This window comes from Cavia porcellus, unplaced genomic scaffold (genome assembly GCF_034190915.1).
Source record: "Cavia porcellus strain 051 isolate PalLab524CR breed Dunkin Hartley unplaced genomic scaffold, mCavPor4.1 scaffold_21, whole genome shotgun sequence".
Classification (NCBI taxonomy): domain Eukaryota; kingdom Metazoa; phylum Chordata; class Mammalia; order Rodentia; family Caviidae; genus Cavia; species Cavia porcellus.
In genome coordinates, this window is record NW_026947504.1 from 19,902,815 (window position 1) to 19,974,903 (window position 72,089).

The 72,089-nt window shown below is 36.0% G+C and overlaps 1 protein-coding gene across 1 annotated transcript; it reads right to left on the reverse strand.

Annotated features, from left to right (window-relative positions):
* Nucleotides 1-1,576: 1,576 nt before the first annotated feature.
* On the reverse strand, nt 1,577-55,133 carry Slc27a6 (solute carrier family 27 member 6). Its single transcript, XM_005007003.4, has 10 exons — nt 54,303-55,133; nt 46,203-46,406; nt 37,022-37,180; nt 31,279-31,403; nt 17,032-17,226; nt 10,624-10,714; nt 8,510-8,708; nt 7,180-7,277; nt 5,969-6,099; nt 1,577-2,411 (listed from the first exon to the last, which is right to left on the reverse strand). Exons 1-10 carry the CDS (start codon nt 54,781-54,783, stop codon nt 2,235-2,237), a joined length of 1,860 nt encoding a protein of 619 aa, XP_005007060.2. The 5' UTR covers nt 54,784-55,133; the 3' UTR covers nt 1,577-2,234.
* Between the last annotated feature and the right edge of the window lie 16,956 nt (nt 55,134-72,089).

A 72,089-nucleotide genomic window follows, 5' to 3' on the forward strand; every position in this document is an offset into this window, starting at 1 on the left:
TTTAACGATAAAAGTAACTAAAAGCCAAGTCACATGGATAAAAAATTAAATATCATTTTATGCATTCATTTTTTAATAAAATAAAATAATTTTCATTTAGATATTGGTACATGAGAATAAATTGTCTTATTTTATATTTTAAATTTTTATGTTTATCATAGTGGTTTGTAGTGCATTTTTTAGAACTGCTGATTTTTGAGAAATTGATTATATTTTTTTATTTTTCACTGTAAAATTTGACATATTTGTATGCTATTATATTTAAAATTTAAATTTAAAACTCAACATTTTAGAATGAGTTTTCTTGATAATGACAAAAATTGAATTTTCTACAACTTTGGTGCAAACAGAGCAAGCTCTTTAGTATGTAGTAGACTGCATGAATGAAGCAAACTTTTTCTTTGGTTGAGCAGGGGTCTAGATTTGTTGGTACAAGGGCTTTTGCTGTATACAAGAGCAGTAGAGCTCTTAGTGCATTTTCTGTTGCTGTAACAAAATACATAGATTTGGTTAATTAAAAAGAAAACAAGGTTTACTTAAAAAAACTCCACAGTTTTGGAGGTTGAAAGTCCAAAATCAAGCCACTTCTTTGGTCTTTGGTGAGGGCCCCCTTGGCTATTTCACAACATTATAGCACAGACTTTATGTAGGCTTTAAGTAGAAGTTAAGCACAAGGAGGTGTCCTCACTTTGTAACAACCCACTATTACCCATATGACAGAAAAGTTTAAAATCAGCAGTCTGATGCATGTTAAGACAAGATGTACTCACCCTGCCCACCATACAGTTAGACCAATAGACTCAGCCATAACAGACCACATCAGCAATTTAGAGATGGTCCAATGTGGCTTAGTCTAACTGCATCCATCTGGACTGCCTATAAACATATTCTATTTTCAATGACTGTCCAACTGAAATAGACTAGTCAAGTACACACTTAGTTCCAATCAACCCCTCAGCCCCAGCTCCCTCCCCAGTTTCTCCTGCCTTATGATAAATAACCCCTCCAGCTAACCTGCCCAAAACAAACCTGCCTGACAACATAAAACTTGATTCATGTAACCAATTATATAATAACCTGTTATCAGCTTGTGTACTTATGCATAAAAATCCCATACAAACTAAACCCAAAGCTGACTTGGGGCTAGTGGTTTGAAACTGATTTCTACCAACCTACTAGCATAATAAAAGTTACCTTCCAATTCTTGGGGTGGACCATCTTGGTTTTGGTTCAGTACTGGATTTCTGCAACCCCTGAACTAACTGGAGTCCCATAAAAACTATATTAATCCTGATTTCTATACTATTGGTGATTCACATACCTCTTTTGGTTTTATTATATATTTGATCCTATTTACAGATCTTTAAGAAATTCCTAAGTGCTTTCGGTTTATCCATTTTCTTCTTTTATTGTATCTTATGTTTACATGTTTTAATGTGAGTTTAAATGGTGATGTGATTGTATGCATTTGTCTATCAGTTTCCTTAGACTGGAAATTAAAATTAACACCAAAAGAAAGGCTTACAACACATATTAATGATTTCATTGGATTACAGTGTAAAACACACACAAAATATGTGAGCAAAATGTAAACATTTATTAAAATGTAGAAACTTTACATATTAGAAAGTACCTTATGAATATCTAAACAAAATTAACTACATATTTATTGTTGAATCTTTAACATTAGTCAAATAATTAATAATGCATAGAACCTTAAAACAGGAGAAAAGTACAATTGCCTAAAGTTTATATCAATTAAAGCAAATTAAAATCTTACTAAAGAAATTATTTTTCATATTAACGATGTATAACATAGGTGTTAGTTCCATATCATCATTCCATAATAAGGGATTGTACATACCAGTACCAATTTATAGTGATTATATGTATGATTTCTTGCTTTTACTTTCTTATATACGCTTGGTAAAAACTGTGCCTTGAATTGCAATCTCTTCCCAGACTAGAGATATGTAGTATCCTCCTCTCTTGTGATGCTGAGCAGCAGCTCTGATTCACCCACACAATCACAAAGGTGAACAACTGATTTCAGTGTGCTGTATTGCAAGTTGTGATGTCTAATGTATTAAGAGCAGAAATGAACTTTTGTCTCTTGATATTTTCAACTCATGATAGCTTTATTGGGAAATGACCCAACTGTGAGTCAAGTAGCATCTGTCTTTCCTCTCATTCTTCTTAGGAATACAAATGAAAACAGCGTATCTACAAAAAACTTAAAGTTTTATCTCCCCTGAAATTATCTGCTCATAAAGTTCTTGGGTCAATGGCACATAAGATTTTTTCAAGTTGTCCATAAGGTAAAGTGGATCAGAAATTTTCAGTGGATTAAATCCTTCTTCCACCAACTGAAACTTCTGCAGTTTGAAAGTCTCCGTGGTTTCCATTTTTTCCTGTAAACAATTACCAAGATGAGTGGAACAACTTAGTGCTATCTAACATAGCCATTATATGTAAATAAAATATTTAGCACTGTAGAATATAATATTTAACTGTAACATTTTATGTTTAATAATATTCATATAAAGTTATGAATATAATCAACAAACTGATTAGAAGTATGTTTAAAACACATAGTTTATATTCTTAATTCAATGCCAAAACAAAATTATATACAGAAAATACTATCAGAAGTTAGGAGTTAAAAGCTATAAAAGACAGCAATTTCTTCAAAAATCTACCACATAGAAAAGAATATCTTGGAAACAGAGGTCATAAAAAAATGTTTTAAAATATGGATCCCTGAACTGGGGACTCCTCAGTGAGTTTTCAGAAGATACTTTAAATTGTCAAGGGAAATCCAATCAGGGTCAGCACTCATAAACTACTAGCTCAAGGTATTTCAAAGTTTCAATAATAATTTGTGATATATTCTTTTCAATCATAGCATAAGTGGTTTTAAATGGTTTCTGTGATACAAATGAAGTTTGTTAAAAATCAAAGTGGAACATGAAATTAGTCTTTGTCAATCTAACTCAAAAGTTTGAATAGCTTTGTGGTGCCCAACTAACCTCTTTTCAATTAGTAATTATGGTCATTTGAAAGTTTTAAAAATTTATATACAATGTCTTTTTTAGGATGACATCTAATTTCTTAGATCTAAATACTTACGATTTTGATCTAAATAGTAAATAAATAAATAAATAAATGTTTGCCTATTTATTTTGACCTAAGAGTGCCATAACAAAAATTACTGAACCACTAAAAGTACAATGAATCCAGAAAGTTTAAGAATGTCTGCTTTAGGGATTTAAAAGAGAAGACAGTGTATCCTTTGGGAGAGTTTCAGATATGAAACAACAACTTACTTTAGATTAGGTGGCCTTTCAGAGATTCATTTAACATTCCATAAGAATTCTGGGCATTTTATTCACACTTCTGAACAACTTAAGAGTCAACTAAACTTTGAGCCTCTTCCTTGCCTCTCCCCCCTCTGCTAGTAAGATTTTCATCCCAGAATTAGATGAATCTATGTGGGCGTACATGTTTCCCTTTTTCAGAAAACTAGTATTTCACTATATCTATACAATTTGGTGTTCTTTTTAAAGCTATTGGTCACACCATTGTCTTCAAATGAACACTTTAAAAAATAGGTTTCAGAACATTGGAATAGACAAGGACAAAACCACACAAGCATGATGCAAAAGCCAAAGTAGACAAATGGGACTATATCAAACTACAAAGCTTCTGTACAGCAAAGGAAGAAACAAACTACAGAATGAGAGAAAATATTTGTAGCGTATATCTGAACAGGGATTAATTTCCACAATAAACAAGGAACTCTAAAAACTCACTAGCACAGTGGAAATAATAATAGCCTGCTCTTAAAAATAAGCAGCATACATAAATGCTCATTTCTTAAGAGAACACTTAGAAATGGCCAACAATTCTATGAAAAAATGTTCAAGGAAATGCGAATTAAAACCATAATAAGCTATTATTTCACCGCAGTAAGAATGGCCATTATGAAAAGACTACAGATAACAAGCTCTGATGAAGAAAGAAAGAAACTCTTGAATATTACTAGTGAAAATATAAACTGGTACATGGAAAAGAGTATGAAGGTTTTGCAAAAAATTAGAAGTAGAATTACCACATTTTTCAGCAGCCTCATTGCTAGGTATATATCTAAAGAAAATGAAATCAGTATGTCTAAGAGACAGCTACACTCCCATGTTTAGTGCAGTTCTACTGATAACAGCAAAGATGCAAAAATAACCTAAGGGTTTATCAGAGGATAAATGGATAGAAAAATACGGTACATTTGTACCATGGAAAACCATTTGGTCACAAAAGGAGTTAAATCCTGTCCTTTGCAGCATTATGGATATAACCGAAGTCAATTATGTTAAGTGAAAACATACATGCATAATATATAAATACAAGTACCACATGATCTCATTTATATGTGGGATCTAAAGGAGTTGATTGCATAAAAGTTAAGAGAAGAATGTTGGTTATCGGGGCTGGGAAGAGAGGGGGAGGAAGGAAAAAATGGGAAAAGATTGATCACTGGGGACTATATTAATGTTAGATAAGAACAAGAAGTCTATACATAGAAAAGTGTAATTTTCAAAAGTACAATTCAAAAAGTTAGAAAAAAGGCTTTCGAAAGTTTGTACCATAAAGAAATAATAAATGTCTGAGATATAGATATATAAATATGGCCTGATTTAAGCACCTTAGAATATATACGTTTCAAATCATCACAAGATACTCTGCTAGTGCAATTTTATGTTACACATAATACATCCAATATTGCCTTAGCATTTGTTTGCAATTAGCATTTCACAAGGCTGTTATGAAATCAACATGAAGCAATGTAAAATTCTTAAGGATATGCCAATGAAGCATGTGCTTATGATGTATGAGTGATGCACGCCATTGGACAAGCAGTAATTTGGTTATCAGGATTCCTAGGCAAATTCTTTAAAAATGACCAAGACAACACCTACTGACTCACTGCCGATAGTAATATAACAAATGTACTCAGAACGAGTTTGTGGGATTTGAGGTTAAGAGATAAATATTACATATGTTTTGGAAATTACATTTGAGGCACTGTGTTAATAAGTAAAGTACAGGGTAAATGAGTAAGCACAGTTACCAAGCTGAGTAATTCTTTCTCTTTTCACTAAATACTATACCCAACAAGACGGATCCTTTTTCCCCCAAAAACTGAACTCAGAATTCTCCAAAATACAAAGCGGAGAGGGCTGGACAGAAAAGTAAAACTTTAGAAGCAGGACTACTTAAAGCCAATAGGCTATGGGGCCTGCCCACGTTCTACGGACACCTTGAGGTCTGCGGGATGGAACACAATTATTCACAAACTAGTCATACAAATATCTCAGCATTTGTACAAAATATGAGTTTGACTTTCCAGCTTTACTGGGACCACAATTTTACTTTGCAGTTCTAACTGAAGGAGGAGGGGAGGAGAGGGGAGGGGGAGGGGGAGGAGAAAAAGATGAAAGGGAAAAACAGAAAGAGGAGAAAGAGGAAGAGTGGAAAAGGAAGAAGAAGAGGAGGAGGAAGAACAAAGTGATTCTAAAATCAAGGCAAAGACAAAGACAAATATATTCTAGTGTTTCTTACTTAGGCTTTAAATAGCATGAACTCTAAACTCCATGCCCCTATGTTTTTCATTATTCTTGACATTTTCTAATATACTAAAATATACAGTGGTACCTCAGTTCACAAAATTATCCACAATTCTGGTCACGAACCAAATTGGACATGAACTGAATCAGTTTTTCCTATAAGATCAGCATTGAACCTAACCATGGAATTTGATTTAGTTCTCACCCAATGCAGTTTAAGACCAGAATCCTGGAAAGAATTAAGTTGTGACAGGAAGCACCACTTAATCTAGAGGATGTAATATTATATTGTTGTTAAGCCACTTCCAGGTTTCCGATATTAGATTTGAGTTGGACCACAGAATTACCTGAATTCTTAAAAATCGTGGGCAGGCATAAGACGGTAGAGATGTCACAACTTGTTCATAAAACTTTTCTAAATTTAAAGACTTATTTGGTTTTAAAATAATGGAAGCCATTCCTGCTTTTCCTTCATAACCTGAAAGAAAAGTTGATATAGAATCAAGTTTAAATACCAGATCAATTAAAATTCTGTTAATATATTTACTGCTCCTGAGGTATTTAAATTATCTGAGTCATATTAATGCAACCATGGCATAGATCAGTATGTGGCCTTCTTTAGAAATAATTTAACAACAGGGGAATCCATAATCTATCTCTAATTGTCTATGGCACAAGAATAAAATTCATTGAATGGGAAATCAAAGTTATCCATAGTTGCATACTACCACCACTAACAAATACACTACAAAAGAAAGCATTTATTTAAGGCAAATATACTCCAACAGGAATGCACACATTTTAGACATCGATGTATTTTTAAGTTAAAACTAAGAACTGTATTTCCTTAATTCCATACACTGCTCATGGCTTATCATGCGGGACCTTAGAAGGGGGCAGATCACGCTGCAGCTATTCTGTAACATCCACTGTCTAATAAACATCCCTTTCCTGTGTTCTCCTGCTCAAACACTCCTCACCTGGAATCTCCCACTCTTATGAGCATAAGCTCAAAACTATTTTCAGTTGTTAAAAACAAAAAAGGACAGTGAAAAAGAACAGCTGCCCTATAATTTCAAATTGGTGCCTTTTGCACAGCACATCATTCTCACCATCATAAAATACATACATGTTACATGTAATATGTTATAATTCTATGAAGCCATATAAATTTTAAATGATTTTTAAAAAGACAAGTTTTAAAAAGAACAGGCTAATGTTATTAAACACTTAAAGTAGAACACACTCTTTTTCAGCCCTTGTCATCACAAGAAAAGTAACAGGCCTTTGAAAGCCTTTGACAATTGTCAAACAGTAATCACTCTACCAAACATTCAAGCTCTAGTCTAAAAATACCTATAGGCATTAAAGTACATTTAGTGCATGTCTCCTAATGTGTTATCGAGTTAGCTTAGTCAACGATATCACTCGCCAAGACTAAGGTTTCTTCTAATGTCCTAAAATTTTAAAAAACTGAGTTGGCAAAATAGCTTTAAAACTAAAGTACATTTGTACATTCTACTCTCAAAATTCTTCAGAATCAGAAATCTACTCATACCTGACACAGCCACTCCGTAGACGTTGGTTTCCTGTATAAAATCCAGCATCCCAATAATATCAGCGACCTCTGTGGTTGCCACATTTTCTCCTTTCCACCTGAATGAAAAACAGACTTCTGTTGGTGCACCTGTATTTGAAGCATTAGGTGCACGCTTCTGGTTTTAATGCCTTGCATTTGGTTCTGTGCAAGCACCGAGTGATCAGAAATAACTAGCTTTCAAAACAAATATCATTTCTAAGGAAGTATTTTGTTGGTTAAGTCAATAAAATCAGCATCTAGATTTCGGTTAAAATTATTTTTCTTAAGTCTTAATGATAAAAATTCTTGTGGTAAAATGTCTTATAAATACACTTAAAAATAAATATAAATCCTCAAAATAATAAGTATGCAGACTTCTTTATTTGGGGTGAGGGCGGAATACAGAATTAAATGAAAAGCTATAGTTGTCTTTCATTTTCCTTTTTTTTTTTTTTTTTTTTTTTTTTTTCTGTTTCTGAGACAGAATTACACTACATCACGGTATTTCCTGGGCTAGTCTTGAACTCTTGGGCTCAAGTCACCTCTAGCTTCGGCCTCCCAAAAAGGTCAGGATACAAGTGCAGACGCAGTGCCCAGCCTAGAGCTGCGTTTCAGTACTACGTATAAAAGCAGTAGCTCCTTCAGCTTCTTTAATTCATATGAACACTTTGTTTTAATTCAAATAATTTCATATAAAGTGAGCTTTTAACACAGTACAAAAAGCAAGAATGGAGGAAGTATAATTTATTAGTTCAAGTATTTGTTAAATGCTTATCCTAAAACTTTACTATTTCATTTCATTTTATTTTTTATCGGTACCACGTGCTTGCAAGGCAGGCATTTATGCCACTGAGCTAAATCCCCAGCCCCGCCTTTACTATTTTATAGCAATTGACAACTAAAGCAAAATAATTTTATAGACCCAAAATAATTTTAGAAGAATAAAAAAGAAATACAAGAAAGAAAAAAATTTCCCTTTCTATAATTTTTTATGAAAAGAATGAGACCATCTTGGTTTTCTTTTTAATATTACTATTTAAGCTTTGCATTTGTCTGGAAGTCTCATATTCTAAAAAAGAGGTTTATTGCTGTACATTAAATGTGATTCATTAAAATCATTATAGAATTTTATATCAAAATTTAATTTACAGTTCAATCTAGAAATGATGGTTAATAAATTTGTAAATGAGGAGGCATTATGAGGTAAAAGGGCTGTGTCTGTTCTGACAGCTAAAAAAATACGTGGTATGTAATGTTTCTAGAAAAGCATAGCAGTTACAGATCAAATCAGGCTTGGTAGAGTTCATACCTGAATGTGTCTCCAATACGGTCCCAAAAATAAAGAAAATTCTCCTCGTCTTGGACCATTAGGTCTCCTGTGTTAAAGTAAACGTCTCCCTTCTTAAAAACATCAAAAAGCAATTTGTTTTTTGTGTGCGTATAAGACCCAGCATAACCAAAGAAGGGATTCTTGTTATTTACACAAGAAATGAGAAGTCCAGGTTCTCCTGCAAGAGGAAAAGACATTTTTGCAACCCGCTGGTTAAAACTACTGTTGTGTGTCTCTAAATCTGTCTAACTCAATCCCTGTTGCTCATCTCACTTTCCTTAGAATGCACTTCTATCCTATTTGATCTCACCAATCTCAGCCTACACATCGTATATCATTTCAGAGATGACCAAGAACACAAATTTAGAAAGACTATTAAAAAGGGAATTGAACATGAAAGTGTAATACATTTCTTTAACTTTCCGAGCTGATAGCCCAATGGCTATTTCATTCTGGATCACATAGATTTTAATGCAGAAAATATTCTCAGCAACATAAATACCAATCCTAATAATAATTATAATTAAATGATCAGAGAATATTCGTTGGACACATGCCATGACCTTCTTGCAACTTTCATTTTACTTATTCTTTTCAGAAATCATTAAGTTTATTAGTCTTGTTTCATAAGGAAGAAGGATCTAGTACCCAAGAGGAGTGAAGCAATTTCCGAAAAATGAGAAACAAATAATCCTAGAATTCAAATTCAAGTCTCCATGATTTTGTGGCAAAGTTTCTATAAAATACTGTTTCTGATACTATTGATATGCTATTAGTAATGTTTAGAAATGATATACTCTGAGATGCTCTTCTGGGAATCCTTGATAAGAAGATTTTAAGTCTTCAGAAGACTTAATATTCTTTGTTTTTCTTTTTCAGGACACGGATGAGTTTCTTCTTTGATAAACTAATGACTGGGAATACTTAATAAGTCAGAGCATATTCATATTATTCTTGCTTGGGCATAATTTACATTGTGAGGACACAATGTCTTAATGGAAAAAATGAATAATTCATAATGAGAATCCTAAATTGGTAAAGCAGATTATTTTGGGTCAAACAGTATGTTAAGAAACTCTGAGACCGTATGCATTATTTTGAGATTCAAATCCTAATATCAGATATTATTGTAATTATAATAAAGCACTTGTATTTTCCTTTAAAAAAAAAAACTTGTTTTTAAATTCTTTGCAACTTCTTTATAAATGGCTTTTTTATTGAAAAGTGTCTGCAGAGTTGAATTAGAGGAACATATTTGATTGATACCCTTAGGCTTAAAAGTCAGAGATTTGGAGAATTTTTTTAATAAAGCTTTTATTTTTTAGTCTGTCAACTACCAGGACATTAAAAATAGTTTTCCAATCTATCTCTCCACATCTGAAGTAAATACTTAGGAAGGCATTTCTGAGATGAAGTTTGAGTCAATATGAAGCAGTAAATAATAATTTAGACCTATACTATTGAGGTTGAATTTCTAAATAATACTAAGTGCGTATCTCTACATCTCATTTTATTTTTAGCTGATTGTATGATGTTAATTTGGGTCCTTTTTTTCACTAAAACTTGTATCCTCCAATTGTAGGTCTAGCTTGTGAAAAGAGGTAATTGACAAAAGAGGAGAGAAAAGGAACAAATCCGAGGATTTACACATATCTCATTTAACTGTCAAGGCTGGCCATTGACAACAATTATCTCTAATTTACATATGGAAAAATGAGACTCTGATAGACTAACTGGCCCATCATCATGGTTTCTCAGTAGGAAAGTCCAAAGTTAAATCCACATGGACCTCATCTTTCACTATATCCAGAATAACATGCTGTTTCATGATACGGAACATTAGAAGCATGGTACTATTATAGATTAGAAGTGGTAGATTAAGCAAAATAGGTAAGTAATACTTACTTTTTAATTCTGGTAGTTTATTCTCCAAGAGACCCTGTTCGGGCTAGCAATATGTAATAAATAATTAAACTATCCTACTTGCATTAAAACTCCAAATTACACATTAGAATTAGTAATTCTTTTCTAAATTCAGTGATAATTATATGCAAGTAAGGAGAGTTACAGAGACATCTTAAAATATTTCTTACCCTTTTTCACACGGCTACACCAGTTTTGATCATTTCTCATGGGTGTATCTTTCTGAAAGTCATACTTTATCAAGTCAAAATTGAAAAAAAGCTGCAAAATCAAAGTAAAACAGAGAAAAACAAGCATTTAGTTCATGCTATGACATCTTCTAATTGTTGATTTTATGCTCAAATAGTTTTATAAATACAAGTTTCTTTTACAGACAAAAATCAAATACTTGAAACTCACAACTGAGGTTTAGTGAACAGCACCTTTTTACTGGCATTTATTTTATTTCTTTTATGTTCTATTTTGTCTTAGAAAAATAATACTAATTTTTAATCATGAATGAATTATAGTAAGACACAGGCACAACCCAAGCATTTATTTACATACTCTTCTAACTATAGGTGAGAAGACAATCATTCATACCATCTTTTGAAAAGGAAAAATGGAATAGAGGTAAAATACAAACTGAGACTGCCAAGATTTTGTGTCCTTTGCCCTACAGTTTCTAGAAATGTGACCAAATGACTAAGAAGTACAGTTACTTGATAACTACTTGGCTTTTCTGTCTATGGTTTTCACCTTAATGTTCCTAATCTGGCATTCAGCATTTCCATAAACTATTGCGGGGATGACAAAATCGTTTCTACATCCTTGCAACGCTGGGAGCTGAGCTGACTGAATGCTGCCCCTCAGGCCCAGGCATTCCTGGCTACTTGGACCCCGCAATGTCTCTATTATCATGCTACACGGACGCCTAGGTCCACTAAATCCTTACCATGCAAGAGAACCACAGATTAGTGCAGCTCTCTCATTTTAGGTATAAGGTTTTACTGATAATTAAACAAGAATGCTTATTAAACTGAATTAGATATGGTAAACTCAGATGGAGATAATAAAACAAAATGAGAAAAATTATAAGTGAAGGCAAATAAGGGAGAGAAAAGTGGGAGGCAGATGGAGGAGCGAACAGTTATACAGGAAGAGGAGTGAGACGAGTGAGGTAAGTGTATTAATAGTACTTCATATCCAGCATTAAACAAAAACATTTCTGATCGTCAGTCTTGGTAACATCGGCACATGATTCCCATAATTCACTATTTGTGTTTAAAATACAAACGAGAGCCACTAATATCCATGGAGCACTTACTACATGTCAAGCACTTAGAACACTAGCACTGTGTTGAATTTAAGCATCAAAACACTGTATGGAACAAAATTAATGTTATCCTATTTTAAAATTAGGAAAAGCACATAAATTTTCTTTATTAAAATGTGAACATTCATTTTGCAGGCCTTGGTTTTTTGGGATAACATGATATTGGTCACTTGCCTAGTGGCTAGTTGAAAGAAAGATTCCAGAGGTTCTAGAACGGCATTTATCATCTTGCTCAAGTAAAAACTGAGCCCTACTCATTAGCCATTCTTTTGTCTACTGTTTTAACATGCTTTAGGTTTTAGAAAATCTTCCCAGATACGTGATATCAGCTTTAGTGTTATTTATTTTTTTAGATTAATGCAGTACTGATGTGCACGAGTGACATTTACTTTGTACAAATCAGTTTTCACTGTGTCTCTTGGCATATATAGAAGCAATCTGATGGCCAGAAATTGGATAATTTTATACCTCCAATAAAATTAATTGCATTGTAGCATTTTCTAAACGTAGCCTGGACTGACAGATTAATGTTCAGATACAAGTATCTGCTCTCAAGATGGTCCCATGAGATTGCAATAATGGCAGCATTATAACAGGAATAAAAATAGATGTCATATTTCAAATTGCCTAGAAAAACATGTATATGCATATGTGTATGCTTTCAGTCCAACTACAGGGCTCTTGTTGATAACAGTCCAGCTAAATGGCTTCCCAAAAACTATACAATTCATAATTATATGGCTATATATAATAGCCATAGGAATTTCCCTACAAACTTGTGTATGTTTTCATGTTCATATATATATATATACATACACATGCATACACAGAGAAATGTAGCTCATCCAAGTCAAGTAGAGGCAAAGCTAAGACTCCAAGTGGATTATCAGTTCTTTTGAAATAAAGAAGAAATTAACCTTGCTCAGAAAGAGGTCAAGCCTCCACCCTGTTTGAGAGGTAATATCTCAATCCTTGCAATGCTATTCTAGAAATGTATTTGCTTAACAAGCACACAGTAACAATAACATTTGTATGGAGTCTCTGAACCAAAGCAATAAAGTGAGAGAGGCAGGGGCTTTGGGTCATCAACTTCACCTTGGAGAAACAGGAGATCAAAGTAAGCCATGGAGACAGGTAAGGAGATTTTTATGCTCAGTCCCCTGAAAGCCTGTTGATGCCATGGCTCTGGGGATTTTCCCTACCTACAACCCTCCATATGTATTGTCACATATCAATTCCAGGAAAGTGATTCTGTTCTAACAGCACAGAACTGAAACCTGTGCCCCTCATGCTCTCCTGGATTCCACCTTATGCATTTCCTCCTTGGCTGATTTGAATCTGCAACCTTTAGCATGATAAGCAGGAACCATGACTATCATGAATTTCACTGAGTTTTATGAATCCTTCTAATGAATCACTGAATCTAAGGGCGACTTAAAGGACTCCAAAAACAGCAGCTGATGTCAGAAATGAGTATGGTCTTGTGTAAACGGTCCCTAACTTTGCAGCTGGCTTTCTTCATCCTTAAAAATGACTAGTTTTGAGACAATAAAAAGGACTATGAAAATGTTAAGAAAATTAGGTTATTTATTAATCTGACATTATGTCTTGATATGGGGTCTACAGTTTTACCGGTATAAAAGAAATGAGAATTACCACTTATAATCCTTACTTCCCTCTCACCTAACTGCTGTTTGTATTAGCTATAATTATACTTATATTGTCACTTTTCCATTCCATTTGTATACATAATTCAGTGCTGTTCAGTCTTCTGTATTTAAATAGAATCAATGTTTACCATCAAACCTTTCAACTGAAGGTTGTTCCTTCCTTCTAAATTCTGTTTTAACTTCAGGGGTCTAATATTTTTCAACAGTGAATTTTATGAAATACTGCATTTCTATAAATCCATATTCTGTGTTCATCACCTCAGCATCTCCTTAAGCTTTCTTAATTTCTGTTGAATAATTCATCAGGATATACTTTCTGATGATCATTTCTGATGATCATTGGAATACAGTGTGTTCTTTTAACTAACAGTTCACGTCTTTGTTTTAAGGATTTTTTCCATTATAAATAATTGTTCTCTTTGATCTGCTTTTTCTATAGAAATGTCTATTATGCACGTCGATATTTGAAAGTGTTTATTTGTTTTCTGTTGTTTATATTTTGCTTTTTCTCTTAACTTTTAGATCCATGGATCCATTCTGCTTCCTAAAAATGTTTCTGGTTCATTTTGGCTTTAAGTCTTTTGATATGGTGTTTATTTCTGTAATATTTTTATTTTTCTTCTGTTTTTATCTTTGAGCTAAGCATATTTATTTTTAAAGTCCTTTTAATGATTTAAGTTTACTTTTGAAACTTCTCTTTGGGGCTCTAATTTTTTTATTTCACAGAAAAATGCTTTCCTCAGTATTTCTTGACTATATTTAAGTGTTTATTATTTTAATGTTTATTCATATTTTTATTAGATTTATTTTCTTCTTTTTTTAAGTTTTATGTTCTTTATAAATTCCAGGTTTGTCCCTTCCAAATTATAAAAAGGCTGTTCACAGTTTTGATTAGGCTTGTCTTCAAATACATTGTCACCAGAGTTTTTGTATTGTTTTCCTTAGGCTTGTATATAGGACATATCCCTGGGTTTTTGTACTTTTACAGTAGGTACAGCACAAAAGAAAGATACTTAAATTATAAGAAGTATGTTGCTGACTAATCTTTCTCCAATATTCTCTCTGTAGGGAGGCTGATTCCCCTCTGAAGTAGTAAGCATAAGCCTCTACTAGATTTACATTAGTGAAATATACTTATCAAATCCCCTTATTTCATTAAGAAACAATTATTGAACCAAATTTTTCCAATTAGCTGTTATTTAACAAAATGACATACAATAAATAATAAAAGACAGAGTAGAATCTATATTGTGTTAGGTATACCTCTTTTCTTTTATAAACTGAAGAAAGCTAAGCTAAAATTAGTTGGAAATTGAAAGTTTTCCAAAAGAATAATGTCAGGAGTCGTAGTAATAGTAAATAATGATATTTCACATTAATTGTCATTACACTCTGACAGGAGGAATTTAAAGCATTAGAAAATTGTAAGACTCTCAAGCCAGTAATAAAAAGTGAAATCACTTTCAACATACTCATTGGATGCTACTTTGGAATGATTTCACTCACAAATTTGTAATGAAAGTAGTGTGATTAACAGAGAAAATTAAGTGTGAGGGATGCAAGACTTAGGAACATTACCATTCCCTTTCCAAAAATACCTTTATCCAGAATACAAGTGCATTTCTGACCTATAGACCAGCCTTTAACTATCCCAAAATAACCTCTTCTAAAAGTGATTTGCTCTTTCTTTGGGTTTAAAAAGTTGGTGTGATGCACTCCAGATTTCAGTGGGCAGCTTAGCTAAAAGGGGAGGACCTGCAGCCAGAGAGCACGTGTGCACCAATTATTTCCAGACACTGAAAAAGTCACCTCTGACAAGAAAATCTAATATACTTTGTTATTGTTGTTGGTTCTTTCAGGTGACCTTTGATGTAAGGAGTTTAACTACCCAGAAATCTTGTTCTATAAAACTGAAGAAGTTAAGGATCTAAGAAATACAAACGTGCCCAGATCTGCACTATGAAATTCTCAAGGGTCTTTTCAAACACAGTTCCATAAAAGGTTTGAGAGGGTGCTCTGCAGTCCTCAGAGTCACAGGTTTGGCCACTGAGAAGGGCACAGCAGGGAAAAACTGACGAATGAAGGCCTTTCTTACCCCTGTGTGCTTATATGCCCCATCTGTCAGCATTCATTCTTGCATGTTTGTATCAGTTTAGGGCAGAAAGTGAGTTGGGAATTTTCTTTCCCATTCTCTGAGATTGGAATTCCAGGTTCTTTGAATATTTGGTACACTCAACAGGAAAGTTTTCTGAGACTAAGAAGAAGTTTTAGGTTATAAGTTCATTTTACTTGGTGTGATAATTGTTAAGTGTTAGCTTGTAGTTTTCTAGAAATTAGTCCAATTTGTCAATAATTTCAAATGTATTGATATAAACTCATACGATATACCCTTTTATTCTTGTCTTAATTTCTAAAGCAGCTGTGGTAATTCCTAATATTGCCTTCTCTCTATTCATTAACTGGTCTATTTCTTTATTTAAAAATTGTATTTATATATTTTGACATTTCTCATCAAATGTTTTGTTTCATTAAATTTTGCTTTCTTATTTTCTTTTTAATTTTTTGGAGTTTACTTTAGTATATTTTTAAAAATTAACATGCAAATGGACATTTAGCTCCTTTCAACTAATTTTCAGCTAAAAGTTCAGTTTTTAAGTGTGACATTTTCATTATAATTCAACTCATAGTATCTTCCTGTTTCTATTTTGAGGTTTTTGAAAGACCCATGAGAATACAGAAATTGTTTCTCTGAAAATATAGATTAACTAGTTGCTTTCAAAAATTATTTAAAGCATAATTAAACTGTTTCCAATAATATAATCCATATAATTTGTTATAGTTTGTTAATAGATACAGTAATCTTTATTAATATTTCATGAGTGCTTGATAAGAATAGTTATTCTGTAGTTATTAGATGTCGACATTTATATGCTTAATAGTTCAAGTAATTTGTTTATTGTATTATTTAAATACTGTACATCATTGAAGATTTTTTAATTTACTTTTGAAGTTCTAAAAATCAATTTTATAAATTTTAAAGTGTTTCTTTAGTATAAAATCTATTTGGCAGTTACTTTCTACAAGCCAGTTAAGGACATCTCTCCATTGTATTTTGTCTCTCTATTGATCAATCAGCTATTAAGCTTTTAATCCTAAAAAGGTAATTTCTTTGGGTGCTTTTAAAATATTAGTGATGTTTTAAACAAAAACTTCAGAGAAAAATAGTATTGGAAGCCCATAATTAATTTTACATGGTATGAATCGTAAAAAGATAATTAGCAATGGTTGAATAATAATATTTAAGGAAAATTAAAAGACAGAATATATCAGGACCTATGTCTAATATTTATATGTCATATCATTAAGCTTTAAAATTGAACAAAAATTACACATCATTGATCACATGTTGGAGAACAAAAACATAGGAGATGACTGAACTTTGAAGAACATAGTTAATTAACATCAAGTGCTTTATTTAAAGATCTCAACTTTTTAAAAAGCAATAATGATTATCACAATTCAATAGTATAAAATCTAGAAAAAAGACATTCAACTTTAGAACGTTTCTTTTAGAAATATAATACTATACTTACTTTGTAAAAGAAATTTGTTCTCCCAACGGAACCAATTTTCCCAGTGTGGTTCATGAAACAAATATTTCCTTCAGTAGCTCCATAAAATTCACACATCTTAATATCTCCATATCTGTCTAAAAATTGTGTCCATACATCACTCCGTAAACCATTTCCAACTGCCAACCGCACCTGATGACATTTTTCTCCTTCTCTCTATTGGGAGAAAAGGTTTTATTTGAAATTAATTCCAATTAATTCTTTCATTCATTATTGTTATTTAAATAGCAAACACCCCAGAAGCCACATATGCACAACAATGGAAAGAGAAGTAAAAAAAGAATGCCCGTGTAAATATATGGCAGAACTGTGTCCAGCAGCTCATAAAAACAGCATTGACCCAAAGGATAGGAAACACATCAAAGGAAGTAAAAGATATATGTGCTGCAGTGAACATTTAAAAATTCATGTAAGTATATTCCTATTAAAAAAGTAGGAAGAGCAAGTAACACCTGAAGGAATTATAATTGAGGATTTTCTAATAGTGATGAGAAAACATCAAGCTATGGAGTCAAGAGTTTAAAATGTCAGACGGGAATTCGGGAATTCAGGAAACCAGGGGCAGAGGCGTTACCAGAAGGGAGAAGCAGCAAGGAAGCCATGACGTCCCCTGTGCACTTTTGGTGGCCCTGCTGGCTATGATGAACCAGCAAAGAAGCTACGCAGTACCCCTGTGTGCTGGTGGCAGCCTGCTGGCTGGGAGAACCAGCACAGAAGCCACTTCCCTCACCCCACCCATAAGCAACCAGACATAACACAGGCTGAGATGATAATAATGGACATTCCTGTTGTTTGATTGACTGCAATCCTGGGACCGGTAGTCTGAGCAACTATTTAAAGGTAACAATTTGCTACATAGTAATGATTGTGGATTTTCTATTGTCCTATCACTGTTTTATTTGGCTTCATTTTACTGTTCTGTTTTATTCTCTTTAAATAAAAATAATGTCATTCTGGATATCTGAAAAATGTGCTTGGGCATTTTCCAGTAAAATTGCTAAATGAAAAAAGAGAAAAAGAATTTTAAAGTGACCAGAAGAAAGAAAAATGTCATTTTCAGTGAGAATAACATCGCTACTGTAGATTTTACAAAATTCACTAGAGAACATAGAAGAAAATAGGATAAGATATTTGGTGTATTAAGGAAAAAATAACTGTAAACCTAGCATTTATACTCAGTGAAAGCACTATTTAACAGCAAAAGATCTATTTTCAGACAAATAAAAACTAAAAATTACATTTTCTGTGCAATAATATTATATGGAACAATAACAGAAATTCTTAAAAGACAAATAGTATCACACAGGAGCAAACAAATGAACAAAAAGCAGCAAAGAAGAATGAAAAGGACCAGAAAAAGTGAGACTGTTAGAACTTTTATATGTATATTGAATTGTTAAATTACAGTTAATAATATTTTTAGGTAGGGGCTGGGGATTGAGCTCAGCGGCATAAGCGCCTGCCTTGCAAGCAGGCAGTCGTGAGTTCGATCCCTGGTACCGATAAAAAGGAAAAAGACAAAAAAAAAATTTTTTAGGATTTTAAATATGCAATATTAGAGTAGATGACAATAAAACATTAAAAAATGAAAGTAAGTAAAGAGAAAGTAGTATAAAATCTTTGTCAAATAAATGCAAAAGGGAAATTTTAAAATAGAGTTAGTAAGTTAGGAATGAATGTTGTACTCCTGAAAGTAAGAAAATACTAAAAAAAAAAAAATATTTAGAGAGATAAAATAAAATGAAAGGTGTGTATCTGGAAAGTTAGTCAAGGAAAACGTAAGAAAATATCATTTCAAAAGAAAACAAAGTAGGAAGGGGAACAACAGATGAAACAAAAGGAAAACATGGCATGAGAAAATATTTAAACCTAATTATGTCTTAAATATATTAGATATAGTTTGACTAAGTGTAGCATGGAAAAAAAACCCCAAGCATACATAAAAATATACAGTCCAATTATATACACACATACATACATATACTGGTATCAGATGACATAAAAATTGAGAAGAGATGTAATCATCAGACAAAAGGAACTAGTAGGACCATATTAATATAGCATACTGCAGATTTTAAATAAATGATTTTGCTGATTAAGAGGGTCATAATAATGATAATAATAATAGGATCCATTTACCCAAATAAAGAACAGCAAAGCTAAATTTCTATTTAATACTGTCAATATCTTTAAAGGAAAAATTGAGAGAAATAAAAGGAGAAACAGATAAAAATCTGTTTTCAACTTACCTCTGTAGCTACTCATAGGGCAAGCAGAGAAAAGAATAGTAAGAACAGAGAAATTTTTAACAATTCATCACTGTCTACGGCCATAACACCCATCACTGACTATGGCCATACCACCCTGAACACGCCTGGTCTCTTCTGATCTCGGAAGCTATGCAGGGTCGGACCTGATTAGTACTTGGATGGGAAAAATTCATCACTACCCAATCTACATACCCAGAACAGTGCCACAGATCACTGAAGAATATACAGTCTTCTAAAGTGCCCACAAAACATTTTGGAAAATAAATATCTGATCCTGAGTCTTATATCAAGTTTTAACTAAATTCAAAGCACTAAACTTTGTTCGCAGTATGCTTTCTGACAAATAAAATTGTTACAAATTAATTACAACAAGAAAGCTAGAAAATCTTCCAAATATTTAGACAGTAATATGATTTTTGAGTAACTTACAGATAAGAGAAAAATGTTACTACAGAAATTAGAAAAAGATTATATTGAATGATAAGAAAAGACAAATACTAAAGAACTAGGCAAAAGCAATGCTTTGAGGAACATTTATAGTGTTAAAGAGGAAACACTTGAAAATTATGGGCTGCATTCTTTCTATTTGTCAATTTATCTAATAAGAAAAAACAGATGGTTGGGATGTAGCTTGGTGGTACAGTGCCTGTCTGGCAAGCACAAGGTCATGAGTTCAATTTCCAGTTAAAATTGAAAGAAGGAAAGAAAGAAAGAAAGAAAGAAATCAGATACTACACAGAAAAGCAGGAAAAATACTTGGGAGATAATCCATGATATATAAATGCATGATGCATTGTGTGTACATGCACATATAGATATATGCATATAGTACATATATATTATGCATGTGCATAATTATGTATGCATGTATAGGTATAAACATGTTGATATAATTGTATGGAATTATTATTAATAATTAATTATGTATCATACTAATATGTGTGAATCTATCTTCTCAGGGATGTTTATGTAGCTCCTTGGAAGCTAGACATTTTCAGTTACAGAGAAAATTTATTTACATTCCTTCATAACATTTCTTTCCTCTTCTGAGAGATAGACAAAAGAAAGGCAAACTTACCAGAAACACCCTTAAATGACTAAGAACTTCAAAGGACAGTATTTCTCAGCTTTGGCACAAACCTATGCCACAAATGTAGCATCTTCCTGGGCCTACTTGTACGTTGTTGTACAGACAGGACAGGAGACTATTGCAGACACAGGATGTGAACAGGAGTTCATGATACCTTTATAGTCTGAGTGATAAACTGCATAAATTTATTTGAGTTTATTATTTCCTTATCAGTGGTCTTAGTTACTTTTCTTATTGCTGAGAAAAAATGTATTTCTTATCTACTCAATCTGAGCACCACACCGTACATCAGTCCCAATGTCACATCATAGATCCACCCACCTCTGAGGCTTTGGGGAGGCACCAAGACACAAACCATAACAGCAATAAGTTTATGGTTGCTTAGTCAGCCAAGCACTCTGCTACTGCTACTGCTTGACTGTGTGATAAACTCTACAGCAGGTATCCCTCAAAGACAGTATCAAGCAGCCAATCAACACTTAGGAAAAAAACTTTTTCTTCTTTACCCTTATAAATTTTCCACCAAGTGTTGGCAAAGATGCAAGACAACTGACATCCTCATGTACTGTGAGGAAGATTGTATGTTACTAGTACTACCAGTTTGGTAAAATATTTGGGCAATAGACTAAGACTGAACATACGCATACAATATAATCATAGCAACTCTACTTCTGATTACGTAGAGTGAGAAATCTGTATATACATCTTCCAAAAGACCCATATAATAATGTATGTAGTATCGCTAATCATATTAAGATTCAAATAGAAACAACCCAATCCATAAATAGAAGATTGAGTTTTTAAATGTAACATAGTAGTAGAATAGTCTTACTAGTTTTCTATTGCTACCATATGAATCACCTTAAATTTAGAAATCTAAAAGTAGTTAGGTTGTAACTTGTAATCTTGTAATTTCACACTAGAAATCACATGCAGAAATCCATCCTAGCTCAGGCATTTATGTAATCTAGGATTCATTAAGCTGATGTGAAGGTGTGGTTTCTCTGGGCTCTTCTCGGGAGCTCTTGGAAGTATAGAATTCCAAATTCATTCAGGTTCTGGCAGAGTCTGGTTTCTGAGGTGGTAGGATTGAAATTTGCTGGCTATGAGAGCTCTCCTGCTGCCCTAGAGGCCTTTCTACAAGCTTTGCAAATGGACCTGTCCGTATCAGAGCCAGAAATGACATACTGCTTCAGAAATTGTGTCTCAAGATTTTCCACCCTGCTTCTGCACCATGTCCTTGTTTTCAGCCAGTGTCCCTTGCTTAAAGGCTTCATGAGAATAGCCCACACCCACTAGCACAGTCTCCTCATTTTAACAGCCTATAATTGCCTCTGCCAATGTCCATACTGAGCATTTTCACATGTTCTGGGAATTAAAGTACGGGTAGCTTTGAGGAGCCATTTTCCTGCCTTTTTAAATTCTAAAGTGACAATAAAAGATGAACTAGAAGTTCACTCAAAACCAGAGCTGAATCTCAGAGTCACAGAGCTGAGCCAAAGAAGCAAGGCCAATAGAATACAAATGTACAAGCTGATTTAGATTCTGCTTTTCAAAAGTATGCAAAACAAATTCACAGGGTAGAAATTGAAATATTGCTCTATTTGGAAGGACAATGACTCAAAAATAACTCTGGACTAGATCTTAAAGAAAAAAATAATGAAATGCAAATTCATTATAAATACTTAAAGGGATATGAAGTTCCTTTGAGAAATATCAGCTTATTATAGAAAGTTTTGAAATATATTAGTGACAGGCATGGAAAAGCTTAATTAAAAATTAAAACATGACAATTATCATTTATAAGGATTAAAAACTTGAAAAAATGAAGTTGTAATTATATATATCCCATGTGTTTCAGTTATAAATACAATCTATATGCATATGAAAAGTGGTTATTAACATATTTTAAAGCCATCTTATTTACAGGTCCATAAAGAAAGAAGAGGCACATGTGCATGTGTAGTAGGAAGCCAGGTATGTTACAGTTAAAAGTTAAAAATCAAGATGCCAATACAAAGTAGAATAGGTAGTAATAATGTATTTCGTATTTTTAAAAGGCTAGGGAAAAGAAGGTTTTGAAAGTTTTCATCATAAGACAATTAATTCTTTTTGTTAAACAGGTGATTGAACTCAGGGCCTCGCACATGCTAAAAAACATTTACCACAGAGCACCATCTCCAGCACCCCAAATAACAAATGTTTGAAAAGATAAATGTGTTTACTCTGATTTAACATTATACAATATATACTGTAGCAGAACATTGCATGGTTTCTCTAGACTACTTACACTGTTATGTATTTATTTAAAATAAAACTAAAAAGACAGAAAAGTCAAGAAATTGTAGCACACATTTTATTGTGAAATATGGATGATAATAATAACAAAAATATCCTAGGAGGATGAGAAATGCTGACTTCTACAAACTAAGTTTTGTTAAGGTAGAATATTGCTTACTTTGAGAGTACTATTTCATTTTTTAACTGTGTAAAAGTACTACTTTGATGAAGAAAAAGTATCAGTTAAAAAATAAGATTATGGAATCATCTGAATAATACACTTACCTGTTGATTTACATAAGTTCTCATCAAAGGGGTTTGACGTAATTATTCTTCAGCTAGAGCAAGAAGTCACTGAATTACTGGAGCTCCTTCCCAAACAAACAAACAAACAAAAAAATTCTTTTCTGCCACTCAATCCAACCCTGTGCAACTGTGTCCTGGTTTCCATTTCTTATGGCCACATCACACATTGCTTACTGAGCATTGGAAGTGTGCTTGAATTTTACACTTCATTGCAATGTGAATAAATTAATAGCATTGTAACTCTTATGATTTATTTTGCTTGAACAGAGAACAATCTTTTACATGGACTAACTTTTAGATGCTGTAATATTTATGAAATATGTTGGCATTCTCCAGACACTAACTATAGGCAGTACATAGACCAAATTCCTTAGGCCTTCACTTGTGTGGGCTCTAGCTGTACAAACAATAATAAGAAGAAATAAGAAGAAATAATCATTCCAAAAGATTCAGTTCATAAAGAAAATCAAGTGATCAAAAGTTGGATCAATACATGCATTGCAAAATATCAAATTTATGTTTCTCACTCTCAAGGTATCTTTATGCTATTTTACCTATTTAAAAAACCATAGAACTAGATTTGGTGGTGGCACATGCTCACTTCTTGTAGTCATTTTGAATTTGGGGAAGTCATACCATGCCAGGTCTGTTAATAAAGTGGATAAGGACATACCAGAGATTTTAGAAGCCTGTCATTTCTTGTGGGTGGCACCTGACTGTGGCATTCACTGTATTAAAAAAAAAAAAAAAAACAAACTCCTCATGAAGAAGCAACATATTACATAATTACAGAATTGCTTCAGAAAGTTGCAAGATCATTGAAGAAGGATGGGGAAGAAAAGAGATTTAAAAGAACTAATTTGCATGGCAATAGAAATTTCTTTACAGGGATTATCATGAAGTCTAAAATAAAAGCTTGATAAATCATAGCCTGTAAGAGTCCAATCTAAATCACTTCTCATTTTTGTAAATAAAATTTCGTTAAAACACAGTCATGCCCAAGTATATCCAGATAATCTATGGCTACTTGTGAAATACACAGGTAGAAGTAGCCATGAGAGAGATACTATGATCAACAAACCCCAAAATATACACTAACCTGCTGCTTTATTGGAAAACCTTGCCGACCCTGTCTTAAATTACAAACAGAAGAATTTTCTTAATATTCAAATAAACACCACCTTTCAAATTGGACAATCCATCAGTGGCACAAATATTAGTTCCTTAAGCTTCCCTCTTCAGATTTGTGTGTCTCCATTTTGGATATTTTTTTTTTAAAGTGGCTTTACCTGTTGGAAATAGCTGGGAGTTTGTTTTATTTATAACGTGTGGTGAATAGCTTGATCAAAATACTCAAATGCATTGCTTCCTATGCACATGGAGTGTGTGGGAAAGTGGGCAGAATTCAGATCAGTCGAGTCATTTATAAAACACTAAGCAGCTATTTATGTTGTAAAACTATATTGAATTCAGACTATGGTCCCCAAAATGGAGAGCTAGGGTCAACAGAATCATAATGTGACGAAGAACAAAAGTTATCACTGACTAAAGGAGCCTTAAAAAGTGGTCCTGCCATATCTAGACATTGCAAATTATATTTGGTTTTATATATGTCTTTTCTGAGATGCTGGGAAACTACTGGGACATCACATAAAACACAAACAAATCCTTTTAACATTCCCTTTTTAATCTATAAGTCACTTTTCCCAAGATTCCTTTAAAGTGAATTCCTATGTTTCTCATTTTTCCTAAAATATGAGATTGATGCTGAAAACCACTAAATATCTGAGCTTTGTGGGGAATGTAATCAGAAAAATACACATAAGTACAGAGTGCATTTTCAGGGATTAAACATGACACCTACATGCATATGTACTTACACAAGTGAGAAACATGGAGTGCACAAAATTAAAAGACAGAGCGTGCACCAAAAACAGAAACAGGAAAGTAACAGAGAATGATACGGACAAAGAACAAGAACAAAAAGTGAGAGACAGAGAGAGCAAGACAGAGCGAGAGCCAGAGAATGAGAAAAGGCCAAGAGGGAGAAAGTGGGAGTGAGGAATAGGAACAAGATGGGGAAAGATTAACAGTGAAATGGAGCTACCAACAGTCAGACAAAAACTGACACACATACAAATGCCAAGACTCACAATGTCACAGAAATTCAGACAAACACAGAGGTACAGAGATACAAAATGAGACACTTCCACAGAAGCAAAGACCCCCAGAGAAAGACAGCGAAAGAGAGAGAGAGTGAGACAGAGAGAGAGAGAGAGAGAGACAGACAGACAGACAGAGACAGAGACAGAGACAGAGACAGAGACAGACAGAGACAGAGAGATGCACACACAGAGATTTTTCTGTCTTTCTCTGTGTCTGTCTCCCTGTCTTTCACATACACATACACACAGAGAGAGAGAAACAGAGACAGAGACAGGCAGAAAAAAATACGTAAGAGACAAACTAGACACAGAAGTACATACACAGAGGAAGACAAGAGTCACTCCCAGGGACATACACAGAACAAGACCCAGCACAGCACACAGAGACAAAGATACTGAGGCATGCAGAAGAGACACGTGCAGCTAGACACACAGAAACAGAAACCAAAGTAGAGAGCAAGCTCAGCACAGGGACAAAATCCAGGTATGCCATGGATCAGGAAAAGTGCAGGATTTACAGTGTTTGCGCTCTCAGACCCAGGTTATCATATTTTCTCATTTTAACCACCACAATCACTGTATAAAATAGGAAGCATTATCTCCATGTAGTATTTGGGCATGTTGGGATAATGTAGCTCAGGCCCAAATCTGTGAACCAAATAGAAACAGAACTGGAGCTTCATAAAATATAAGGTCTATGAGGTGGGTACTGATGCCTGATCCGCCCTTTGTTGTAGCCCACTACCTAGGACAGTGCCCAGAAGAGTCCTTGCAGCACTGAAGTGTGAGAAGGATTCAGTGCATATGTGTAGAAGGAAGAAGGCATCTCTAAAATGCTCCAAAAGTCCCTGCTCTAGTCTACCAAACCTGTCCTCATGATTTCAGTAGCAGAAAGATATCAAAGCATGAAGAGTTTTGCTTTTAATGAATCTATGAAGACATGCTGAACTCTTCATGGGCTCAGCCACACTAAGAATTCTCCAACACACTCAGGCTGAACAGTCTCATTTGGTAGATAAAAAGTGAAATCCCAGAGGTTCTATTGTAATATGAGAAATGTTTTTTACCCATATTTAGTTTTGAGGAATCAAAGAGAACATAGATAGATGGAGAGACAGAAAAGAAACATAAATTCATAATAAAAGTAAATGAGCAAAGCATTCTGTCTGCAGCTCTGGGTAAGAAGTTTTATAAACAAAAATATGGTTTCATTCTTAAATTATACATTAAGGATTATGATCCTTCCATTTCAATTCTATTTATATAAGAATGCTTTTTACTAAAGCCTACCGATAATTCTGAATACATGAGAATCATACCAACACATCCATGAAACAACCATCCATCATGCATTTGCAAGAGTCAGTTTTCTTGCTTTTTTTCTACTCAGTGAAACAGTGTAGGCAACAAATTAATTGAGTACCACAGAGCACATATAACGATTAAGGATCATAAATGCAAACAATGTCAAATGAATCTTGGGGCAGAAAAAAGTATATATATATATATATAAACAAGGACTTTCTTGTTTCTAAGCAAGAAATATTTCACAGAAAGAAATGAAAGGAGCCCTTAAAAATAAAAACAGGTTCATGAGTATTTAGAGGGGGCAGGATTTCCCAGTTAAAATGGGCTATTACTGTCCCAATGGTCTCTTCATAGTTTCTCTCTGACCTGGCTTAGGCAAGCTATGTTTTCAAAGGATAACAGTCATCAGTTCAATGAATCACATTGCCACAAACATACTGGTCTGAAAAGATCTTTGTCATATCAAGTGTTAGGGACATAAAAGACCACATCATGGGTTTATATTTAAACTCCTGGTTTTTCAAGTGTAATACCAAGAAGCATTGCCATTTATAGAATGCTAGTTTTGACTGTGGCTTTCTTTTCTGCAGCATAGTGTGGGGAAAGCCTCAAGTGTTTCTGACAGGGACGCATCAGGAATAACTCCAAGAATCTGCAAGTGTTTCCATGAAGCCCAATGACTGCGCTAACTCACCTAAGAAAAGGGTATGTAGATGTGAAAGGAAGTTAATCTTCTCTGGAAACCCAGAAAATGGGTCACTTGCACCATAATTACAAGAGTTCATCCCTGGAAAGTGCTGATAAGCACAGAGGCTGTTTAGCAGGAGTCTCCACTGTGAGCTGGATACATCAAGGAGCTGATTTCCTGTGGCCACTGATAAAACTTCTGTTGTATACAAATGTCCTATTGTACTCTGTCCTACCGCAGAATCCCAACTCTGATTACAGTTGAGCTTTGCTTGCAGGTCTGGGATTCGTAGACAATGATGCTGAGCATGGATATGGGCCACAGTAGCCATCACAGCACTTGCTGTGTTAATTAAATGATGTTTCTATACGATTTACATTTCAGATTCCTACATTCAGCTGTGTACTTTATTTCTTCATCTGGAACCAAAGTAACATATCAGGTTTAACCAGTTCAAATGGAACTGAATTTTCATTCCTCAAATCTCAGTCTTTCTGAATAGCATACGGTTCTCAATTTAGCTAAATGCGTACATGAAAATCCTGGATCTCATCCTTTTCTGTGGCATTCCTTCACTTCGGATTCTCGATCTAATGAGTTTTATTGGATTTCCTTTATAATAGATCCCTAAGTGGTACCACTTCTTCCCTCATCTGTGATCAAATGCTCTGAGGTGAATATCATCCAAATTTCTCCTCCAATGACTATCAAGACCTAAGCCCTTCAAGATGCGGTGCACAGACAGCTCAGCCTCACTGCTTCTTTTTCAGTCAGACTGTGTCCCCTGTAGCTCCAGTTTATTCTTTGTGACTTAGCCCTCCCCCCGCTGTCCTGTGCCTGGTTGCATTTATCATATCAGGTACTCAGTTTACAAGTCACCATTTCACTCAGTCTGATCAGCCATGTTCTGTTCCAGTGCCCATCATTATCCACCATCTCGTTCAGTGCTTTGCTCTTGACACCTGTCACTGTCTGGTTACTTTTTGTCATGTATTCTACGGGCTTACTTTCTCTCCCCATCCACACCCTCACCTGTCTTCTCTCATAGAATATAATATGTGTGAGAAATACGTCTGATTTGTCTTATAAGTCCCGTTATACCCAAACCTGCATATTACTGCTTGGAGGAAGGAATGGTTGCATATGTGTATCCAAACATATGCCACTTCTGCAAGACAGTTGCATTTGGCATAGTTAAAGACATAAGATAACTCCAACAAGATGTCCCCAGAGGATAGTGGGGATGTAGACTCTCCTCAGTTTCCTCACTCATAAATGTTAAAGGCAGCAATAATAATAAGATGATGCGATCAGGAATTACATGCTGGTGCTTCAGTGATGCAGAAAATGTGTAAATTGTGAAAAGGAGATGCGTCCTAGACTCAGAAAGGACAATCAACCTGTCGTCTGTGACCAACAAGAGTCCCTCTCTCTGGCTTTCTCAAAACTATTGCTGCTGCTACCAGTCATCTAAAAGAGGCACTTCGATGTTTTTTCCAAAGAAACTTAGTTTTCATGAGAGTCAACTTTTCATGAGAAAGGTTTGAGTCGGAGGAGATGGGAATGGAGGGTGCACAGGCACTTCCAGATGAGGAAACCCAACATTAGAGAGTGTTTAAGCAACTATATACAAATGCTGGGCTGCTGGGAAATCTTTGAAATATACTTCTTACCCTCAGAGTGACTACAAATCGAGGTGTACTTAGAAAACACATGTTTTTCATTTCTTTTACATTAAATATTTCTTTAGAATAAATGTGCATGAGGCTTCAATTCATGAATTATGAGACACTCAATTTTAATTCTTTGAAGGAAAGGACTGCGGAATTTGTTCTGGCCCTACCTGAATCCACTGTTGAGCCAGCTGTGGAACCCACAGTCCCTTTCTTTAAAGCAAGGTCATTGAAAGTGATATTGGGTAGTGAAAAGCACAGTTTCTTGCCTGGATTAGGTCATAAAAAATTATTGTCTTATAATCTTTAATGCCAAGAACTTCTTACATTATTTTATGTAAAATCAACAAAACGCTAGACAATCTAACACACTGCTGCCTAAGAAGTTGCTAAAAAATTGCCTACGAGTTTTCTATGGACAAGCTAGATTTATTTCCCTTCTGACTCCTCAATTTAGATTCAGGTAAACAGTTAGAGATTATTTGGTAAAATCATCTTTTCTTCAAAACCATTCAGTAAGAATTAAAATTAGAAATTAAACTTAAATTAATCATAAAACAGAGATACTATTTTCAATTCTTGGGGCTCTTAAATTCTCTGTAAGTGTAATATTTTCTTAAAATACTGCAATACAAATTCACAAGACTGTAAGATATTTCATTTTACAAAGAACAGAAAGGAAAGCACCGAGAAAAAGTTTATAGCCAATATGACATACCACTACTAACTTTATTGTATGAAGTAAGAATTCAAACAGACATTTTTAAAAAAGACTCAGAAGAAATTTTTTTTTTTTTTTTTTTTGGTGCCAGGATCAAACTCACAACCTCAGGCTTGCTAGGCAGGCACTTATGCCACTGAGCTAAATACCTGGCCTCAGAAGAAATATTTTAAAAGAACAAAACAGCTAAACGGTATTTTATCTGATCAGTAAACTAAACAGAAAAAATTGTTTGTTTCTAGTCTATAAAACCATTACAATCATTTCCCAGTTTAAAAAAATACTTTAGGGGGCTGGGGATTTAGCTCAGTGGCATAAGCGCCTGCCTTGCAAGCAGGCAGTCGTGAGTTCAATCCCTGGTACCGATAAAAAGGAAAAAGACAAAAAAGAGATACTTTAGATGCTCTTTGTTGAAATAAAATATTGAGCAGTCCAAGGAATTCAAGTTTCATCCCCAATATTTGAAAGGATAGCATTTCTCTGGACTTTTATGACTTACTACAGATCTATGGAAGCTATCATGATTTGAAATGCACCTGACAAAGTGGTTCAGGATGGTTTCTGCTCAGAGGAGGAGGTGGAGAGGTGGAACAGCGTTCTTTCCAAGGTAACCTCTCAAGCTCAAAGTGAATAAAAACATTCTGTGAACCACATCATTCAATTTCACACTTTTTTCTGTTCATCTCCTCTGTGTCATCTCATATTCCTTAATAGAGCCTTATTTTAATGCTTCTTGCCTCATCTTGGCTATGCTATGGGTAATTAGTGGATTAAATAATCTGTCTATATTTTAAACAGAGGAAGCAAGGAAAGATAGGACAGCTCATCATCATGTCTTCAGCGGGTGTGACAAAGGTGAGGAGGAAAAGACCCCCTCCCTGAGTCCCAAGACTAGAGAGGCAAGGCCCGGAGACCAAGGCTCTGCTGCCTGCCCTGCTTGGGAAGGCATCCTGAACCGCCATCGTTGATGGGGCTGGTGCTGATTTGATTAAAGAGCCACTTCTTCCTAGTTTCAAGGATGTTTGGAAAATCAGAGCATTAAAAGAATAAGCACAAGGAAAGACAAATGAGATCAGAAGAAGAAAAATAACATTGAGAACAAAAATGCAAGCAATAAGGACAAATTTCAGACTCTAGTAATTCTTTCTTGTTGTATGTTTTTCAGATGGTTGCAGCTGATTAAAGGACTGTGAAAATGACTGCTTTCTGTGGGGAAACAAGTCCAAAAATTTTCTTTTTAAAGTAAAAAAAAAAGCAAAAATATGTTATAATACTCAAAAGAAAAATATAGAAAAACAAATATAGCCAGGCCTTTAATTTTACTTTAAAGAGCAGTATTTTCAAGGACCATCTGGTTTAAACTTGGAATAACTGATTTCTGTAAACATAGCACACATCTAATACAATTTTAATTAGCCTAAACTAATTAGATTTTAATTAGCATAAACTAATTAAAATTAGTTTATGGCTCTGTCCCATCCTGGGACAATATAAAGCACATTAGTTCTTTCTTGGATGGCTTTCCTTTTATTTGTTTCTGACTTTTACATTTATTTTACTTTAGTGGATTGTAAGCATCTTTCTATCTCAGCTAATTTACATTCTGGAAGCATGTGATGCATAAACAAAGAGGTAAACATTGCTTGTGCTCACTCAATGCCTGCTCTTTCTGAAGCATTTTAGTTTGTTGGTCATGGTCAGTCTTACCTTAGGTTGTTTGCAAAGGTAGCGACAAAGTTCTCCAATATACTGGAACACAGTCACATTATATTTCTTGCAATCATTCCAAAATTGGCTTGCTGAGAATTTCTTCTTTATCACACAAGTGGCACCTAGGAAAGAAGATAAAAAGAGGCGCTAGAGAAAAACTTCAAGGACAGAATTAACATAAAAGAGATGGGGTGGCTCTATCTAAACATGCTGCTTACTTACCACACTTTTAGAAGTCATCGTCCATTATTTATATTAAGCATATTTGAATACATTGATTATATGGTCTGGTAACTTTAAAATATTCATGTTGAAGTTATGTATCTTCACTGGAAACATACTTTTCACAATGTGGGGGATTAAAGTAATAGTCAAAATAAGTATAAAAATTAGAAGTCTTAGAGCATGACCATATATATATAGTATTTATTTTTAAAAGCTTAAAGCAGCCTCTATATATTTTGAGGTTAAGATTTAATAAGGCAAGTAAGATAGTACCAACAAAAAAGTTCATCAATAACTACAGAACCTAATTTCAATTTCATCAGTTCCCTGATGACTAATGAGACTGAACATTTCTTCACACACCCATTGAACAGCTATATATCATGTGTTAAGAAATATGCATTTAGATCTATTGCCCATTTTTAATCGTATTCTTTTCTTTTGTGGCTACTGAGTTTGGAAATTCTTTATATGTTCTAGATTTGAACTCCCTATTAGATTTATAGTTTGCAAATTTCTTTTTCTTTCTTTTTTTTTTTTTTGTAGGTACTGGGGATCGAACTCATGACTGCCTGCTTGCAAGGCAGGCACTTATGCCGCTGAGCTAAATCCCCACCCCCAGTTTGCAAATTTCTTTTCCTACTCTGTAGGTTGTCTCTTCATTCTATCTATTGCTTCCTTTGCAATGCAGAAGCTTTGTAGGTTGACATAGTTCTATTTACCTATTTTTGCTTTCATTTTCCATGTGTTGGAGTTGTTCCAAAACTCTGTGCCCATTCCAATGTCATGAAGCATTTTTCCTATGTTTTCTTCTAGTTGTTTTGTGGTTCAGGTCTTACTTTTAAGCCTTTGATTCACTTTGTGTTGATTTTTATAACTGGTAAGGGGCAGGGATCTAATTTCATTCTTCTGCATGTGGATATCCAATACTCCCAGCTTAGTGAAAACATTGACCTTTTCCTACACCCAGTATGTTCTTAGCAACTTTGTCAAAGGTGTCTAGATATGTGGGTTTACACGTATGCTCTCTACATTGTCTATGTGCTGTCACTGTTCTATGTGCTTATGCATAGACTTGTGGGTTTCTTCGTAGGTTTATTTGTAGGTTTTCTATTTTGTTCCATGGGTTTATATATATCTACTGTGTCTTTATTAAATTTCTATGTGATTTGTCCATATGAAAGTGAAATATTAAAATCTCTGAATACTATTGCATTGCAATCTATCATTCCTTCTATATTGATCAATATTTGCTTTATCTTACTGGGTAATATATATGCATTCTCGGAATATATATATATATATATAATATATATATATATATATATATATATATATATACTGCTGAATTGACCCTTGTGTCATTACATAATGACATTTCTTGTTACTTGTAAAAATATCTGTTATGTAATGTTAAATCTGGCTATTCTTTTAGATTCTAACTGAATGGAATATCATTTTCTATTTCTTCCTTTTTACTCTAGGCATGCCTTTAGAGGTGAAGTGATATTTTGGTAAGCAACATATGTGGGATCTTATTTACTTATCTGTTCAATCTCTCTACATTGTTTAGTTCAATTATAGTCAAAGCAATTATCCATAGCTACAGATTTACTACAGCACTATTTTTTTCTATCTTTATAGTATTCATTTTTTCTCACTCTCTTATAGTCTAGTTTTATAGTTAAGTGATTTACTCAGCTGATGTGCTTTGCTTTGATTTATTGCTTATTATTTTGGATTTTCTGTTATACATTTTTGCCTTATGGTTACATGAAAACTACAAAAAACATCTTTTGATGATAATAAAGTATTTTCAAATGCAGCAAGATAACACAACCATAAACATAAGAAGAGAAACAAAATAGAACGAGAGAAAATATGCTGAGAGGAAAACTCTCTACCTGTGCTCCATTCTTTCCTACACTGTAAGTTTTTAATATATCATTTATATCTTTCTGCCTTCTGTCTTAATATATTATCATTAGTATTATTTTATTGTTTTGATTTTTAATCTTCATACTAAAGATATGAATGAATTTTGTACCAGGTTTATATTAGTACATTCTGAATTTATTTGTATATTTTTTGTCAGCAGTGAGTTTTATGGCTTCCCATGTTTTCTTCTAAGTAATATTTCTTGCTTGTAGTTTAAAAGACTGTTAGTAACTTTTGTTGAACGAATCTGTTTAAAGGCATTCTTTTAGTTTTGCTTGCCTGACAATGTCTTTATTATTTCTTCATTTCTCAATGGGCACAGTACTCCTCGATGACAAATTTTCATGGAATTTTATGAAAATATTACGCCACTGTCTCCTAGTTGGCAGACTTTCTCCCAGAAGCCTGCTTTCAGGTGAATTCAGACATCATTATCTCAAGGTATAAGATATCTCAAATATCCTGAAGCATTTTTCTTTCTTTTTCACGGAAGCCTTGAGTTTCTTCTCTTTAATCTTTGAAGGTTTCATTGTAAGTTGCCTCGCAGTAGACATGATTTTCCTTTGCCTCTGGCTTTACTGTACTTGGATATCTGCCTCCTCCAGGGCTGGGAAGTTTGCTGCTATTATCAGCCTGAATAAGCTTGCTAACCTTTTGGTTCACTAACCTGAATACTTGTCTTTTATTACTGTTACCAACTTCCTGTAGGTTTCCTTCAGTCTTTTACCTTTTTCTCTTCTGTGTATTTTTAATAGATCGTGTTTGACATCACCAAGTCTTGCTTCTCTTTTATCCATTCTACTGTGAGTGGACTTTACAAGGTTTTTAAATTCACTGGTGTGCTTTTTTTTTAACTCAGACGTTTAATTTTAAAAATTGCTTGCATTTCTTTAAGTTCCATTGTTTCTAAATTGTCTTTAGGTTCACCAAATTTTCTTAGTAAATGACATTAAATTCTGTGAACATTCTGGGGCTGGGGATTTAGCTCAGCGGCCTAAGCACCTGCATTGCAAGCAGACAGTTGTGAGTTTGATCCCTGGTACCGATAGAAATGAAAAAGACAAAAAAAAAAAAAATTCTGTGAAAGTTCTCCCATATTGATTATTGACGATGAATGGTCAGTTTTTGGCAGTTTATTTCTATTGTTAGGTGAAGTTATGGTTTCTTGAAGGTTCTTAATCCTCACAGGTATGCCACATCATCTGGGCACTAGAGAGGTGTTTATTCCAGACTTCCTAATTTGGCATTGTTTCCTCTTGTCTTTCCGAAATTCTAAGAAGACTATTCATTTTCTCCGATTCTGTACTCAATTCAATTATTTCATCACCGGATGGCTTTCAGGTCCGAGTTAGCCAGGAAATTGCTATTGATAGAGACCACTATTCAACACTAGAGGGTGATTCAAGCCCAGATTTGCTCTAAATTCACAGTTGTGTGTTGTTCAGGAAAAAAACCAGGGGAATAGTTAGACATGTAGACTATATACACAAGCTTCTATCTAGATCCAGGGTAAGATTAGTCATTCTAAGTCAGTCACTGGAGGATTCCGCTTATCTCTGAGTAGAATTGCTGGGATGAATCAGTCCCAGGCTCCTATGCCATGCCTGTGGCCATTGTGTCACCACGCTGCTCTGTACTCTGAGCCCACAGCTCACTATGACCAGTGAAGTACTGAGAAAAGACCAGCTCTGTCTTACTATGGGCTGTCCATTGCTGGGGTGAACTCATAGACCATAACTTCCACAATCAGCCATGGGTGGTGGTGATTGGAAGAGAAATTCAATAAACTGAGATCAGGTCTGTTCCTGGTACTCTGCCTTCAGGCTTGCCTGAGGAAATGAGCTGTTAGGATCTGGCCAGCATTACATTTCAATAGCCCAGCACTAAGTTTCAGGGAAAAGTCCTGAGCTTATAATCCTATCCTACCCTAGCAAATGGGTATTGCTACAAGCTATGCTGCTCAATCTTGGAGTAGTTTTAGTGAAGCCAATTCCTTTGGCTACCTTGGTTTGATACTAAACTGGATTGTGCCCAAGTCTCAGCTGCCAGGACTTGCGGTCTTGGTGGTACACCAAGACCCATCCCAGAACTGGGAGCTATCCAAGCTTAATCATGACTCTGTCCCATGGGAACATAGGTCTATGTCTGATGTCAGGGAAGTTTTACAGTCCCATCTGTGGACAGTGGCCTGGTGACAGCTGTTCTACCTGAGGTTGGAGGATGGATAGTGAAGACCATTTCTTGACTACCAAAATTGACACTAAGCTGGACCCCCCTAGAATCACACTAATACAGAGATCTGCACAGTCTCAGTGAGCGAAGGTGCACCCTAGACCTACTAAAGGATGAGAAATGATGCATACCAAACTCAAGTCTGACCAACATGCATGAAGGTCTCTACCTAATGCCAGGCATGGATCTAAATCCTCTGTCTCTGAGCCCTGACCTGCATACTGTGTCTTTGTTTTTTCCCTGGTGCTAGGTCTCACTGCAGTGGGCCTGACACTGAGCTTCATGCTTTGGTGCCCTGCTACCCAATGGGTGGCAGCTTGCTTCCAACTATATTTAAAGGTTAGTAAAGGGATGGTGAAGGCAGTCATCCACCTGACTTCACACAGTTCTGGTGGCTTATTGGGTAGCCATTGGCTTGGCATTAGCATTCTGGGTCTCTGAAAGGCTTCATTGAGAAAGTCATGGTGGTAGGTATCAAGTCTAACACCTGGGTTCAGTCCCTCTCTCCTCCCTAAACAGATATCATCTCTCTTCATGCTGAGCTCTTTGGATCTGGGGAAAGGGTGACACGGGCACCTCTTTCCTTCCTCGGCCCTCTCTAACACATCATTGCCTTTTATTAAACTAAAAATCCAGTATTATGAGTTTGTCATCTGATTTCCTTGGCTCTTGTGAAACTTGATGTGCCTGTAGGGATCCTACTCAGCTGTCATCATAGTCTACCTCCAGCAACCCAAGTTTGATGATGTCTGTCATATGCATATATCCACATTGTGGTTATAGACCTCGTTCTAAAAATCTCGCATGTTTGTGAATAGAAACTAGAGTCATGAGCTTTACCAACTGACTTCTTGGGTACCATTCCTTCACTGTGCTCACCTTTATAATGTGAATTTTCCTCTCCTCCCTTAAACAGGTAGGAGTCTATTTTCCAACTCCCTGACTCTTGAATCTGAGCTGAGCATGACTTGCTTTGGTCAGTAGAATATAAATGAAACAATCTATATGATTTTAAAAACTTATAAACAGCTTACACTTTTACCACTTTGAAACACTCCTACAACCATTTAAAGAATTAGAGAGAAGACAATTAGAGCATGAACAAACACAAGGAGAAAGCAGCTCAGTCAAAAACCAGACCCAACCATGTGGCTGAATTCCCAGAACTTTGATCTTTCTGTTTCGGCAATACACTGTATCATGAAAATGTATTCTTTCAATAAATATTATGTATAATTTTATAGTATGCACAAAAATCACTCTGAATTCTATGAATAGATTAATGAACTCAAAGTCTAATGATTAGGCGCTGTGAAAACTTATCAAAAATAAAGTCAGCACTTACCCAATGCAACACATCCACCAATTCCAAGGAGAGCAGCTGAGCTGTGATACAGAGGAAGGGTTATATAAACAATGTCATCAGCAGTACAACCAAAAGCCCACAGGCCAGCAGAGCCTTTCAAAACCTGCAGCTGACTAATCACTGCAGCTTTTGGTAGACCTGGAAGACAAGGAAATAAAAGAAAAGGAAAATAATGTATGTAAACACATATGCACACACATTCACAGGGAAGAACAGGAATTCTCTAAAAAAGTCATTTCTACATTAAAAACCTACAAATTATTTGGCCTTGGCCAAGCAAAACATCATGATTATGGAGAGAATGAATGTTGCTCATGGAAAGCCAAAATTATCTTGTGATACCTAGAAGTCTTTAAGAAAATAGGCATTTACTTCTAAGCTTTGTATCTTACCTAACATTCTCATGAGTATTAGGTAAATCTCTCAGAATATATAAATAGGTTTGCTCAGTCTGCAGCCTCTATAAACCCTTTAAGCATATCATAAGACAACTTCTGAAAACTATAGAAATATTTCCTTACTTGACTGTATGTTGCCTGCATAATGCCCTCACCAATGCATTTGTTGAGTGTATTGATTTGTCACCTTATTTATTCTGCAGCTATAAAAGCTTATGGAACCTCATCAACACAGGAATACATCACTCAGGGTAACTAATATCCTGAATCTCATATTCAGGATTTCTTATTCCTTGAACACAGAGTTGCTATTTTGTGTTCACTTTATACTTATATACATGTGTACATGTACATATATAAGTCTGTATACGTATATAGGTATAATGTAATAGAATGGAAAAACTTCACTGCTGTCAACTCACAAGCAATTGAGACAAAAATAAAATGAATCATGATATATGTTTTTTAAAAACACTGTACTCATATCCTTTGCTGCTGTAATTAATCTCTGGAATTTAGGTCTATCTAGAAAGACGATGTTTCAAAATTACATAAAATTTGAGATACTGTCATTTTCAAAGATCCATATAAAAATGAGGAAATGATCAAAATCTGAAACAGTACACCTTAAATGAAACAAATGACAATATTAGTCCATTATATTTGAAGTAAAAGTTTTCCAGAGCAGCTCCAGTGTTAAGCAGAACTCCTCATTCATTAGCCATTCATCTGTGATGTCCACTGTGTCCTAGGAGATGATCATTATCGGATACCAGATTGATGACACATAATACTGAAGCTGTTCAATATGTTCACAACCCAAGTGTAATTCTTTTCCTTCTAGGATTCCGTGTACAATTAGTTTCTTATAAAATGTATATTCATGTTTTGCGTATAAAAATTTATACATTGCTTGTGTTACTTGGCATTTATAGGATACATATTTCCATATTCTTATAGACACTTTTTATATATTTATCATGAGGGAAAAATCCATTCATCCAATTAACATATAATTTAATAGTCTGATGCATATGACACTGCCTTTATGGTTGAATATTAGAATTTTTATATGTTTCAATTTAACTTATCAAGGAACACAACCTGTCTATTCTTTTATCATCTCTTTAATTACATTGGAAGATTTAATTGTATTATAATCACACATTTTTAGAATGGCTTCATGATGAACCCATATCAGGGACAGAGCAGAGCTCAGGGGTACTCTGCCTGCGTAGCATTCATAAGCACAGGCCCTGAGTTGAATCCCATGCACCACAAAAATAAAAAAAACCTATCTCATCAAAAAGGTTCTCTGTCTAATAAACTGCTACAATGACAAAGAATCACTACATTTCCTGGAGGCAAGTTTGTCACAGAAGTCATAGAAAGCCAACAAATGGAAGAATCAGTCATAAAGTCACAGACCACTGAGGATTAAGTGTTATGTCTTCCTGTATCCCGTGTAACTGACATAGTCCTATTTAGCAATCTGTAAAAGAGGAGAAACTAATATGAGTGACTCTTGGGAATTTGATGTACTTGATTTGACTTTACTTTCCAGTTCTAGAAATTAAGTGTTAAGGCTCAGAATGCTTCTCAAACTTGGATACTTCCACATTAGTGTCTGCTTGTGTAGGATTAGAATTCCACATTAAAAAAATACTCCCACGTCTAGCATCTCGATTCTTTAGCTCAAACTCTTTAGGGCTTACTGCATGCTTCTCTGAATACGCCATGGCCATGTGCAATTCTCTGTTGCTGACATTTCCTGTTGAACTTTCTTCTCATTTTGCATTTGTCTGATTGGCTCAAACCTCTTCTATTTTCCATTTTGACTCATTTACTTGTAGCTATGTCTGTTTGCCAACATATACCTAAATCAAATAATAAACTTTATATATTCTATAAAAATGAACTCTGATTTTGCTCTTATAGGTCTTATCTGTCTTTTCCTCAATTTTTAAAAATTTTATTAGTACGTATTTGCAGTACGTAATGACTATATTCACCATGGGGAACTGGCACACTTTCTTAACATGTCTCAATTCTTCTTTTTCTTCCCTTTTTCTCCTTCCCAGCTCCTTCTATCACATCACAATTGAAAAATCTTTTTATGCCTTTTTCCTATCCTGTATATGCTATTTTTCTCTTTCCTTATGAGTTTCTCATATAAGAAAGAACAGGTGATATGTAAGATAGTGTGTCTGGTTTATTTCACTTAACATTATGGTCTCAAGGTGCACCCATTTTCTTACAGATGACTCCAGTTTATCTTTACAGCACAGTAGAGTTCCATTGTGTGTAAGTACGGCACTTTTTTATCCAGTCATCTGTTGGACATATAGATTGTTTCTAAGATGTAGATATTGTAATTTGTACTGCTATAAACATGAGTATGTATGTGTCACTGTAAAATGATGTTTTTAACTCCTTTGGGAAGATATCTAAAAGGAAAATAGCTGGACTGAATGTAATTTCTAGTTTTAGTTTTTTGGGAATCTCCATATTGATTTCCATAGGAGTTGTACTAGTTCATTTTTCCTCACAGCCTCACCACCATTTGTTGTCATTAGATTTTTTATGATAGCTATTGTTTCTCAAGTAAAGTAGAATCTCAGTGTTATTTTAATTTGTATTTCTCTAATGACCGGAGATGCGGAATATTTTTTCATGTATTTATTTTTTCTGTACTATAAACAGGTATGTTTGTACTTTAACATTACTTGGGCTCATAGTCTTGGTGGTACTCTGGTGAGACATCTTTGTCTCTCTGGTTTCAACATATTTACTGATGAATGCAAAGTTTTCACGGGGATTTTGGTCATACCACCATAAAACTATAATCTACCATGACTTCTAGAATTTCTTATGAGGGAGAGTCCCTGCGCTGATGTTCCCTGTTAGGTCTTGTGCCCTATCCATTAAATGGAACATCGTTGACCTCATATGTGAAGTTGGTGGTATCTTGTCTGTTATCCTAAATGAATGCATTTATCAATAGTCTCAAAAGAAGTCTCCACAACTATCCCCAATAGTTTGGAATTTCACAACCTGAGTTTATTGTCATCTATATGTGTGGATAACATCTCCAACTTTCCTCCTCAAATTCATATGTAAAGATATTAAATGAGGCTAGGTCTATCCTTGACTGTTAAGAATACTATGCCTTCTTGTTCTTCATCCAGAGAAGTGCTTTTTTCTGGTACAGAGAAGTTCCCTCCCATGGTTCTTCAGTTATCACATCCCTAATTCTGCACAGCATCCCTTAATATCATGGCAACCACTTTTAATTCATAATTTTTCATTTGGAGACTTATCAAGAAAACAGGGATATTGTATCAACTTGGTCTCCTATGTGCTCCTCTCAACCATATAAGGCTCTTTAATAGACTTATGAGACATATTTCCCTTTCTCTTTACTTGCCTTACGTGAGTAATGATCTTATTAGTGTAATGTAAGAGATACAAGGTACTCAGTAGATTTTTTTTCATAGAACAGACAATAGATATGCACTTACTCAACAAATACCAGTGGTGAAACATGATGGGTTTAGGCTTTGAAAGGAAAGAAACAGTAGAATACATTGTGTTTGGTGAAAGTGTATTTTAAAGATTCTTCTTTAAAAATTTAGAAAGCATATGAACACATTGACTATTTCAAGAAATCAAATAGTATAGAAGCCTTGTTATTTATATCAATGGGCTCCCTAAAATTTACATGGCCATAAACCCTTTTTTAAAAATTTCATTCCTTTGAAGAAATTTACTTGAGAAATGCTCTCTTAGACGATCTCCAGAGTTCTTGGCTCTTTCAATGCTTTATGATTTCCCAGCACTGGAGCAGTTCAGACAATCCTTCACATGAGTAGATTGTGGGGTTAGGAATAAAGGAGAAAGGGGGGAGCACAGGTATGTCTAGTGAGTTGGAGGTTAAGGAGATTATCAGGATACAGATTATATCAAGAGAAATCTCATTGAGACTGTTTTAAGAAATATTTTGTGAATTTGATATAATGTTGAAAAAAGAAGACATCCATAAAAAGAAGTCAAAACAAAAGGAGATCTTTCGGTGATGACATTAACCACCTCCCAGAGCATCGTAACAGGCAGAGGTCTCGTTTCCTTTTTCTTACTTGTAGAAATGGTTGGATGTGTGGCTGCTTTGTCCAGGCATGGACAGCCTCTCCTGGACATTCTTGAGGCAATATAAACAAGTCTACCTAGTAAGCCGGGGCTGGAAGGTGGCAAATTGGGCAGAGTCACAGCCCCATAGGACACAAACTGGAAGAGTGGAGATGATAGCAATGAAGTTTATTGAAAGAGATGAAGGAGTGTGGTGAGTGACATGGCACACTCAAGAAGCTGGACTTCAAGTGAAGCCAGGAAAGCAGAGCTGCACTGCCAGAAACAGGCTCAGACATGTGCTTACCAGAAACCTCAAAGAGTAGAAGATAATATGGGGCTATCAATAGGTAGCTTTATGGGAAGTTTGGTTAAGAAAAAATTATACCCTTGGAGTCCTTTCTCATCACTGGTGGGAAAAAATAAATTTCTGGAAATATCAGGAAGAACAGAGGGTGAAAAACCAGGAAAATAAGTTGAAATCTATATTCTTCCAGTTCCCCCTTTAACATTTGATTAGTTCTACTGTTCAAGATTCTTGTCTGAGGAATCTGAATAACAGTCAAGTAAATACCGGAAAGCACTGATAGAAATCAACCAACAAAATGTTGAGAATAACGCAACCAACTAGTATATAAGTACCACTCAGTCACACAAAGCTTCCAGTTACAAACTTCTTTGCACTGTGCTTATTGTTTGTATTAAACATAAACTGACACTCAAACTTTACCAGATCTTTGAAAAGATTCTCTAGCAGCAAAGGTAGAGACCAAAATAAACCAAAGGATAAAAGGTGTTTTGGAACAAACTAGAGAGAAGAAATTCTCATAGAAGGAATTATCATTAGTATTCTGAAAGATAGGAAACACTAAAGTTTCAAGAATGTGAAATATACTTCCAAACACTACACAGAGAACATAAAAGTTGGAAGTTAACCTTTCAAAAAGTAATTCAAAGGACAGAAGATGAAAAATAGAAAAGATTAGGAAATTATAGACTCAATCTTAAAGAGCTAATCTTTGAAAATATTATCGTTTCAACGCAGAGATTGGAAGGGTTCCTAGGACGGAGGGAGATGAAAAGGAGAGGAAGAGAAGATGAAATAAAAAGAATCAAGATATAAGATGTATGTCTGTCAATTCCCTGTCATGAATCTATTTACTACATATTGAAAGCATATACCAAGACAAAGTAAACAAATAAGTAAATGTAATAGGGAATAAAATAAAAAAGGAAAGAGAAAGAGATGTACAAAAATATTAATTTAAACAAATACTTTACAGCATGAGTTTCTAGACTGAAAAGTCTTGTAAGTTTCTCAGAACAATGAAAAAATAAAACAAATCCCAATACATTATTGACTGTTATAGTTGCTGAAAACTCATAAAAGATTCTAACATTTCAAAAAGGTGGGGGAAGGAACACAGATTACATAAAGGACAAGAAATTAGAAAGTAAAAATTCTTCTCAGTATATATAGTGGAAATCTAAAGAAAATAGAGCATGCCTTCAAAATCCCCCACAAAAATAATTTCTAATTTCTAATTCTATGAAGTGTCACTCACAAGCAAGAACAGAAAAAAGTCACTTTCAGACCTGTGAAGACCTAAAACATTATTTTCCATGTAGTATTTATCAGACATCTAGCGAAAGAAGTGAACTGACAAAAAGTAAACCAAGTTTGAACTTAGAAATTAGAGGATTCAACAAAGAAGACTGTTGAAGCAAATTTCAAAAATGACAGTAACCTATGAACCCAGAACAGCAGAGGAGCAGCTGCTCAGGCTGAAAGGGTAGGAAGAAAGCATCTGGTTAAGATGCAGTCCCAATAAAAATACATCAACATACTTCACAGATCTAGAGAAATCACTCCTAAAATTCATCTGGAACCAGAAGAGACCTAGAATAGCAAAGACAAGGCAGGAGGCATCACAATCCCTGACTTGAACTACAAAGCTTTATACTACAAAGCAACTGTAGTAAAATCAACACAGTACTGGAATAAAAACAGAGCCAAAGATCAATGGAATAGATTAGAAGATATAACCACAACTACAAACACACTCAACCTCCTTATCTTTAATAAAGGCACCAAATATGTTCACTGGAAGAACGACAGTCTCTTTAATAAATGGTGTTGGAAAAACTGGCTCTCCATATGCTGAAACTCAGACTAGACTCATGCCTATCACAACGTACTAAATTAAAATCTAAATGGATCAAAATCTGAATATTAAAACAGAAAATCTAAATCAATGGAAGACAAGTTGGATAAAAATCTTGAAGACATAGGGGTAGGTAGAGAATTCATGAACCGGAACCAAACCACACGGGATACTTCCCAGAATCAACAACTGGAATTACCTCGTATTAAAAAGTTTCGGCACGTCAAAAGAAATCTTTAGCAGAGTGAAAAGAAAACCTACAAACTGGGAAACAGTCTTAGTGAATTGTCCCTCACACAGAGGATTTCTGTCTAAAACATATGAAGAATTTTTAAAAATCAGACCACCAAAATTCAAGGATCCAATCCAAAAATGGGCATCTGAGATGAATACACAATTCTCAGATGAAGAAATACAAATGGCAAATAAATACATGAAAAAATGTTCATCATCACTGGTCATTAGAGAAATGCAAATTAAAACAACACTGAGATTCTATCTCACTCCAGAAAGAATGGCCAGGATCAAGAAAACTACCAACAACAAATGCTGGAGAGGCTGTGGGGAAAAAGGAACTCTTCTACACTGCTGGTGGGAGTGTAGACTGGTGCAACTGTTGTGGAGGTCAGTCTGGAGATATCTCAGAAAGCTGGTATTAGAAGTCCCATCCAACCCAGCTATTTCACTTCTAGGCTTATTCCCAGAAGAACTGAAAACATCTTACCACATGATATATGTGCACCCATGTTTATAGCAGCACAATTTGCAATAGCCAGATGTCGGAAACAACCTAAGTGTCCATCAACTGAGGAATGGATAAAAAAGATGTGTGTTTTATACAATGGAATACTACTCAGCTGTAAAGAATGATTAGATTGAGATATTTAAAAATAAATGAATGCAGCTTGAGACCATACTCATAAGCGAAATAAATCAAACTGACATGTATAAATACTGAAGAGTTTCCCTAGTGTAAGAAATGGTAAGAATACATAAAATATGTGGCAATCATGATTCCCCATTATATTGCTTTGAAGCTTTATAATGATTTCACTTATTAATTGGAATAGTTTTATTCTAGGTTGTTTGATTTTATTGATTTTATTTTATTGAGGGTATGAAAAGCTATTTTAAAGAAAACAAGACATTATAATAGCTAGTGCTGATTTAATATCATCTTGCTTTGAAGCACCACCAAGCTTTTGTTCTTCTGTCTCCATCGGTTTTATCATGTTGTATCTTATTGGATTTTATTATATGTGATAGTATAAATGAAATATTTTATAGACAAGGAGATAATGTAGTAACCTTTGTTCACTTTCTGTTATTCGGTTCTGAATACCCTGTAATATTTTCATTCTCCTGAATGACTTTACACTGTCTTTTTATGTTTGATACTATAGTATGTGAAGGTATACTCAAACATTTCAAGGAAAGGGACACTACGGTAGCTACTGCTATTTCGGATTGTTTTGTGGTGAATCACTATGTTGCTTAAATTGTTCTGTTCTGACCTGTGCTGTTATGTCCTCTTTTATCTTAATCTTTAAAAAAAACAGTGATTGGGGAGATAGCCAGACGCCAGCCTTTCACTGTGAGTCTGTGCCATTTGTGGACTGTGGAGGAAGGAACAAGAATTCACCAAGAAGCAAGCCCTCCCTGGGAATCAGCACCATGTGTGGGCCGCTGCAGGGAGAGCCAGATGCCAGCCCTTCTGGCATACAGGCTGTGAAGCAGGAAGAGTTACCCCCGCCCTCACCCTGCAGTAAATGACCGGCTGTGTGGAGAAACACAGGCTTCAATGATGGCTGTTGAGTGGAGTACAATCTAATGCCTGTAGTGTTTAGGGTTTCATTGATCTTGCAGGTCTAAAGCCGGTAGCCTGATCAATTCGGAGGATGGTAATATGCAGTGTATCATCTATGTGGGATCTCTTTCTGAGGGTGGTGGCCATTGTTAATTCCCTATTGCCATGCTTTGAAGTTGTGTGTCATTTTTCATTGTTTTGTTGGGTTTTGATCTGTTTTGGTTGATTTTATTGTATCTGATGGCAAGAGCAACTATTTCAAAGATAGCAAGATATATTATAGTATCCATTTTGGATTTACTATTATCTTGTTTTGAAGTCCTTTATTGCATTCATTGTTTTGTTTTTATTGGTTCTATTCTGTTCTATTTTGTTCTTTACTATGTCTGAAAGTATCTGCAGCTATTTTGAAGACAGCAGGAGGCATTATGGTAACTGTTGTTGATTTTGTATTGTTTTGAACTCCTATGTCACTTACACTGATTTGTTTCAATTGGCTTTGCTCTGTTTTATTTTGGTTGGTTTTAATCTCTTTAAAATAAAAATTAAAAAAAAGAAGGGCTCATCAAAATATGCTCTCGCTTGTATGATTTCTCATATTTTAGTCACTAGCAACATAGAGTGTGTTGTATCCTCTTTGTACCTTAAAAGAAACTGAAACATACCTGTTGTTCCAGAGGTAAAAATATACAGACAAGTAGACTTGAGGCTTGAGACAGCATAGTGGCTGCGCGACACAGGCTCTTCAGACGCTGTGCTTAGTTTTTGTTTGAGTGAAATTACTCCTTGTGGAACAGAATCTTTCAGCGCCCAAATGCTGACATCTTTGGGGAGGCTGGCAAGGATTTCTTCTATCGTTCCAAGCAAATCTGAAATAAAGGATTAGACTAAGGTAAACAAAATGTAAACCTGTAGTCATTTATCCTGGATTTGCTTTTGTGTTTTGGAATAGAGATAAATTATAAATGACATGCTGACTTTCCTTCCCATACTGGATGAGTAATACCACGACTGTTTCGTGGTTCTTTTTCAGCAGAACTAAGAGATGGAAAATTTAGTTACCACCTGATTGAAAAATTTGAGTAGATCAATTCAGAGGCAATTTTGGAGATTTTCATATAAATGATGAATTTTCTAAATGCTAAATGAAGTCATTTATTATATTCTCTTTTTCAAATGCACTAGATATTTTCCTTGAAATACAACTTGGTAACTAGTTATTCCAAAACACCACGTGTCTCACTGTGCTGGTCTCCCATAATGAAATACATGTGGGAAAATGCCCTGACTTTTCTGGAGTCACATCATTGTGGTTTAAAAACGAGTTTGGAGCCAAAAGCTAAGTGAAGAGACTTAGAGAAGTCTTTTTTTTTCCCCTCTCTGCACCATCATATTTAATGATAAAAGCCTTTGAAAGCCCAAGGAATCAAACACCTTCGAAAAAGGCAACAGAGTGCTCCATGCAGGAGAAAAGGTGACACAAGCAGTTGAGTGGGCAGAGAAGCGTGGACGCTCCAGCAGCAGGAGGATGCAAAGCTCCCAGCAGAAGCAAAATCAGGTGTAGAAGAAGGAATAGAAAACCTGGAAGAACTGAAGCGTTCAGTCTTTGGAGGCTGAAAAGATCAAGATTCCGAGTTGAAGTTCTTGTTCAGGAAGGAAAAGGATACTTTTCTGAAAAAGTACCTGTTGCCAGGATAACAAAAAAAGCACCCTCAGAGGAGAGAACCTGTTGAGTTATTCTGAGAGACTGAACTAGGTCTCCATTATTTGACCATTAAAGTAGAAGCGAACATCATGTACTTATGAGGATTAACAAAGTAAGTAATTTTATTAAAAGGCAGAAGTGAGTCTCTGTTGATGAAATGTTACATAGCAAGTGCCCAGTGACTGATGGGATGCAAAAGAAACAAAACGTCATTGCTCTGTGAGGTCTTTTGTGTAATTGAGTGAGGCATATATGCTTTTTCCAGAGTAAAAAGATAAAATTATCTACATGTTTTGCAATGTTTTTAAATGTAACACTGCCTTTAGCAAAAATCTTTTATCTGGAGTTCAAATTATATATTCTACGTGCCTACTCCAGTTTCATATCCACGTTCCTATAATATACTACTTTACATATCTTAAAAAACTGGCAACCTGTAGAGCAGTCAGGCTGCTACTTACATTTTGGACTTCTAGTTCCAGAACTGAGAGAACACATCGCTCTTGTTTAAGCCCTTTAGGTCTTGGTGCTTTATTAAAGCAGCTCGAAGAAACCTAATACACTAAGATAAAAAGTTGGCTTACAGTAGAGCTGTTAATCTGACCAAAATCTATTGAACTTTTAAAACCACATATGATCTGATAAAAGAAAATGACATTATTAAATGTAAAACAGACATCAGAATGCTCAATTCATGCAAATGAGGAACTTTACATCTAAAGCAATTATTGTCTCTATTTTTAATTAAAACTTTAATAATAATAACAAGCTACATGTTACTTTGAATCTGAATTTGGAGAGTTGCATAATACATTTGCTGGAAGTATAAATCATTATTTTTTATCTCAAAAAGGCATCTGTTCCTCACTAATTATTTCTTAATAATGTAATACATTTCGCGAAAACTCATATTCACAATAAAAAATGTATATATATACAAGATGGATAACTGTACTACTAGTCTCTGTTCATCAAAAAGCACACTTGGTGCTTTCATTGTTTGAATACTTTTTTCATGCTTATGTCTTGTAATCTGAACAGCTACTTTGAAGATAACAATATGCAATATATTAACCAGTGTCAATCTATTATTTTGTTGTGGAATTTTGTATCATTTTTATTCTTTTTTTTTCATTTTAAAGCAAAACAAAAAATCTGTAATTCAAACTGATCATAAAAAAGCAACAAGATATAAATATCAAATGTGAATAGTCAGTTCTCAATTAAAATCCACAAGATACTGGAAGGAAACACAGAAATAATACAAAATTAATATATGACAGGATTGTCAGGAGGATTTGAGACTTAAAATGTCTACTAATTTTTATTTCTAAAACAAGTTCAAATAAAACAAAATTTAAGAATGCATAGCAAATACTTTATTCTACCAGCTGCCCACCAGCTGCCATGCACACGTTGCTTTGAAAAGGAGAAGTTAAAACCCACCGGAAAGCTAAAAGGAAAGACAACTCATAAGCGCATGAAAAACAAAGAAAAAGGACTCAGATTTTTTTTTTTTTATGTTAGTTCTAAATTTTGTTTCAACGGCTTTTTTTTTTTTTTTTCATTTTGAACTGACAAGTACAAGGCTGTGAACTGATTTCTTTTATTTAACTTAATTTCAAATGTTATCTGGGGTTATAAATTAACAACAAAATTGTATATGTTCTTTTAACCCGTATCCCTAAATTTGGAAAAAAGGACAAAAAGTTACACTATGATTGTGACTCTATGTTTTGTTGGAATTTTAAAGTCTGAGAAACAGTAAGGATTTAAGGAGTTACAATATTTCATTAAAAAGGAAGTAAGCAGAAATCAGAAAAAAATAGGATTTCATTTCCTAAAAATCTAGTCAGTTTAGCTGAAGCAGAAGCCTCAAGCAGAACTCTTTCTATCCAAATCATTTCTTCACTTCACTAATGGTGAAAAATGTGAGTGAGGATAGTTAAAAACTGCAACAAAACTTTGAAAAGTCATGTAGTGGGACTTACTTATTTTTTGCTGGCAATCTTTCTTAGCAAAAAAAAAAAAGTTATTCTTCATTTTGTTGAAAGTGACTTCTGAATACTAAGTTCTGTAAGTTCTGATACCAAATAGCATTTATTTAAGTACTTCAAGTAGTTTTAGCTCTGTTTTGTATGGACTTACTTTTCAGCGAAACATCCTGAACCAGAAGCCTATAGTGATGTGAGGATCTTGTAAGGCCTGTGCGTGTCTATCAGCTGCTTGAAAGTGACACAAACCTTGAGGGAGGCATAGACAGCTGGCTGAAGGAACTAAGCTATGCACCAGGGGACCCACAAAAAACTGGTCATATTGTAAACTGCTACCAGAAAATGCAGTAGCTAGATTTCCTGTGACTACCCCTGTCTACATTGTAGGAGAAGACTCAGTGTCCCTTTTAAAAGTTCCATGTTCTTTCAAAAACTTTGTGCTTCTCCCCATATTCAAAACAACTAAATGGCATTGCTTGCACCAATACAGGCAAATTATCACTTCCTGCCTGGGATACTTTAAAACTTTTTGTACAAACTGACTTTTTGTCTCTTTATAATGAATTTCTCCTGCTCACATTTCTGAGACTGTAAAATCAGCAAGTAAAAATTTCACATATCCTTCCAATATGTCACTAATGTGAATTATGCTATTAATTCTGCATTGAAGACATTGTATTATTATGTTATTCTGTATAAAACAAACTAATGCTTTCAAATGTATAAATAGGGGATGAATTAATTGTGGCTCTTGATATTTGTAAATATTTCAACTCTAACCTTTTATATAGGGCTAGGGTATAGCACAGTAGTAGAACTGTGCTTAGCATGTGTGCGGCCCTGGGTTTGATCACCAGCACAAGCAAATGCAAAGCCCCAGAGTTCTGTGTTAACAAACCTAACAAACCTAACATGAAGATCAGTTACAAATGGTGAACTTGAGACTAACAGAACATTCACAAAATATACAAAGTGAAATTATGGATTTCATTCCATATATATGTATATATATATAAAATCTCATGTAGAACAATGCAACAGGTAGGTTAAGGTTTCTAAGAAAACTGACACTTAAATAAGCAACATTCTGATGCAATTCATATTGATGTACAGAGCTTAATCTTTCATCTAAGCTCACTTTATCTTGAATGATGTGTCAATCACTTTTGTAAGCATTGCTTTATTAGTAATCAAGATAATTGTAGGAAGTGTACGTTATCTCTACTTAAAAAGATTAAACATGAGGTTTGAAGGCCATTGGTAGTTTAAACTGTCTGACCTGCCTAAGTTAATAAATGATAGGGCTTTTGTTACACATCAGGTATATTGGGCTACAAAAATCCATTCTCTAATGTTTTAAGACCTGTTGCTTCAGCCACCATATTGTTACTGGGACACAAAACCTAACACTCATACCACAATTTAAAGGAGGAAAGGTTTATTATGACCCACATGTTTTACAGCTCTCAGTCCACAGCAGGGTGGCTTCAAAGCAGGAAGGCATAGGGAAGGGGTCTGGTAGAGGAGAAGCAGCTTAAATCATGGTGATCAGGAAACACAGGCAGAATGGAGAAGCCAGGGAGAGGCAATGATCCTCCAAGGTCATGGCCCCAATGCCCAGCCTCGTCTGAACAGATCCCATCTCCTAACAGCAGTCAGCTGTAGGGTCCCTATGACTCACTGACATTCCGAAACCTCCACCTATGAGTGCATGAGATTTTTGAATCCCAACCATGACGCCTATATTGCCATAGTTATTTTCAGTTTTCTCAATACAATTTATTGACTATTCCCCTCTTTTTTCACTCATGAATTGTAGGTCTCAGTCGCTCTGCTGTATTCAGTTCTGTATTTAGTTTTGTGATCACCCTGTACTTTTTAATTACTGAAATCAATTGCCTTCTTATAAAGCAGAAATAATCCTCAATTGACCTAAACCTAAGGTGGAAAAAAAGCAAACTGGCCATCTTAATAAATACAAGTGAAGATGATTAAATGCTGAGAAACAGGTATATGTAAGGATATTGCAGTCCATGGATATGATAATAAGTGGTTCACAGGAGGCATTTGTGTATCTCAAAACAAACTACTTTTTATAAAACTTAAAGTGTCTTTATTTTTGCAACTTTTCCTTTTGATCTTTAAAAAGCAGTTGCCTTTATGGCTGAAAGTCATCTGGAGAATTACAATGGCCCCATTGTTAACCAGAACCTTTGACCTGCATTCTGACTGCGATTGTTCAGGAAAGAGAACAGCTTTACACATTACTGTGTATATAGGGAGAAGATAGAAGGTTTCATTTCTTAAGAAGAGAAATCTAAAATTCCTAACGTAGGTTCACACACAAAATATTATTAAATCTAGAAAGACACAGTGGCACAAACCTGTAATCTCAATCCTCTGAGAGCCTGAGGCTTGACTGAGCTCAGCCTAGGCAATTTAGTGATTTAGTGAGGGCTTGTTTAAAAAGAAAAATTATCAGGAATTTAGCTCCATGTAAAGGCTCTGAGTTCAATCCCAAGTATTGGAAAAGCTAAAACAAAAGAGATTAGAGTAACAAGAATTCGTAAAGTTTAGTTATCTGTTATTGATTACAAATATTTGATATATGATGCATTGAGAAAGGCAGGAAAACAAAATATAAACACTGTACTTGAGAATGCCTTACTCATAGTCAAACTTCCTCATCACTAGCCAGTAAATGACAACAGCTGAGGGTATTATTAATTGCAGTAACAAGCGTAACACTCGTCTGGTAGCTTAGCTGACGCCTTTCCCTTGCTTAGGAAGGTCAGTAGATGCCAGCAATGGCCGACACTTCACCTATCATTAGGCATATTACCTGGCATGGCCTGTAAAACCTATTTAAAATTGGTTCTATATAACTGATGAAAAACACAATTTTCCCAAATCAAAATGTGTTCAACATTTTATTCCAAATGAAATGTATACTGGTTTTCTTATAGCAATAGACCAATTAGATAGCAGCAGCAAAATGAGATCCTTTCTCAAAAGCTTCAGGGTAACTTTATAATCATAACAGCAGTTGCTTTAATTCACTAAGGAACCAGTTAGTATACATCAGTTACTCAGCCACTTTGCAAAAGCTACTATTATAGAATCCTGAGAACTATCCGAGGGGGTAGATGGTATGATCATCATTTTACAACTTAGTAGAGTAACACAAAGACATAGTATCATAAACTAAAAACAGCATTACCAGTTAAGAAGCACCAAACCATTCGTTAGATTTAGAGCCTTCTGGTTTATCTCTGTATCAACCCCTTGGCTCCTCCTCCCATCCTAACACATTATTCTTGAGGAGACAATGATCTTCTAGTACATCTCCATCAGAAACATCCAAAGTGAATCTAAGAAGTTTGAACCAGGCCTGTTCCAATGCTGTAATCTCAGCACTTGAGAGACCAAGACAGGAGAATCATACATTCAAGATGAACCTGGGAGACTTAATGAGGATCTGCCTCAAAAGACAAAAAACAATATAACTGAAAAAGGTATGGGATATAGCTCAATACAAACTCCCTGGGCTCAATCCTCAATAACTTGCCACATATATCGTACTCACTAATCAAAATAAACTTGCCTCACTATTGAAAAATATAGGTAACTCATGTTTTGGAGGTAAAATGAATGATTAGTATGGTTTAATTTGATATCTCAGATTATTTACTGAATAAATTTGCTGAATAGTTTGGCTTAAAACTCCAGTATAGGAGCTGGGGATTTAGCTCAGCAGCGTAAGCACCTGCCTTGCAAGCCTGTGGTTGTGAGTTTGATCCCTGGTTCCGGTAAAAATACAAAAAAATAAATAAATAAATAAATAAATAAATAAAAATAAAAAAGAAAGAAAGAAAACTCCAATATAAAAAAATTCCACTGTTGCCATTAGAAAAATGAAAAAACTAGCAAATACTGCAATTAATTATTGGAAAATATAGATAAGCTGCCACAAAAGAACTACAGAATTACAATAATTCAGGTAACAGCAAAGTCTGAAATCTCCATTTTGAGAAATTATTAACCCAAAGCACTTACAAAGTAATTTCTTAGATTTTAGGATGCTTATCAGATTGACCTAAACATCGTGGCCACAGAAATCTTTCTGGGGATACTTTTAGCAACTTTAGTCTGCTCTTCTAACAGGAATTTATGGGGTTTTTAAAAATCACTTTTAGCATAATTTGTGTTTTTCTGCAAAGACTCAGCAATCTATTTGCCTGAATAATAATGTGAAAAATATCAGAGTACATCCTCAAATGAACTTTGACCACTTTTCCTACTGCATTTACATCTGCATTCATCAGCAAATATTGTTTTATCATATGATCAAAATTCTGTATGACTCATTTAGTCTACTGCTACAAATCACAGAAAGTTATCACTATCAGGCCACAAGTTGAACTGGAAGGTCAATGGGTGCTCGTAAGAATTACAGCACAAGGGTCACGCTTTTCCGTGCATTGCCAATTTCACGCGCAGTAGCGCCAGAAGTCCGCCCACTGGTTGGCTGGTGGGAGTCCAGCCTCACTCTGGCAAATCCAAACTTGCAGACAGGATAGAGTAAGAGCAGATATGAAGACTACAATGCGTGCACTTCAGACTGAAAACATCTAGGCTGAAAACACAGCCATCCTGGATACTGTTACTACTCCTAGAGGAATGTAAGTATTCCACATTGACAAGATTACTTTCTTACTCATCAAACATTTGTTACAGCTGACAAAGATTTCTCACTCCATTCTCACACTGACTGTGATAACAGTAGCAGGGAACTAGCCTTCCCCCTCCAGATAGTAGGAAGCTGAGATTTTATAAAAGTCTTCTGAAATCAACTTGATATCACTAATGTACCAAAGAGTCCACGATTAAAGGGAGTTGGGAAAGATTAATCCACAGGCCATAGAATTGTAAAACTCTTCTCTATCCTTAATATTCACTCTTAATCACACACCCCAAAGCACGCTATGCACTATTCTATATGAGAACTCGCACAGAAAAAGAAAGAATTTCCCATTCGGCTTTGCCCACCCCTCCCCATACTCTACCTGCGCCCACCACTAGGACCCTGGGCTCGCAGGTGAGCACGCAATGCAGCAGGGAACGGGCGCGGATGTTGGAGTTGAGGAAGGCCACCACGCAGCCCAGCTTAGCGAGGCCAAACCACACGTGAACAAAGTCCGGCTCGTTGCTCAACAGCAAGGCCACGACGTTCCCCTTTTTCAGAGAGGAGTGGTTGAGGAAGACCTGGGCCACTTGGTTACTCCTTTTGTCCACATCCTGGTAGGTGTAGATCTGTCCCTCATGAATGATGAAGGGTTTGTGGGGCTGCCTCTTGGCATGTCTCAGGAATTTCTCCAGCACAGTGTCCAGCTGTCCTCTCAGTCTGTACATCTGCATTTGAACGCCATAGCTTATCACCTTCAGCAGGAACCAGAAGTCGTCCCAGAAGTAAGGAAACATAAGTTTCTGCAGGCAGTGCAGGAAGATGAGGCCAGTCCCTAGTCCGGCGAGCCATGGCAGGAGCATGGGAACAGCCGAGCAGGGCAGCCCTCGCCCCTTGCTCTGCCTGCCAGGGTCCTTCTGCAGGAGCCGCAGCCTCCTGACGCGGGCGGGCACCTGCAGTCTGGGTCAGCCTTCCCGGGGGGAGCCCTGGGAGACAGAGCCAGAAGCTGGCCCCCCGTTAGGTGCACTTGCCTGCCGCCCCCACCCGGAGGACGCCCGCGCCCCGCAGCGTCCTTCTGCACGGTCCAGCTCCGCCCGGGCAGGCTGGCTCAGTCCTGAGCGCGCTGACCCTGAGCAAACCCTGGGGTCCTCCTGGGGCAGCTCCTGCAGATGCTCTCCTCGCTTGCGATGCTCTCTCGGAGACAGAGTGGAGACTGAGTTCGAGCCCAAGAGGCTGGGGTTAAGGTGCCCGGGAGGCGCCCCGGCTTCCTGTCTCCACCCCGGGAACCACGCGGGGTCCCCGGCCACGCCTACGCTCGCGCCCCCAAGGCCACGGGGCCAGGGGCTCTGCAGCGCCCCCACTGCGCCCGGGCCGGACCTGGGCCGGAGCTGGGCCGGACCTTGGAGCCCTGCGAGCGCGGCTGGGTGTCGCCAACCTCCTGCCTCTGAGACCCCCGCCGGCTCCAGCTGGCACCGAGAAGCTGGAGCAGTCTGGGCGTCCTCATGCAGCTACTCCCCGGGCAAAGGCCGGCCCTGGAATCCCAGGGACCGAAGACCTGCCAGCCCCGGGCAGGAAGAGCCGGGTCCGAGGCTCGGGAATGGGGGGAGCCGGCTGCTGGAACTGGGCTGGGCTGCGCGCCCCTGGCCAGGCTGGTGAGGAGGAAGAAGGCTGCACAAGAGCCCAAAGAATGAAGAAGTCGTGAGAAATAAACTAGGGTTTGGACAAACACACGATAAACGAAACTGCCCCCCCCCCCATCTCGGGGAGGCACAAAAAATATTCTCACTGGATACTGCAAGAATGGTATTTGTGAGAAAGGAGAATTTGCACTCTGTTCTTGAGATAGTACCCCCTCCCTGCGCTTTTTCCAGAAAGAATATCTTCTAAAACAGGCAGGGTCTACATTTATAGAGGAAGTCTATTTTTTAAGACCGCCCAGATGGTGCTTTTAACAAAAGTTTCCCTAAAAATTGATTTGAGAACTTAAAATATATATTCAGATCCGCATTCAAAAAGCAAAACAAAAGGCACAAAACGTTGCCTATTTTGTATCTTTTCTGACAATTTACAGAACTGACAAAACTTCAACTAAAGCCTGTAAGGGGGGCTTGGAATGGACAAAAGGCAAATATATAGAATAAACTTTAATACAAATGTGACACTTCTTAAGACAAAGCACTGAGAAGCATTTAATAACATGTTTCGCTTTTTCTGGTAAATATAATCATTGTAGCTCTCCACTTTTAAATGTATGTAAGTAGTTAATCGCATTTATTGAAATAAACAGTGCCTCACTTTGTCAAGCTACAAATGTTATGTAGCTGACTTCTAACTAATCTCCTGTTCCCAAAGAAAAGAAAAAATCCAGCTAACCCTAAAGAGCAGATTCTGGTTGATTAACCTGATTTATTTGAAGTCACAAAATTAATATAAACCCTTAAATATCTTTTATGTCGATAAAGAAATGCTTTCTAACTTTACTCTGAAGCTCTAATATTTTCAATTCAGAAACACTTTAACAAAAGTATTTGTGTCGACGATTTTGCGACTTGAAAAGTATCTTGGAAATTGTTTGGTTTTCTTTTCAAATCTTGTCTTATTTAACTATTTCTATTAGAAAACGTTTTCGTCACAGAATAGAATATAGAATAGTCTCCAACGTTTGGATACTCAATATAAGTAAACTTTTTAAATTTTAAAAAATTTATAGATTTTTTAAACTTTTTAAACTAGTAAAGTTTAGCTTTATGAAAAACTCATTGTGCTATACTAATTTTCTTATCTTTAACTGTTTAACAGCATGCCAAGGAGTGGAACTGATTTTTACAATTATAGATATATAAATGAGTTTATATTTGACACCATTCTTGAGAGACAATTTATTGGAAGGAACTACAAGCACATGTTACTGAATTTTATACTGATCCAAACCAATTTTATGTCTAAAATCCCTCCATGGGATTTTAACGCAAACGTGGGGACAGTTAATGTTACTGTGTCCATAGCTGTATCAGTCCTTGTGTTTCCGTGTTGTCCAAAAATTTTTCATTCACTTTTAGTATTACTAAAGACAGTTAAGTAAAACGTATGTACATTTTAGTTACAATAACTAGTATTTCTTACAATAAGGGAGAGGTAGCAATACCTGCAGGTGATTGATCAATCACTTAACTAAAACAAGAAGAAAGCACATGAAAATAGTTTAGGCATTTGAATAATCATGACCTTTAATCTGGTACAGATTACTCAGTTTCACTTAGGAAAAACAGAATTTTTAAAAAATTTTTTCTTTAATACAGTACTGTTTGAAAAAATTTTTGTCTGAATACAAATGGGTGTATAAAAGAAATCTGTTTTCAATCTGTGTATGCTTTTCTTAACCTCTTTCTAATTCCAACTTGAATTTTCTCCAATTCATTTCTAACCCTCTCAGTTACTCAGTGTATAAATCAAAATAGTACTGATCAAATGATATTATATGATGGACATTGACTTGTGTCCATGGGATTTTGCTGCTGTAACTATAGAATTGTGATTTTTTTTTCTTGTCAAAATATTTGCTTCCAAGTCCTGTAATCCCAGCATTCATGAGGTTGAGGCTGGATCACTGTAAGTTCAAGGCCAAGCTGGGCTACATAGTAAGACCCTGTCTTTAAAAAAAAAAAAAATTGTTTTCAGAAGTCTTCTGATGCAAGGCTACAGTAATCACTATTTCAATTACAGGAAGTTGCGTACGAAGTAAGAAATTTCGATTGATCCCCAAAGGTGATATATTGCGGAATATAACAGAGTACCTGAAATGGGTCAACAACTTCCAACTACTTTGACTATAGTTTAATAAAATAGAGAAAGGTGGAATGGAATCTATGAAAGAGTTGGGATGGTTCTAAAAGTGGAGGTCATTTAAATTTCCATTCCAACACTCAAAGGAACCACGAAGGAGTTGTTTCTTCATGGAGTTGTAAACAATACGGAATATGGAATCTGAGCATGCTTAGCTCGGTGCTCTTGACATTGAATGACTGCTGACCTTTTATTTTGACATGTATGGAAAAGCCAATGGCTGCATTTCCTACTGGCACCTACGACAGACTGGCAAGAGTACCAAGGTAGAACATTATGGAAAGAAGCAGGATACCACCTATACACAATCTTGGCAAGGGATGAAAGGCTATTTTTTAATGGGTCTTAAAGGAAAATTAAAGTTTCGGCCATCATTATGACAGAAGGTAGTTTTACAACTTGGAGCAAAGGACTCACAAAACAGTAAGGCTCCTGCCCTCACTCAAAGACAAGGGGACAAGTGTGCTATCTTCCTTTGTGTTACATTTCAAAGGAAAAACTAAGATAAAAATACTGAGCGCACACTCACCTGCTTCATAATTCTACCCATAAACAGTCCTGCTCAATTTTTAATCAGATACCAACTTGGATGTTGAAGGGAAGCTTAATCTTCCTATAACCTGAAGAGTATCTGTATTAATGCATGATAATTGCGCACAATATTATTCCACAAGAAGACTCATGAAGCAAGCTCTACATTAAAGATGAGGATTGCTATTAGAGAGTTAGGAGCTATTAGCATTACTACATGTGTTGGACACATCAAACATTTCTTAAAATATAAAACTTTTATAGCATCAAGCTTAAGATCCCATAATAATAGTCTCAGGAGCAACTCTCAAACAAATTAAATATTTAACTATCATTTTTTCTACTAATATAAACTCTACCTAGAAATTTATACCAGTCAAGATTCTGCCAGAAAGAAGTATTTTATTCACTTTTGAATAGCTTCTAGCTATGATCATTTCCCTTTTCTCAGTGTTGATAAAATCAACTGGAAAAGATGTCTGTGTAAATATTTTGTCTTTGACTGACTCCTTGTGGAAGCTTGCTCTCTACTTTATAAGCCAGCTTAATGGAGGCTGGTTATTTGATAATTAGCAAGGTAACTCAAAGAAACGTATAGTAACCTGTGTTGTGAATGAACAATGCTTCCTCCCATGTTGCAGTGAACTGTTCCATAACCCCCGCTCTTGCCTGTGTGTAACAGTTTGAAATTTAGCCTTAAAGGTATGGGAGAGGTGTGTGGGAATTCAGATATCTACAGTGTGCATGTGAGACAGATGAGAACTTCATAGGAGACAGAATGTTCTTCAAATTCTTGGCATCTAATTTTTCAAATGCATCTCCAATTACTTAATTATAATCATTTTTCCATGGCCAGGAAGGTGGTCCGGGCATGGCATGACTGCCAATTTCAACTTGTGGTTCCTGTTATGGATTCAAGGCCAGTTTTTGAATTTGCTTATTTTCTCAAGACCATTGAGAAGAGAGAAGGTGGGCACAGAAGTCATGCAAAATTGTGTTTCCTTGTTCCAATTTGACTTTTTAGCTTTTTATTAAATCAAAAATTTCAAACATCATAATGGTAGAAACAATAAAATATTGACCAATCCCAACATATACTCATCATCTAGATTTAATGATTATCATTATGCCTAATTTGTTTCACTTTTTTCTATGACATTTTCAGTAAATTACAAACACGAAATTCCTCCTCTAAACTGTTTATCATGAAATTCGTTAAAAAGGACTTCTTCCTACCTAATCACAGTATCCTAGTCACATCAAATAAATTTGAAACTATTTAATGTTTCTTTGAATATTTGTTCCATATTTGATCATTTTCAAAAGGGTCTAAATAAGCATGTCTAAATAAGAATGAATTCAAGCTCTAAAGCTTAAGCTAGCTTTTAATTTGAATAGTCCTTGTTACAGTCTTATGTTTTCCGAAGATTACTTGTTAGCAGGCCTATGGAATGACCCCCCACTTCTGCACTAGTCTTAATGCTCATGTCAGTGTTCCTTTAACATGTTTTTTTGTGGCATTACTTCATGCAAACTGATAATCTGACCCAAAGGTGTGAGTGGCGCAGGTTGAAGAATATTTTGCAAGAATATTAAATAGGCTATATCACGTGTTTATGTTGTACCAGAGTAAACATATTGTCTGGTAGCTGTGGATTAGATAACATAACGCTGTTAAGGATGAAAAAAATTTATTTCCAACCTCTTTATTAACAAAGAATCTTTCTTTTATTTTAAACTAAATGTTATGTTTTAAATATGAAAAATGTTTTAAAAATTAAATATATATATACTTAGAAATTCTACCTTTCATCCTCCCTTGTAACTTGTATATTTATAGAGAAAAATTGTATTAATTTTTTGCTTATCTTTTCAATACTTCTTTCTGTACACATAAAATACGTTTATATGTATATTTTTTTACTTTACAAAACACAGTTCATTTTGTTTGGTGAGCCATAACTTTTTTTTTAACCTAATATGTCCTACTGCCCATATCTTACCAAAATGCAGAGATATTCTTCATGACCATATATAACATTGTATGGCAATATAATTTAATTCAACTCATTCCTTGTTGATAGGCATTTGGTCTTATTTCCAATCTTTTCCCATTACAAATAATGCCACAATTCATGAGTGCATGGACATGTTACATACATTTGCAGGTGCAAATTTAAGGTTGCTTCCTAGAAATGAAATTACTGAATCAAAGAATGAATATGCTGCTTATACCACTAATGTATCCACCACCATCAGGGCAGAATAGTTTTGAGGAATTACAAAATAAGTCTCTAAGAGGATCATTTTTTACTAAATATCTTAAATATTCTCCAAAATATGTATGGACTCTCCTCTCCTTCGACCCCTGAACCTTGGGCAGCAGTGGATTAACCTGATGGGAGACTCAGTAACCCCTCATCCACACAGAGAGTCTCAGCAGACTTACAACAGTGTGGTAAGTTTCTCCCTCAAATAGAGGACTTCAGTGGGTAAGCAGGAGCAATAGCAAAATCCTCCCAGCTGTAGGACCTAGGCAAACTTGTCAAGAGTGTGGGTGAGTCCTTCCTCCATACAGAGAATACCAGGTAGGTTGAATAGAATGCCAATAACACCTCCCCCAAACCAAAGAAAATCAAAGGGCTTATGAGATATCCAGTGACACAGTAGGATTCTGGCTGAGGTAAAAACTATAGCCAGCTAGATTTGGTGGCCTGGAACAACCTGAAGACATAGTAACAGCAGGAGTTAAAGGTTGACTTACATCAATACTCTTCGGCTTGTCAGCCTAAGAAGAATATAAAAACTCACCTAACAGGCCATGCATGAGGAATTCAGGTGACTGGCCTTCCCTTTCATTGTGAGACTCAATAACTGGACTAACATCAACCACACGGTAGGACCCGAAGACATGTACTATGGACAACTGAGACTAGCAGGATTGAAAGACCAAATATCAGTCCAAGAGGTGAAAATGACAAAACAAAAAAGCAAAATGTAATCTCAACCATCTAGTCCTTCAGGAACAAACACAGAAAACACTGAAATAGAGGGTATTAAAAGTTATACGCCTGAAATGTCTGAAAAGATAGCAAGTGAAATAAAGAAACAAATTGATGAGGCTATAGAAGAAATCAGATTAGAAATAATCTGTCATGTAAAGACAGAAATGACAACCTTAATAAATGAGTTGCTCAGCATACCTAGAGAAGACATAGATAAAAAATACAGGAGCATGGGAAGATGATGGAAACCTTGAATGCATAATATAGAAAAGAAGTAGAATGCATGAAAAAATTCAAAGAGCTATCCAAGAAATAAAAAATTCTATGGAAAGCTGATGAAGCCATTTGAATGAAGTTGAAGATAAAATTACAAACCTTGAGGACAGGATCACAGCTGTGATCATGAAAGGAAAGAACTTTTAAAAATAGCAAGGCAGCATGAAATGGCAATTCAACAGCTTCAACATGATACAACGAGAAACAATATAAGATTAATAGGCATCAGTGAAGATGTAGGGGTCAATGCAAATGATACAGAAAAGTATTCACAGAAGTAATAGCAAAAAATTTCCTAAACATGGGGAAAAAATCTGATATGCAGAAAAGTGAGGCATATAGAAAACCAAACAGTCATAATCAAAATAAATCTACACACACACATAATAATTAAGATAAGATATACAGCATAAAAACACAATGCTAAAAGCTGTTAAAGACACAACTCACCTACAAAGGAAAGCCCATTAGAATCACAGCAGACTTTACTGCACAAACCTTCAACTTCAGATGAGCCTGGAATGAAGTATTTCAAGCCCTGAAAGAAAACAACTTTCAATTTAGATTGATGTACCCTGAAAACTTTCTTTGGAATTTAATGGATAAACAAGATACTTCCATGACAAAGAACAACTGAAGAAACACATGTCTGGCAAACCAACTCTAGAAAGAGCACCGAAAGACATACTAGAGAGATAGAAATGACTACAATTCCCAGAACAAAAACAGAAAGCAACTACCAGACAGGGCGAACAAGGGAGAAAAGCCAAAAAACAACAGCAGAAAAATAATATGAAAAAGTTGAATCATTACATATCAGTTATATCCATCAATGTAAATAGCCTCAATTCATCTATTAAAAGAAGCAGGTTGACAGAATACATTAAGAAACAAGATCCCATAATATGATGTATACAATAAACACATCTAACTCAAAAGGAAACCCACAGACTAAAAGTAAAAATAAGAGGATGGAAAACAATATTCCATGTGATAGGAACCCAGAAAGAACCAGGGGTAGCTATTCTGTTTGCAGATAATGTGAATTCCAAACCAAAAGTGATCAAAAGAGATAAAGGTCACTACATACTTGTCAAGGGAATAATTCAAGAGGAATAGCCAACACACATGTATGCACCAAATACAGGAACACCCAATTATATAAGGAAAATACTAATAGGCATGAAAAATCAGATATGCAATAACACAAATGTAATAGCTGAGCTTAAAACTCCATTGTTACAATGAGGTAGATAAACTAGACAAATACTTGGCAAATAACAAAACTGAATCAAACCTGTAAACAAATGAACTTAGTAGACATTTACAGAGTGTTCCACCCAACATCAGAGTACACATTCTTCTCAGCTGTACATGGGACATTCTCCAAAATAGATGTTAGCCCATAGAACATTTTTCAATAAATGTAAAAGAATTTAAATTATCCCATGCACATTATCTGAGCATAGTGCACTGAAATTGTAAATTCATGGCAAAAGAAATTTCAAAACCAGCATAAATACATGGAAATTAAATAACAAATTCTTGAACAATCAATGGGTTACAGATGAAATTAAAGAAGAAATTAAACAAGACCTAAAATTCAATGAAAGTGCAGGTACAACATACCAAAACCAATGGAATGCAGTGAAAGTGGTCCTAAGCGGGAAGTATATAGCAATAAACCATCACATCAAGAAAACAGAATGAGCATAAATAAGCAATATAATGCTATGTCTCAATCTTCTAGATAAATAAGAGCAAGTAAAACCTAAAGCCCATAGAAGACAGGAAATTATAAATATCAGAGCAGAAATTAATGCAATTGAGACAAAAATACAAATAATTAATGAATAAAAGAGCGGGTTTATTGAGAGAATAAAAAAGTGAATAAATCTCTAGCAAATCTTAGTAAGAAAAAGAAATAAAAACTCAAATTCATGAATTAAGAACTGAAAAGATAGAAATTACTATTTATCCCATGGAAACTGAAAAGATCATGAATACCTACTTTGAAAAACTTTACTCATATAGGGTGGAAGACACAAAGTAAATGGACATATTTCTAGAAATATAGGAATGACCAAAGCTGACTCAAGAAGATATAACAATTATTAATAACCCTGTATTGGCTACTGAAATTGAAAATGTGATTTAAAACTTACCAACAAAGAAAAGCCCAGGTCCTGATGGATTCATGGCTGAATTCTACAAGAGATTTAGAGAATATTTAATGCCAATACTCCTTAAACTTTTCAATTTAATTGAAAGGGAAGCAATCCTCCCTAACTCATTCCTGGAGGCAAGTATTACTCTGATATTAAAACCAGAGTAAGACTCACCCAAAATGAACTGTAGCCCAATCTCACTAATGAACATTGATGCAATGATTCTCCATAAAACACTGGCAAATAGAATGCAGCAAATCATAAAAAAGATTATACAACATGATCAAGTGACATTTATCTCAGGAATGCAAGGATGGTTTAACATATGCAAGTCAATAAATATAATACACCACATCAACAGACCCAAAGACAAAAATCATATGATCATCTCAATAGATGCAGAAAAAGCTTTTGTTAAAGTCCAACACTTGTTCATAATAAAAACCCTACAGAAATGTAGAATAGATGGTATCTACCTCAATCTGATAAAGGCCATCTTTAACAAATCAACAACCAAGATTATACTAAATGGACAAAAACTGAAAGCCTTCGGAACAAGACAAGGATGTTCACTATCACCATTCCTATTCAATATAGTTCTGAAAACATTCATTAGCCAGAGCAATTAGACAGGAGAGAGAAATAAAAGTAATAAGGAGGGGAAAGGAAAAAGTTAAATCATCAGTATTTGCAAATGACATGATACTCTACATAGAAGACTTTAAAAATTACAACAAAAGACTATTAGAGTTAATAAACAAATTCAGCAGTCTAGTTGGATACAAATTCAACACTCAAAAATCAATAGCATTCCTGTACACAGCAACAAACTCAGAGAGAAATTATGGAAACAACACTTTTCATCCAATAGCATCCAAAAAATGAAATACATAGGAATCAACCTAAGAAAGAATGTAAAAGACATATATGCTGAAAATTATATTACTCTTTAAAAAAGAAATTGAAGAGAATGTCAGAAAATGGAAAGATAACACTTGCTATTAGTTGAGAATAACCAACAATGTGAAAATGGCCATACTCCCATAACTGTTATACAGATTTAATGCAATTACAATACAAATACCACTAACATACCTTACAGATTTTAGAGAACACATTCCTAAAATTCATTTGGATACAGAAGAACCCTAGAATAGCAAAGGCAATTCTGGGCAACAAAAGGAAGGCTGGAGGCATCTCAATCCCTGACTTGAAATTATACTACAAAGCTACAGTGATAAACGCATCATGGTACTGGCAAAGAAATAGACCTGAGGGTCAGTGGAACAAATTAGAAGATGCAAACACGACTACAAAGACACTGTTTGACAATGGGTCTAAGCATGTTCACCAGAAGAAACATAGCCTCTTTAATAAATGTGCTGGAAAGATTGGCTTTCCATAGGCCAAAGAATGAAACTAGACCCATGTCTACCACCATACACTACAGTCAAAATGGATCAAAGTTTTAAATATTAAAAACAGAAATACTAAGTCTGCTGGAAGACAAGGTAAGTTGAAATCTTGAAGAATAGGGCTACAATGCAAACTACAAGGAAAGTACTTCAAAGAACCAACAATCGGAATTTCATATTATTAAAAAGATTTTGCACTTCAAAAGAAATCACCAACAAAGTGAAAAGAAAACTCACAGAATGGGAACAAATTTTAGTCAATAGTTCCTCAGATAATATATAAAGAATTGAAAAACATCAAACCCCTCAAAATCAAAGAATCATTCTAAAAATGGGCATCTAAGATGAATATGCATTTCTCAGATGAAGATATACAAATGGAAAATAAATGCATGAGAAAATGTTGATCATCCAAGAGATGCAAATTAAAACAGCAATGAGATTCCATCTGACTCCAGAAAGAATGACTGTCATCAAGAAATCAACTGTTACGAATGTTGGCAGGAACACTTCTCCACTGTTGGTAGGGGTATAGACCAGTGTGGCTACTGTGGAATCAGTATGGAGATTCCTCAAAAAACTAAAATTGCAAGTCTCATTTAATCCAACTATTCCCCTCCCGGCTATTTTCCAAGAAAAACTGAAAGTATCATTTCATAGCAATATATGTGCACTCACACTTATAGCAGCACAATTTGTAATAGCTAAACCTTGGAAACAACCAAACTGGCCATCATCTACAGAACGGATGAAAGAGATGTGGTATTTTTATACAATTTGAATATTACCTCATTATAAAAAAGGATGATCTTGAGTCTTTAATAGGTAAATGTAGGCAATTTGACTCATAAGTGAAATACATCAAACTCATTTTTGTAAATATGGTATTGTGTATCTAGTGTAAAAATATAATAATAAAATAATAATAATAGTAATAATAAACTGAAAGGGTAATAAGATACAAAATGTAAAATAGATATTGTAATAATGAAAGGGAAAGAAAATACTCAAAAGGAAAGAATAACTTGTAGGTATACACATATAACTATGTATAAGTGTGCAAGATAGATAAAGATACTATTCATTCTCTGTTAGTCCATCAAAAAGAATAGTTTGTGCTATCATTGCTTGATTATCTGTTCCTTTTTTATGATTTGATTTTGTAACATGAGCAACTGCTTCTATGATAACAATGTGTAATGTATTAACTAGTGTTGATTTCTTACTGTTTTTTTAAAAGTCTGTATTATTTCTACCCTTTTTTTCTATTTTTCTTTTTAAAAATACAAAAGCCAAAGACTTGCTTATTCTTATCACTTCACAATTTGAACATTCTAAAACAAATTTAATGAATGATAAGACCTAATGATAAGGATTAGGTCTATCAACAGTATATTACTGTTTTGGTTACTTTTCTCTCCTCGCTGAAACAAAATACTCAACACCCAAAATGAAGGACGCAAAGGTTTATTTAGCTCATTGTTTGTGGAGGTTTCAGTCCATGCTCAGCTGGCTACAAAGCCGGGTGGCATGGCACAGGGGCAACACTTCAAGGTGAATTGCTGTGGTATGAAGCTTTTAATTCTTTCAGGAAGATACCAAGTAGAAGAACACCTGGATCCAGGGGAATCTGTACTCCTAGGTTTTTGTTTGTTGATTGGTTGGTTGGTTTGCGATTTCCACAGTGTTTGCACCAGTCTACACTCCAACCAACAGTGAAAAATCATTTTTTCCCCCACAGCCCCACCAGTAGTTGTTACTACTTGCTCTCTTGGTATGAGCCGTTCTTTCTGGAGTGAGATGGAATCTCATTATTACATTAATTTGCATTTCTCAAAAGATAGATGATGTTGAACTTATTAAAAAATGTATCTATTTGCCATTTGTACTTTTTCTGAGAAGTGACTATTTCAGATACCCATTTGTGGATTGGGTCTTTAAATTAGGGAGGATATGATTTTTTGTCTGTCATATATTCTTGATAGTAGTACCTTGTCTGAGGATCAGATGGCAAAATTTTTCCCACACTGTGGGTTATCTCTTCACTCTGCTGGTAAATTACTTTGCTGTGCAAAAAAAATTTTTTTAATAAGATGACATCCTCGATGTTGATTTCTTTTTAAAGTTCCTGTCTAATTAGGGTTTCTTCATAAAGTCTTTACCTCCACCAATGCCTTTAAGAATTCTAACTAGCTTATCTTCCATCAGATTTTGTGTTTCTGTTTTAATATTTAGACTTTTGATCAATTTCAATTTTAGTTTAGTGCATGGTGAAATATATGAGACTACTTTTCATCTTCAGAATTTGGAAAGCCAGCTTTTCCAGCATTAATTTATTGTAGATGCTATCTTTCTTCCAGTGAAGGTGTTTGGAATTTTTGTCAGAGTTAAGATGACTAGAATGTCTTTATTTGTTTCTGCGTGTTCTGATCTGTTCCATTGATCCTCTGGTCTACTTTTTTCTCCAGTACCATGCTGCTTTTATCACAATAGCTTCATACTATAATTTCAAGTCAGAGATTGTGATGCTTGTTACATTGCCTTTATTGCACCTATTTGCCTTACTATTCTAAGTCTTTTATCATTCCAAATGAAATTTGTAATTCATTTGTCTATTTCCTCTGAGACATGATGTTAGAATTTTGATTGACACTGCATTAAATCTGTATAACAACTGTGGAAGTGTGGCCCTTTTCACAATATTGTTTCTTCCTACCCAAGAACAAAGAGTATCTTTCCATTTTCTGATATTTTCTGCAATCTCCTTTTTCAGGGTAATGTAGTTTTCAAGGTAGAGGTCTTTCACTTCCTTTATTAGATTTATTCCTGGATGTTTTATTCTTTTAAATGATATTGTGAAAAGTGTTGTAGCTTTTATTTCCCTCTCAGTGAGTTTGTTATTTGTGTACAGGAAGGCTATTGATTTTTTACTGTTGACTTTGCATCTAGCTACACTGCTGAATTTGTTTATTCAATCTACAAGTCTTTTGGTGGAGTTTTTGGGGTCTTCTAGGTAGAGTATTATGCCATCTGGAAATAATGATAATGTAACTTCTTCCTTTCCTATCCTTAGTTCTTTTATTTCTTTCTTTTTCTAGTTGCACTGGCTAATGTTTCCAGTTCCATACATGTCGATGTCCGCTCCCGGCCGGCAGGAAGGACACACGACAAAGTCTGGTAGTGGACAACCTTTTCTTTTTATTTTCCTTCTCCGTACAGCCTGCCCTGGGTTCTCCCAGCTGAAGCCTCCTCTGGTCCGCTCTCCGCGGCTCCTCTTGTGCTTCAGTCTGCCCCGAAGCCTCTATCGGTCCGCTCTCTGCGGCTCCTTCTGGGCTTCTACTTCCGGGCTTCTACCTGGCTTCTTCTTCCGCCCAGGGGTGGCACCGGTATATATACGGGTACAGTGTCCAATCATGTTAAAGTAAGCAAGGCAAGCTGATTGGCTAACATCATCAGTTGCCAGGCAGACTATATTGTTGAGCGGGTTGTTTACGCGGTAAGCAGGAAACTAGCATATTCGATGGGAGGGGTAATCTACCTCAGGCCTCACTCTTTACTACAGGCCTCACGTCCGCCAAGTGAGGCGACCGGGCTCGGGGCTGCGGCTCCCAACATCTCCCCCTTTTTTATTTTTTATGAATGTGCGCATCGTAGCCCTTCCTGGACTGGGTGCAGAGGCTTATGCCCTATGCGTAGGCCCACCGTAGGTCCTTGGCTTAGACCCTGGTCGGCCGTCCCATGGTCTGCCAAGGCCCTGAGGCCCTCGTCCTTTTTCTAGGGCCAGGCACAAACTGGACGGAACCTGGATGCACACAAGCTTGCACTCATTCTCTCTCCGTAAAGAAATCCCCTCGGAGAGAAATTTAGACCTAGGCAGCATCTAACAGTCCAGCGGCTTACGTGCAGGATGGGGTAGGGCCTGGCTTAGGTCGAGTCATGCTGGGGAGGCACGCTCTTACCCGTCATTGACTCATCTACCCTGCTATATCATAATTTTTTAGAGGAGGAGTGTGGGAAGCTCACCGTCCCTAGACTCGGTCGTAGGCTAGGCGAGCGAGCCATGCATATGCCTGAGGATCTTCTTGTCCATTTCGGGCTACCGCTATTTCTATTCATCTTGTTGGTTGGTCTGTGATGGATCTCCAGTAGGGCAGGTCTGATCTTCAGTCGAGGGCTTTGTTGCCCGTGTCAGTCTCTCCGGTATCCACAGTGGTTCTCGTCTCGATTCCTGTGGGAAAACACAAACCGCGCCTCGGTTCCAGCTGATTACCGGATCCGGGCCCATCCATTGTCCTGTCAGGACATCTTTCCACTTCACCCACCCTTTATGGTTGGGGGAAGGGTTGCAGTGCTCCACAGCTGGGGAGCGATTATCATTATTTAAATTTAAAAAATTGTGTGTGAATAGTGCCATGGATAATCGTGCCTTTGGGGCCAGGCCTTGGCCTACTCCCCCTTTTTGTTTTTGTAAAATTTCTTTGAGGCTTCTATGAGCCCTCTCAATGATTCCTTGACCTTGGGGATTGTATGGGATACCATGTTTTAATTGAACCTCCATCATTTTGCAGAACTCATTGAAGGCTTTGCCTATATAGGCTGGTCCATTATCAGTTTTTAATATTTTTGGTTTGCCCCATGCGGCCCAAGCCGCCAGGCAATGATTGATCACATTAGACACTTTTTCACCTGTTTCTGCTGTTGCAAATATGACGCGAGAACAGGTGTCTGTGGAAACATGAACATATTTAAGAGTCCCAAACTCCTGTATATGTGTGATGTCCATCTGCCAAACATCACCAGGGATCAAACCTCGAGGGTTTACTCCCATCGGTATGGCAGGTTTGTATGTGGCACAGGAGTCACATAGTCGCACGATATCTCGTGCATCTGCTCTAGAAACATGGAAATGGTTTGCTAGTGTCCTGGCATTAACATGAAATTTATCATGGAAGGCACGGGCTCGCTCGATTGGTGTTAGTAAGGTAAAAATCCATAACGGGCGAGTGGCAGTGTCAGCAGCCGCATTCCCCTGTGCCATAGGCCCTGGCAGGGATGTATGTGCTCTTATGTGGGTGGTGAAGACCTTATGGTGTCTGTTCTGAAGCAATGTCTGGATAGACAGGAACAGTCCAGCCACTGTGGAAGTGGATCTAATTAAACCGGCAGTCTCAAGCACTTGCATAGCATTGACCACATACCTAGAATCGGAGACAATGTTAATGGCCTCTGAGAACCGTTCAAGAATCATTTTAACGATCTGCAGTTCCACCACCTGAGGCTGATCTGGTTCAAATTGTATGGTAACCGGGGGCTTGCCTAGGATCACATAGGCGCCTATCCCCGTCTTGGAGCCATCTGTGTATATTGTAGTTGCTGGGACTAATGGCTCAGAGGCAGTAACCTTTGGAAAAATTATAGGGTGCTGAGTGACAAATGACAAGATAGGGTCTTTAGGGTATTGATTGTTTATATCCCCATGGAAAACACATCTCAGAATGGCCCAAGTATCTATGCAGGCAGCCAGGGTCTTGATCTGGCTGGCGGTATAGGGTACTCGGATGGCTTGTGGTCCTGAGCCAAAATGTTGGACAGCTCTATCATGCGCTTCAAGGGCCAATGAAGCGACTGCCTCCGGGTAATGCTCTATGACTTTTGCAGGTGAGACCTTAGGGTGTATCCACAGTAGTGGTCCTTTCTGCCAAATCACCGCTGTAGGCTGTAGACTAGTCTGTAGCAAACAGACATCAAAGGGTCGCCCTGGTTCAATTCTGTGTAAGGTAGCCCCACCTAAGGCTTCCTCTACTCTCTGTAAGGCAGCTCTTGCCTCAGGAGTGAGCCTCCTGTGGGAGGCTATATCTGGGTCTCCCTTCAGAAGGTCGAACAGGGGTTTGAGATCTGAATTTGGTATATGTAAATATGGCCTAATCCAATTAATGTCTCCCAATAGCTTTTGCATGTCATTTAGGGTCCTAACGCCATCCGTCCTAATGGTGACCTTCTGCGGAGAGACTAGCATAGGGGAGATTCTCGCGCCTAAGTAGGTCACCATTTCTCCTCCCTGAATCTTGTCGGGGGCAACATGTAGATTAGCTTGTCTCAGGGCCTCGACCAACTGGCTGAGCATATTATTTAGCATGTCTGGGTCCCTGCCGCTGAGCAAAAGGTCGTCCATGTAATGCATACATCTTATCTTGGGAAAGGATTTTCGTAGGGGGGCCAGTAGGGAATCAAGGTAAATCTGACACATAGTGGGACTGTTGGCCATGCCTTGGGGCAACGTTACCCACTCGTATCTGAGATCAGGGCTTTCTTGGTTAATGGTGGGCAAAGTAAAGGCAAACCTATGAGTGTCCTCTGGGTGCAGGGGAATTGAGAAGAAACAGTCTCTAAGGTCTATAACATAAACTGGCCAGGACTGAGGGATGGCTGAGAGAGCTGGCAGCCCCCTCTGGACCGCCCCCAGGGACTGCATCTGCGCGTTGACCGCCCTTAGATCATGGAGCAGCCTCCACTTGCCAGACTTTTTCTTAATTATAAAAATGGGGGTGTTCCATGGGGAGGTTGATGGCTTAATATGTCCTAATCTGAGTTGTGTACTGACTATTTCTGACAAGGCTAATAGCTTCTCCTTAGGCAGGGGCCACTGAGGTACCCAAACCGGATCATTTGATTTCCAGGTGATTTTGATCGAAGTGGGTAGGAGAGCTTCTTCAGCGGCCCCTAAGAAAAACCCAATCCTTGCCTACCTTTTTTGTTTTCTACTGGTATTGGGGATGTCCGACCCTGTAGGGCATTGCCCAAGCCTTTGCCGGGGGTATATCCCTGGTTCCTGAGTATATCCTTAGCCTGGGGGGAGCAGTTTGACGTAAGCGTGACATCCATCTGAGTGAGGATGTCCCTTCCCCATAGAGACACTGGCAACTGCAACACA

Excerpts from the sequence above, each read along its gene's own strand:
- Slc27a6 (XM_005007003.4), bottom strand. The coding sequence starts at position 54,783 with ATGCTCCTGCCATGGCTCGCCGGACTAGGGACTGGCCTCATCTTCCTG. Across the intron at positions 17,227-31,278 it reads ACCTTTGCAAACAACCTAAG|AGAGAAGGAGAAAAATGTCA; the intron begins GTAAGACTGACC and ends TTCTCCCAATAG. Across the intron at positions 8,709-10,623 it reads GTGTAGCCGTGTGAAAAAGG|GAGAACCTGGACTTCTCATT; the intron begins GTAAGAAATATT and ends TTCCTCTTGCAG.